General features: G+C 43.9%; 1 protein-coding gene and 1 long non-coding RNA gene across 6 annotated transcripts; both read left to right on the top strand.

Annotated features, from left to right (window-relative positions):
- Window positions 1-19,257: 19,257 nt before the first annotated feature.
- LOC110359646 (uncharacterized) lies at window positions 19,258-22,197 on the top strand. Of its 2 annotated transcripts, none has more exons than XR_010466134.1 (3): window positions 19,258-19,544; window positions 19,673-20,171; window positions 21,039-22,197. It is a non-coding gene; the product is annotated as an uncharacterized LOC110359646 (long non-coding RNA). The 2 variants fall into 2 exon arrangements; XR_010466135.1 differs by having other exon boundaries at window positions 19,264-19,544; window positions 19,673-20,021.
- Window positions 22,198-40,246: 18,049 nt separating this feature from the next.
- Window positions 40,247-54,679, top strand: SLC25A48 (solute carrier family 25 member 48). Of its 4 annotated transcripts, XM_005503463.3 has the most exons (8): window positions 40,324-40,571; window positions 41,821-41,864; window positions 45,294-45,365; window positions 45,931-46,183; window positions 47,490-47,738; window positions 48,932-49,065; window positions 52,063-52,192; window positions 52,779-54,679. In XM_005503463.3, exons 1-7 carry the CDS (start codon window positions 40,526-40,528, stop codon window positions 52,183-52,185), a joined length of 921 nt encoding a protein of 306 aa, XP_005503520.1. In that variant the 5' UTR covers window positions 40,324-40,525; the 3' UTR covers window positions 52,186-52,192; window positions 52,779-54,679. The 4 variants fall into 4 exon arrangements, with proteins under 4 accessions (XP_021144931.1, XP_005503520.1, XP_064886020.1 ...); XM_021289256.2 differs by lacking the exon at window positions 52,063-52,192 and having other exon boundaries at window positions 40,247-40,571; XM_065029948.1 differs by lacking the exons at window positions 41,821-41,864; window positions 52,063-52,192 and having other exon boundaries at window positions 40,445-40,571.
- The last annotated feature ends 17,410 nt before the right edge of the window (window positions 54,680-72,089 follow it).

Genomic DNA, 72,089 nt, shown 5'->3' with positions numbered 1-72,089 from the left:
TGCCTTGGGAATGTACTGCATGGTGTCAAGGTTGTTCTCTGTGGAAACTATCAATGGCCAGTGATTTTGTTTTTAACTTTATAAAAACACTAACACTTTGGGCCTGTGGTGTTTGCTTGGCATAATGTGGGTTGAACTGTGCGTATACTGACATGGAGAAATAACACAGAGGCTGTGGCAGTCTTAGGATTTCAGGAGGAGGGTAGGAGACTACTTAGTTTCGCAATATTTGAGCATCTGAATTGTTTTCCAGCATTGAGTTGAAGTTTATTTGTGAGAAGGAAGAATAGATTAAATAATAATCTGATCAGAGTCATATATTAATGTTATGCAGATGCAAATTTGGTGAAGGTGCCTAATGAGAATCATAACTGAAAATCTATGGTTAAGATATCCTTCCAATATGTGTAGAAAAAAATGAAGTAGATCTCAAAGGTATATACAAGGGAATGGCTCTCTGAATGATATTTCTGGACACAATACTGCCCTTTTCTGCCAGCCAGCGTCAGGATGAACCAGGCAGAGAGTCAAGGCCTTTTGCTTTTAGTGATAAGTAATGTTAACCTTGTCACAGCTCAGTGAACTTATGGCTGGATGTTTTAATTGACTGGTCAGAATCAAGCCTAGGAAAGGTGGTAAGGGCTCTCCATCTCTTTGACCAGTGATCAGGATTTGTACAACACATCTCATTCCTGTATATCAACAAAGTTACAGTAAAGACTAAATAAAAACTACAGTCAAATTAATACATATTAAATAGTGTTTCTTTAATAGATGGGAAACCCTAAACATTTTCCTAAGATACATAAACAAAGAGAATTTCCAGCTTTGACATCTTAATAGAGTATGATGAATAGTTTGGCATTGTGACAATCGCTTTGTCAAGGTAGAGAGCCTTGGGATGTAATTGCTCTTTGAAAGAGTTATTTAGTAGCTTTCCTATCTGAGGCCACATGATATGGTTTCTGGAGGACAGTGGAAGGTCTTGTTAGGAAAGTTTCTCTGATTTGGCTCTTGGGGCTTTATCCTGTCACCAAGATCATTACCATGATACCTTTCATGTGATTCAGCTCTGCTCCTCTATTTTTCATACAAACCCGATGTCTGACTCATACCCCACAAATAACATCGGTACAACAGGAGAAGCGCTTAGCTGTGTGTTGGAAGAAAGACCTATTAGCTTCTTTTATTATTGTAGGGTTGTTTTCTGTAATAACAATCTAACAAAGTAAAAGTGTAGCTGTCTGAAAAAAAACAAACCCAATCAACAAAAACAAAAACAAAAAAGCCCAGATAGTTGTAATTGCCTGCTGTTCACCAATAATTTATTAAAATCAGTGTCAGGAATAACTAATTGAAAACGAGGCTTCACATATGTCCATGATTAGTCCTATGCCTGTTTGCAGACTGCAACCAAAATAAGCAGTGATTCATCACGAATAAAGTTTGAATTAATTAGAGAATCCCTGGTCTGCGATGGCCACCTTGTTTTCTCTAGACGTTCAATGGTTTTGGAAAGATAATAGTTATTGGCACATACGGTGGTGCAATAGACCCATAACCAGGTTTTTCCACTTTCTCCAGCGACAAACACTGTGTTGCAACACCACAGAGTGTTGTAATATGGAGAAGCCCCAGGAATGTGGATGGGATGTTTTTCATAATGCAGTTTCCATCCTGCCATCTTTCGGTTATTTTCAGCATAAACAGAGATATATCTGGACCAAGGCTTGGCATGGCTGGGCTGCTCACATCTTGTATCTCAGCAAAGTATAAAACTCAAGTCCCAGCAAACTTGATGGAGCTGCAGGCTGCGGCAAGCAGAAGGGGGTGTTCAGTGTCCTGACGGAGGGATCATATACAAGTCTATAGGGATGCTCAGGACCACAGTTAAGCACAGGAAGGTCAGTGGCCTTAAGTGTGATCAGAGCTTGGAGCCTGCCCCTACTCTGCTTTTCCGTGTAACCTTGAGCCCCTTCTGGAAAAGGGAAAGCAGAAAGCAAGAAACAGTTGTGCAGCTCAGTCTTTAGGTACTATTCCCCTGTGCATCCGTAATAGTCCTTGAAGCTACTGCCTTGGTAATAATCTAGCAATTAAATGAAAATATTGGTATTTAATTAAACTTGTCAATCAAACAGAAATGAGTTTTCCTTATCAAGAGGAGCTGGATTTGATTTTGCCACTTGGAAACGGAGGTTAAAGACTTTTGTAAAGCAAAACTTTAATTAAGAAAGGAGATTTGGATTAACATGTGAGGCAGAGAGAGGATGAAAGGTCCTTGAAAATCATCTGAGTATGATTCACAGGAGGAGAAGAACCTAAATATGGGAATAGAATTTTTAGGCATAGGAAGGACTTTTATGAGGCTAGGATGTCTCTACTCAACCCACTTCCCTGCTCTTGATATTACATCATTTTAGATATTCAAAGTCTGGTCAGAAAGTGCACACACTGTGGGGCATTAGCAAATCCCAGGGATTTGGATGCTTGACTTCCATAATGTACGACTCTTATAAATTTAGATAGCAGAGGAACAAGTGACTCTTTTGGAAGCTTTGAAAAAAGCCAGTTTTTGTCATTTTCTGATTATGTCAGTGACACAGAGGATGCTGCCCACCTGCATCTCCTGCCCAAGTGCACATAGCCCTTGTCTTGCTCCAGCACATCTGTGCCAGAGACCTTTTGAGGCAGAAATAAAGAAAAAGAAGAAAAAATTCCAACCTCTCAACCAAATAATTCCTATTTCCTCTGGAAAATGTCAGGAATCAAAACCAACTGATATAACAAATGCCATATTAGTAATGCTACCAGAGCACACAGGAGTAGGTGTGCCAGCCAGCACACTGAATAGCGTGAAGCTGGGCTGGAAGGTTTCTGTTAGGTTGTGGACTTGCTTCTAAAATTTCTTCTTGCGGTATTCTTGTGCTCAGTCATCACTTTCTCCATTGAATGAACTGCCTCCCCAAAATCACACTTTTTCCTCATCTGTCTGCTTGGATCTGTTTCTGGATATCTGTATTGTATCACCTGTGATCAGTGCAAAATTTGCCCATCAAAAAGCTACATGAAAAATTCAGCTTTATGGCTGTGAAAAATGTTTGGCATTTTTTGTGATCTAACCTGGAAGAAGGAATTTTTCCCTGCAGAAAGGCTCTGGTTCACCAGCCAGTGAAGCAGGAGAAACAATGCTCAACACTCCCTTCATGGCCACATGTATGCCCAGCTCCTGTTCCTCTTACCAGACTTCTTCATATGCAAAGTCTGCAAGTTAATCCTGCAGCCTAGAGCAGCCAGCCATTAGTCTTGCAGGCATATATAGACTTTCCTTCTTGAGTCACATGTTGTTTTTCTTTGATAATTGTTTTAGATGCATCTGTGTTTGCTTTAGGACCCAGACCAGAGCTACGTACCCTTCAGCAGACACTAGGGCTTATCCTGAGGTCTTCCATGTGTTGTTTTCATTAGCATCCTGGTTGTATCCTGGAAAAAATACATCCAGTGTTGGAAATATCATGTGGCCAACAGGATCATACATCTGTATTATACAAACCAGCAGCGGGGTTCCCATTTTCTGGGAATTCTTTGTTCTGGAAAAGTGGCGCCAAGACAGCGAGATTGATTTATGTCACCAGTAGAAACCAAACACTCATCGCAACATTTAACAAACAGAGAACAGCTCCAAGGGCCTTGGTATGGAGGTGACTAATGCTACCATCCCCGCACCCCACAGCTCCCTCCCTCTGCCACGGGCCACAGGGACCAAAGCCTGGATGCTTCGTGCTGCACTGTAACTCTGGCTTAGTGACCAGGCCGGGCTGGTCATCCTACCTCTGAGTTTCCCTGATGCGTGAAGTGACACAAAATTATTTTAGGAAGCAGAGAAGCAAATTGAGAGCAACAGATGTGGAGTATTTAAATAAAATAATAATAAAAAATCCTGCCTGCAACCTGGGAAAGTAAACCAGAGTGGCATACACTCGCCTTGCTCCTGCAGTCTGTTCTCTGTGGTCGGTCCTTAGACATGTGGTGTTGGCTACAGCTGACCACCGGCTTCCAGGATAGCTGAACCTTCAGACTGGCCCACTGTAGCTTTTGTTACATTTTTACATTAATCTGTTTATCTTACTGCAAGGAGGACACACATTTTCCCACTCTGATTTTCCTCAGCCTGGCTGTTCTTCCTACAGAGTTCTGCTGGATTTATTCTGCTGTTAGTCACTATTTTCTTTATCTGCATGATGGGACTCATACAAGACTGAGGTTTTCACCTCCTACCATCTATCCCAATACACATGCCTGGGAAAAAAATCTTACTTAGCAGGTCCAGCGCGTCTGAACACATATCATAGCAAAAGGCTCCACACCACGAGAAAGAGTCAAATCAAAGTTCACATCCCAGTCCAAGAGGCTTCTTCCCACCCAGCTGCTTGTGAATTAATGCACATGTACAGACATTTAGCCCTATCTAATACAACCAAGACATGGTATCTGCATCATGCATCTCTGAGAACACCGTATGTGTTAAATTTATTTGATATTGTCACATCTTAACTTATAATAATAGGGATCACAATATTCTAGGAGTTCACAGAGCAGCAAGAAGCAGCTGTTTACTTGTGTGACTCCCCAATTATAATAAGTATCATATAATGCCAGAAGTGGATGTAAGCTATCAACAATGCCGAGGTAGGAAATCCAGCGATCATGAGTTAAGTGACTGTATTAAACATTTCATTTGAGGTTCAGATGCCACATGGAAGAATGCAGAGCCTTGAAATGAGATCCAGACCATCTGATGACACCAGTTTTCACATCACTGGTACTACTGCTGGAACCACTCTGATTTGCACTAACAAGGAACTTGGTGCTTACAGATGTGGTTGCAGGAAAGGAAAATATCTGTTGCAAGAGATGCATATTCAGCATTTCTGGTCAGAACAGTGTGAAAGGAACAGATTGCTTTTCACACACCAGCCTGAAAAGAACTAAGTGACTTTTGCAAAATGCTCATTAAAAAGCCTTCAGAGGGAAATCCAGCTCAAGAGAAAATCAACAGAGGAAAACCATGACCCAGTAAAGGGAAATGGATCGTGAAAGGAAGGTGTACTTGAGCAGTGTTCACTTCTAATGGGAGTGGCAATGTTGCACACTCATGTGCCAGAGGCTTTTTTCACTTCTAAAACAGTGAAAGGAGTTTTAGTATTCTCTGACATTTATGGAAAATGCATTAATGGCTGAAAGCAATGTTAACCTTTGGTCTTGAGAAATTTACTCTGCCACAAACATAATTGTAATAGAAACTGAAACACTGGAATAAATGTTAGAACATTTACAAATCATAAAGCATCCCATGTTTCCACTCTTCTTCTGTAATAAATTAAAATCATGAGAAATTTCACCCGAAGACACAAACATTAAGAAATCATTTGGCAAATGACTTTTTTTCGAGCCTGGCATCTCTAGCCTGGGGAAAGCTTTAGAAAGGTCACAGAAATTTGTCCCATGAATTCTTCTCTTCAAGCCCAAGGGGCTAAATCTGTGGATCTGGTGCACCATGATGCTGGCCTGAGGAGGAGAAGCAGCCAGCTTGTAGGAAAGTTACTTATTCTTTGCCAGGTGAACTGTGCCACCTTCTCACCATGTGCATATATATCTTTGCTCAAGGAGGCACCTGAGCATGTGTTGCAGTCTCATTTCAACAGAGTACAAGTCCTTTCCTAGAGATGCTTTCCCGAATTTCAGCCAGAAGCGGTGACATAAGTCGTTGCAGTGCCTTGGGCAGAGACATGAGCACACAAGGAGCCCCAGGAAGCCTGATACTGCCAGAAAGTCTGGACCCTCAGGCTTTTCTGCTTTGAGGATGGACAGACTCTGCCCAGCAGGTCAGAAGGAGGCAGCAGGTTTTGCACGCTGCCTTCTCAGCATACAACCCACAGATCACAGCATCAGCCTTGGCAAATTCCCCTTCAGAAGGAGAAATTGGGATATGAAGAACAGACATGAGACAGAATTTTCAGTCCTCACATTTGGCATGTAACATGCAAATTGCAGACCTCATTGTTAGGTGACTGAATTTATAAAACCCTGTCATCTTTGTGTGCTCAGAAATTTCTTCTGAGAAGCAGAAAGGATGCAGTGATACACACATTTTGATCTTTACTTCCTAAAGGTGCGAAGCTGGGGACACAAGAGAGGGGTGTTTCATACAAGATCAAGCAGGAAGCCTGTTGCAATGCAAGAAATCAAATACCCAGCCACAAGACACTGCTCATGGCCCCTTTCTTGTTGCTGGCTCTTTGCTGTTGTTTCCAGACATTAAAAGGCTGCTGGCATTCTACCCTATTGAGAATTGGTATTCCTCAGATAGAGTCCTAAAGGCATGTAGAGTTCCCTGTGCTAAGTGAATTGTTTATGGGCAAAGTATTAAGAAAAATAATTCTGTGTGTGGCCACCAGAAGGAATATGATATGTTCATAAGGAAAAAGAACGGCCATTTCAAAGAAACATTTACCAAATGTTTTATCATCCATAAAGCCACACATTCTCTATGGGACGACGGTGGAACCATAATCCCCCTGTGTGGCCCTCCCATGGCATGGAAACATGGGCCTGCTAAATTTCCCAAAAGCCACCTGTTTTGCTATTTCATTTGAGCTAGAAAAAAATATTGCAACAAGCTGTATTCATCCCAGTAGACAGTGCCTTGCTCTACCACACGCTGTGGGAAGGCAACCCCTGTGAGGCTGAGGCTGGGAGCCAGGGGATGGCACCAGGGCTGCCAGCTGTGGGTGCCAGGCAAAGCAATGAGGTGGAAAACTTTCCCATAACCACCAAGTTTTGGGACTCTTCCTCATTTTCCCTCTCAGGCAGGAGCTACAAGCCTTGGCATGTCACGCTGAGCATAACGTACTGAAACCTCCTCCCTGGCGGACAAGGCACAGGCTGATCTGGTCCTGCGTATATGTGACGTGGACTTTGTACGCTCATTGCTGAGGAGGACCTGCCATATTACTTAAGCAGAAGAACAGAACCAAGGAAAAACAGTGAGTGTTCATTTGGGCAGAAAAAACTTGGTCCCCATTGCAGGCAGGAAAGAAGTGGTGCGGTCCTATGAGACATTGTAGAAAACAGGCAGTGCCTTTCAGGTCCAAAGATGCCTTTTATTTTTTCTCATTGAGCAAGATGGAATCAAATGTCTATGCAAAAGAAGAGTGATAGGACGTTTGAGCAAAATCTAGCTTTATATCCATTCACACTAAAATAAACGATTTAAATTCAGCTAAGGTCTTCTTGTGGCTCTCTAAAAGCACTGATTTCCACTCAGGGAGAACAAATACATCTTTGCTCATGTAAGAAGAATCATGGCTCAGACTTTTCTTGGGCAACTTTGCTGCAAATTAGCCAGAGGGAGAGAGCTAAAGCTTGCGGTGGAAATAACTCTCATCAAGCACAAGTGCTCCAGGGGCTTAGAAATGTAATTTTATTAACTTTCTGTCCATGTTCAGTGCAGGCTAAATGCCCATTTAAGAGCATTAGCAAGGCATTCCCTCAGAACAGACATTTGCAGGACCTCACCCTTCCCAATCTTCTCACCAGCTGCTCATCTCACTTTGAAAGGGTGAAAGAACGAGCAGTTGGAAGGGCTTTGAAAGGATGCAAGTGGAGGCAACATGAACAATTCCTGTCAAGTCTTCACTTCGGCTCCTTTTGCAGAGTCTGCAGCAGCCGATGCTTGGAGCAGGAAGGGGAAGAGCAGTTGGAGGAAGGGGGGGTTGTGAAGTATCTCAGCAATGAGCAGGTACTCACTTGACATCTCAAATTGTTTGTTTTGAAAAGGAAGTGAATGTCTTCCTTGGACCGTCTGCTCCTGTGACAGCAGGAATCTTGTTTGTACATCAGGGATGCAGCATCCCACAAACAGGAGTGCATATTTTGGCACAGCATACACAGAGAGGGCTCCTACCTGCAGTAAAAAGACCCAGGTGGGATGAAAAAATGGTTTTAAAAGACCCGTTTGTCCCCACGCAGGGACCACAGAGCAGATGTAACCCCCTAAACTCCCTTCTGCCCTGGTAAAACACCCTACTTGTGAAATACTTTTCTGATGTTCACACCCCTTCATCTGTTTATTTTTAACAGCTAAGGTTTTCTCAACATAAATGTCATCTCAGCTGTATTCCCAGAGCTTAATTCGTTCTGGTCCCATAACCATTCTTTTATGCTTACAGGATATATTTTGAATTAGCTAAATTAGATTTCACTGTGTTATCAGTGACTGTCAGTCATGATGCTTTTGACTTTCATTTGCAAAAAGTGTGCAGGTTCAAGAGGCAGCACAGTAACCTGATGTTTGAAACATGAATTAGACTTTTAATAGACAAAAAAAAGCTAGGAAGATGGGATTTATAAATGACTTTAGACATGTGGCCTTAATTATTGCATGCATTTGATTTCTGTATACATACAGAGGGATTTTTAGAAGGCTGGTTGCTATGGTAACTTCTTTACTGCATGGTCCATATGTTGCTTCTGAAATCCTTTTTCCTTAATGGGAAATTACACCCATGGACATGGATGGCATTTGTAAATCTCCTAAAAAAGCTGCAATTTTCCTTTTCTTCCTAAATGTCATCAGATGTGCCTTTGAAGTTCAATTCTCTGCCTTGTCAGTTCACCAAGCAAGAGACATGAACTGCATCCAAACCTTCCCTTTTCTGCCTCAAACCTTTACCTTGCCTTGCTGGAAGCCTACCTTATAGTAAATGCCCTGACTTTTTCATGGGACAAGGTCAGAAAAAGTTGTGTTAAAAAATAGCTAGCTCTGCAGGTGACAGCTGAAAGTGTAGGGACGTTAACAGGAGAGACGAGCTTGGACATCCACTCCAATGTGAATTCATTTCTCCGGATGTGAATGCATTTGGATTTTCTGTCCCTAAATCAAACCAGATGACTAAATGTACTTTTTTTTCCCTTGCTTTTCCTAGGGAGAAAAAATAAAAGAAATATATATATTTTGCGGGTTGTAAGAGGCCTTTCATGAGTACATACATCAACACTGCAACTGTAGCACTGAAAGCCTATTGCTTTCAACAGCACTTTCACCAGGAGGTGAAGTCCCCCTCCTTTGGGACCAGGGCTTGCAAGCTCTGCTCCATCCCACAGCGGTGCGGAGGAGCTCTGGTGAGTTCCTGACTGTGAACCATTCCTGGACCATCTCCATCCCCCAAAGCAAGTGACCTGTGATGCTGGCTCAGCTGTGTGCGCATTGTGCTGCGTGGTTCCTCGGAGCAGGAAGGTTGGCCGCAGCTCCACGGCGCGGTGGTTACATCATTGCCATTGATTCAGGAGGCCCAGCTTTCCCATGTTCTGCTTGAAGAAAGGTGAAAGGAAAGCAATATTTCTGAATGCAGAATGAAAAGTGGTTCAAAAAATTGACACGGAGCAGAATTTTTGAATCCATGTGGCTCAGTGTTTCACTGTTGTGCAAAAATGAGTGAGAAGCTGGAAAGCAGCATCAGTTCAGGTCCAGGTGTGTGCAGAGCTGGCAATGCCGTGTGCTTCAGCTGCCACACCTCGCTCTGCTCTTGGGGTGGACAGGGCAACAAATTAGACCCATCCATAGGCACAGTGGCACTTTTTGGTATGTTTTTTTCATGTTTTCGACCCTTCAAACAGTTCTTTTAAGGTAGAGGCATTTCTCTGTTCATTCTACTGAGGCTGAGAAAAACAAGGCAAAACCAGCTACCTGCACTGTTGCAATCGATTGCTTTGCCTGGAAGTGTAAGCCAAGCAATCAAAAATCCACACTGGGAAACTCCAGCAGCGGGGCCAATGGAGCAATTCCCTGAGCCGAGAGCCAGGCTGGACTCTGGCGTGTCCGCACTCATGTCGCGCCTCACTTTTTCATTACTGCCATCAGCTATGAGCACAGGCACGTCTGTAAAATATGGATTTCAGTGAGTCTGGATTAGGGGTGGATTTAACTCTGGGTATCTGAAGTTTACCAAAAACCCAGAACCATTTAAATTTATTTTTAACCTTATTTTTTCCCAACAATTCTTATTAACAGCTGTGGCTTGGAAGTAACTGCCTTTATATAACTAAAGAGTCTGTGAATGTTGGCTTTTCAGAAACCTTTCTCGGTGCCTTACACAGCTGCACTTCTGTTTTACATTGGAAAGGTTTGACACCTTAGCAGTATAAAGTTATAGGTTTTATCCCTAAAACTTCCCAAATGCAGTTTCTATTATTAACACAACTGTGACAGCTATAGTTTGTTTATATTGCTTCACCTGGGGCACATAAATTTAAAGGGCTGAAAATACCTCCATGTAATAAAAGAATTTTATATAATTGCTACCTCTTGCTGTAAGGGACAGCTGGCCTTTGAAAGTTGGGAACTCATTTACGTCATTGAAGTAAAATGTAAGCCTGGGGTTTAAATGACTGTAATTTATGTTTCTGAAACTCAAAACACAAATATGGCTGTCCAAAGGGCAAATACCTTTCCAAACAAACTAATACTCATAATTCATCTCAGAGAGTATATATGTCCCCTTATAGGAGGCTGTTCAGCATTGCAGGGTTTTTTTAATATTTATTTTCTTGCTTATTATCCCCAGTGTTAAAATTTCTACAGATAGCTTCCTAATTCAGCCATTTTCAATGTTTCCTCATCTACTGTGTGAGGCTGTGCCACATCCCTCCGCAGTCACCAGGGACATCCCAAAGTTGTCACCCATTGTCACCGCGGGCTCTGACCAGTCCTGTCCTCCAGGTAGATAGAGGTAGCACTGCCATTGCCATCAAAGCCTCTCTCATCACTGAGAATGGCCAATTCATCATGGCTAGATAAAAATCAGTGGCCTGTGAGCAGAGTAGCTAGAAATCACCCTGCAGTTCTTGCGTTGAGCATTTTCTTGCCACTGTGTCTAAGCATTTGCCTGAACACCATTTATATACTTCAGGTTTAGGGATTGGTTCCAAACAGCTGTTGCTTGTTTAACTTTAAAAAAAAATATAAAATAATTAAAAAAAAAATGGTTGTTGTTGTTTGTAATTTATAATGCTGAAAATCTCTCTGGAATGGGCTGACACCAAAAATGTCTGTTCTAGTCCTTGGATGAAAGCACCCACCCCTGGCCCATGGTTTTATGATTTGTAAATTCACCAACACTTATTATGGCATTGCAAAACAATAGTGACAAAAAGAAACTCAACCACAGCTCCCTCAGAGCAAATTCCAGGCTCAGAGCTCTGCTGCAAGCTTGCAAGCCCATCAACACTGGGAAGCCTGCATCGATTTAGGAGGTATATTTCCAAATCTCTGTTCTGGCATGATTGTGCTCTGCCTTGGCTCCCTCCGATGGTACATGATTCTGTCATTTGCTTTTAATATGTACTCAGATTTATCTGTGACTTAAAAATAATTTATCTTGTTTTCATAATTTTCAAGAGTTTGGTTGTGCTGCTCAGTATAATTCAGTGGAGAAGAACAAATGTCACATTTTGTTAGCCTTGGATTGTATAAGTGTGAATATTAAAATCAGATTTCTAGTGCAAAAGGACCATGAAAGTGAATTCACATCTCATGTGAACATTGTGTGGGTGAACTAATTCCCTCCCTTAAAGCACCTTTTTGGGCAAAAGTGAGCACAACTTTGGACAGAGCATATCCAGCTAAAACAAGGCTGGATATTCAGGTTCTGCTGTACCTGCCATCCTTGCAATGATGACCATGGACAGGACAGAAGGTGAGGAGACATTCCCTTTGGGTGTCCTGCTGACCCACGTTGTCTCCTTTCCATCTCGTGTGGGCTGGGAGCATGGTGAGGCTGCAGCTGGGCACACCCTCTATGCATGTTACTGGAGTTTTATAAATGTGTTAGCCCGTTGTCTGGGAATGCCGTGGCTCCCTGGGGTCCCCACGTTAGCTGCTCTGGGACTAATTGTCCTTTTTCCATAGAGGTTTTCCTCAAAGCACGGGGAGTTATGGGCACACACACAAGGAAGGAGTGAGGCTGGCGGGGTTTCTCGCCATGTCATGAGCCCTTGGCACTTTGCAGGCTAACCCTTACTTATGGATTATTTTTTCCTTCTGAATTATAGAGTATTGAGGAGGGAATTTGGGAAAAACACAGAAGTGGCTTCAGAAAATGTGTTTGGAGTCGTGCTCCCGAGTGAGAAGGGGAGACTGAAAGCAAGCCCAGTCCTTCCTTTCTTCCCAGCACAAGTGCAGCCCCTGGGATGTGCCGTCATGTCCCGGGAATGTGCTTCCTGGACATACTGCATCCACCTCCCTCCGCTCACCCGTCCTGCTGGGACGAGCCTCCTTCTCTCCTCTGGCCAAGCCTGCTCTGTGGGGAGGCACAGCCTCGCACTGAGGACCAGCAGAGTTACAGGAGGACCAGGACTAAAAGGCAAGACCTTCTTTTCACCTATATATATTTTTTTTTGAGGAGCACAGCTGTCTGCAGCTGCTGCTGCAGCAAATAGTGTGTGTGGATCAGACACCCGTGTTAAAAACCCACAGTCCAACTATCTTGGACTACACCAAGGGCCGTTGTGGACCTGTCTTCCAGCTGCACCATTGAAATGTTGCCAGAGGCAAAGGAGCTGAAGCTTGAGGAAATGCAAAGCTAGAGGGCTGCTGCACCCATGATTTTTTCCCTGATAGGAAACAGTTACAGATGCCAAATTAAGGATATCTTCCCTAAAATAAGTTGAATGGTTAACCAGACCATCAAGTATGAACCACTCGCTGCTGCCATGTGTGCATGGAGGTGGCGGTGGGGCTGGCAACCCAAAGAACATTTTCCTTTCTTCCTCCCCTTTCAGGGCTGAATGTCACAGCATGCAATGGAAATGTAACATGTTTCTAAGAGGGCACTATGATGAGATTCGCTGCCAAGCAGGGGCTTGTCCCTTTCCAGGGACTGACTGATGGAGATGACCGTCATGTTCAGGGACTGGTCTCAGGGTCCAGGTAACTCTGTGTCACCAGTACCTTTTCTTCTTCTCTACCTGCTCAGAAATGGCTGCAGATGCTGACAGTTTAAAGCCTAGTCAGTAAGATCTATTGTGGCCAAAATGCCTATAAACACCTTGAGTCCCTTTAGAGATCTCTGTGCTTGCCAAACTGCAGCTCACTAGTATGTCTCATTATATGTGGTGCTTTTCCCCCTCCTGCAGCCCATGATTATGTGAGAACTGCAGGAAGAGTTAAGTTTAAAGGCTTCAGTACATCCTCAATGCCTAAACTGAGAAAGTAGATTAAGAATCTCTAATATAATTTAAAAGTTGAAATAACATTCAAGATGACCTCAAGACTTGGAGTCTGTCTGTAGCTTCAGCATTTGCAGTTATCAATATTGCAATATTATAAAAAAAAGTTTTTCCTATTTTTTTGAATATATTAGAAACCCAAGACCACATATTGCTCAGCTGAATTTTGCTGAACATTAATCACCAGATTCTGTGGTTTATGGCTGAAATAAATCTGATTAGAAATCACGAAAACAATCAGTAAAACTAGTGGCATGGTTCACCATAACCTCACTGACTGAAATAGGTTGCTTATAGGAGTCAAATTTTGTTTTCAAGTAGAAACAGATATTGCACAGCTGACTGGGGTGAGTCTGTCCACTAAGATGGATTGAGGTTATTAATCTTCTCTCTCTGTGTGTGTGTGTGTGTGTGTGTGTGTGTTTGTTCTAAGAGGTTGACAAGATCCTTGATCTAGAAGAGCTCCAAGGACATACACGGGGCAATATTCCCTTGAATTTTGGCTATAACAGAAATCACATTTTTTCTTCCTTTTCAGTGTTGGGTCTCATACTGTATGGTTGGGGGTTGGAGAGCTGCATGCCATCATCCATCACAAGAATGTTCTCCTAACCAATAGGTACTGTATCCAGGTATATCTATGTTAGGGTTGTCACTAGGATCAGGAATTTTCAAGCAAATATCCCAATCATCTCCACTTAGAGCAATTTGGTTTGCACCATGTAGTGGTGCTGCAGCACATGAACTGGATGCTTTTTGGAGGGCATGAGACCAGACGATGTGCTCCAGCTCACCAAAATGCATGGGTCTCTAATAGTCACCCAGTAACAGGACCGATATCCCCTGAAAACATCTAGTACGGACATTTGCTTCTCAGATCTGTTTGCTCAAGCTAATGCAGTTGTAGCCACTGATATATGTTCATGCACCAATAAACAACCCCCAGCTCATGGTGATCCAGTTTGCTTTCCCCGAGAGAGATTGTTCCTGTCAATATCAAACAAGAAGAGACACTTATCTTTTTAGGGACTTTGCAAGATTTATCTTTCCATCCCTTCTTCCCTCCCCACAGGTGTGCACTTGATACAGTCACTTTTCTCCAGGGAAAGAACCCGATTTTGTGGTGGACAGGAATGCTGACCCACTTGCCTTCTGCTGCAAGCATCCATCAAACCCAGCTTCTGTGTCCCCTGGAGTCTTAATTTTCCTCTTGACAGCAAAGATAAATTATTCCCCCAGGGCTGTTTGCTCATGTCTACTCAAGGTTTCTGTGATGTTGCTTGAAAATAACCTGTTTTTTAAACACACAATGAGTTTTCTTTCCACTGCCACCTACCAGTGGGAAAGCAGTGATGGATTTGTTATAAGAAAATGTTATGGTGCCAGTCCCTGACATGTCTCCTCTCTGCTCCAGGCTTCTTCTGGTTTCTAGATGTTGCCTCGATGTTGTAATAATTTTCCCCCATTTGAGGTTGTCCTGCACAGACACGGAGATATTTTATTTGAATCATTGAATCATAGAATAGTTTGGGTTGGAAGGGACCTTCAAATGTCATCTAATCCAATCCCCCAGATCCTTGCCTATGCACGGGCAGTTTATTCTCTCCAAAACAGCACCATGAAAACAGTTTTCCTTCTCTCCAGCCACATCAAATGAACCTGAACTCCACATGCCACAGCTCCCTGATGACCTGGGAAGGCAGGCAGACAACACAAAGAAACTGGAGCCGGTTTTGTTATTGAAAGCTGCATGATGAGGCATGCAGAGAAACATGGACAAAGCAGATTCAATTCCCCAGTTTTCTAATTTTGGAGAGCTTGTCTTTGCAATATAGCTTTTTAATGTCATCCTTAGCAAAAACGTCCTTCCTTTTATTTCCCTCCTTCCAGAAAACACAAAACTGCCTTGCAGTATCATACATGGAGCAGCCTGATTTTGCACCAGGAAATACCACTCTTCTTTGTAAGGAACACTGCCAGCCCTGGCTAGAATTAAACCCCCACAAAAATGAAGAGACTATCTTGCCAGATTCATCTGGGTGTTGAAAGAGTGGAGAATGTGGTTGCCACTTTCCAGTTTCCCTTGGCACAAGGATTTTCCAATCAGCCAGGACATCTCAAGGATGGGAAATGGTGCTGGACCACCTGCATGCTGGCTCTGCTCAGTGGCTGGCAAGTCCTTCCAAGCACCAGCATTTTCAAACACAACAGAGGCAACCCTAAGGTCACAAAAAGTGGTTTTGACCCACCTCTGTGACCTCAAGGATACAAATGCTGCTGCGTGACCTTCTTCTAGGGTTGCTGGGTATTTCAACAGGTTGCCGTGGGATGCAGTGGACTCACCGTCCCTGGAGGCATTTATAAGACATGTAGATGAGGTTCTTAGGGACATGATTTAGTGCTAGAGTTAGGTTGTGGCTGGACTTGATCATCTTAAGGGTCTCTTCCAACTGAAATGATTCTATGATTCTATGATTCTGTACTGGAACGAGCTCCTTGTTCATGTGAAAGCCATGCAGCCCAGGCACACTACAACACAAACCCTCCTTAGTTATTCAACACAATAATCACATTGTGGATAGCTATGAGTTCCCGTGCAAAGGGAAAAGGCCCCTCTTAAACCCACTGCTTTGTCCTTTTACCATTCGTGTATGTGGCTGCTTAATATATATTGAATAACTTAAACAATCCCCATGCCATAACATGCCCCCAAATGTTGAGTGTCCCCAAATTTGTTTTGCGTGTTTATCCTTCCATTCATTAGGAATGTAAATGTTCTTTGACTTCGCCCTGTGCCTTTCAGCATTATATTATGGAAATTCCAATTTCCTGCCCTGAAAGAAACCCTGATGATAATGAGAGGCTTGAAGCTTTTCAAACAACAAAAAAAAGCAGTTTGAGTCAATTCTGCATTTTGTTCTTAATCAAAACTAGTTGTGTGCATTTGCATCAACAATGAGCTCAGCACACAATGCTCCATATGGGCTTGGCTGCTGGCATTCAGTGAATGGCAGGAGCCACTGAAAAAGCTCCCTGGTTTTCAAAGATTTAGAGATGACCTTGCAAAAATGTCATTTGTCACTGACTTGTCCAGAATTGCTAGTAAAGTCCCTGGAAACATACTATGGAATCACAGACCCCAACTCTTGCACTGCCAAAACAGCGCAGCAGCTCTTACCTGCAGAGAAACAGTGAGAAATAAGAAACGTGAAGCTTTTCATGGAGCCCCAAAAGCTTTTTTCTTGATGCTTTATCTGGATATTGGTCTTCCACTTCAGATGTTACTCATTTTTCAGACACACTATTTTAACTCAGTTTATACTGAGCCTGCAACAAATACGAACGCAAACAAGTTACGGTCCATTAATCAGGACACCTATTTGCAATTCTAAAGCATCGAAACCACTTGGAAACAGCCCACAAACTTTTACTGTTCTCCAGCTCGGACCTGATCGCACAGAACCCCCTTCCCACTAATTCCAGTCAAGTTACACCCAGGAGGGGATATCCATGTACGTGCAATTTTAGGACCATGTCCCCGTTTTTGAACACATTAATAGCACCCAGAAGGGCCATGGCGCACAGACTTCGCAGGTCTGTTCTGCAGAGCATGAACAATTAGGAGAAATAGGGACGGCAAGTCACACAGGCATCCCTGGACGTGCTGTCGTGAGCGGCTGGACAAGTTATGCTCAGAAAGGATTTATTTCCACTCATTTTGGTCTTGTGGCTGTGAGAGGCTTGCAAACCCTTTCACCTTCTTTCCCTGGAGTCATATATATTTTATGAGAAATTTAAGAATTACCTCTTATTAAAATGGGGATAGTGTAATTACCAATAAAAAGCAGATGTTATGGCATGACTAATGCTTGAAAATGTGTATGTAGCAAGCACAACATACCAGCACATCCAGGCTTTTCAGTAAGATAATAAAAGTTGTCTTTGTTGAAACTAACTGGCCAAGTCGCAGAGGGCTGAAATTGCGGGGAAGTCATTACGGAAAATGCTGAAAGGCTCCACGAAAGGGCAGCTTTGCTCCCAACGATCTCAGCAGCAAAATGTAACTCCAGAGGGTTAAAATGAAAACCCCACAGCCCTTGCCCACATCAGGACATGTCTGAAAAGGTGTCCTGCGTGATCACCCTGACATGATTTGCTGAGAGCATCCTTCCCCTACATGCCATAATGAGCCCTAATTAGTGAGCTCCCTGACACTTCCAGCACCTCTCGAGGGGTCCATAACCCACCTGCAACAGTCAAGATCATTCCCTTGGATCAGTCCCAAGTATTTTGGCAAGGCGTATCTGGAGGGATCCGCGTAGGCTGACTTTTGAAACAGGAATGTGCAAACATTATGTAAATGGAGTTGTTCAGCAAATCTGCTCAAGCAAGTCCTGGGGTTCACAAACTTCATCTGCACTCGTGAATTTCTCTCCCTTCCTTCCTGGAAAATTGCATTTACTTTTTTTTTACCAGAAAAAGTGTCTTTAAAGCAACACTCAGTATGCAAAAGAGCATTTGCAACTTGGAAGGAGGGTCTGGTCTTGTGGCTGTGGGTGTGAATTTGGGGGCATACGGAGGATCTGTACCTCGGCTGGTGCTCACCTCTGCCTTCTCCTGTCTTCAAACTCATTTAACTCCTCTGGCCCAAAGCCCAGGCCTTGCCCAAAGCCCAGTGATTTGGGTTGTGTAGGAGGCAGCAGAGACTTCTCCATATTTTCCTTAAGACCCTCCCGTACTCAATCATTATTACCTCTGCACGTAAATGCCATCTTTCAATTTAAAAAAACCTATCCAAACCGTCAGACTATTCTTGGCTTTGCAGGAGTGTCAGCTCCCTGGAGAAACCTCCTGCAATGTGCTGGGATATGTTGCAGGCCAGAGGGGTTTTTTACATTGGTTTGTATCAGCATTAGCTCTGTCATTTTGTGAAATGAAACCAAGACATATGCATAAGCAGCTTTGAAAGCAATTAATTCTGGCAGAATCTTTGTGGTAATGAATTTCAATGAAGCTGGGGTTTTGGGTGTCTGAACACTTCATTAGCTTCCGGTATACCATAGTGATGCAGTTGAGAAATCATATTATAATAAACTGCTTTATACTGCAGGCAGCAACTAGGATAATAAATGGGATGAATAATAATCTAATCCATCCAAAATTGTTCCCATGCTTTGGAGTTCTGGAATTTTGGCAAATAGATCAAATATTAAGCAGGAATTAATCTTATTTTGAATTTCTCTATTACCCAGGTATTTATGAGCATTTTTAATGTATTGCCAGAGGAGCTGCTCCACTGTATTGCACTTGCCAGTTAAACACTGAAATATACACATGTTGATGCATTAATAAGAAAAATCATCTGTCATTTAAAAAAGAAGAAAATTTTAAGCCTGAATGGAGAAAAATAGATGATAACTACTTCAATGTGAAATATCAGAAGTCTTTGTCTGTTTCTACGTATTTACAGGATATATTCTTTTTTAAAGTATGGAAATATATGGCTTTGAAAATGCCTTAAAAAGCACAACTGAGGCATTCCTGTGCTTTCTTCTGTTTATAAACCAGAAAGAGACGCATTATTCTGTCACAGTAAAATGAAATTTATCCTTATCACTGCCTTCACAGTGATTAGTATGAATATGGAAAAAAAAAAGAAACACTAATTTATTTCTGTTGAAATTTATCCTGTTGAATGTGACACTTTGGCTGCTGGTTGGTTGGTTGGGAGTCCATCAAACAAGCTCTCCCACATCAGTGAAGATCAAGGTAGAGGAGCCTGTCCTCTCTGGGTTCAACTGAAAACACCCCAACCAGGACCAACACCACAACTGGGACTCGGTGGTTTATTTGGTCTTATCTCTTTGATTTGTTATTTCACTGACAGGGATAAAAGCAACTGATACTTGTTCAGAAGGAAGCCGGGCCATCTGTAAGCATCCCAGTAAAACCAGGATGTCCACGAGTTGGTACTGGGAAGGAGGAAGGGGACAACTCGGCCAGCAGGGACCTGGGGGCCTGGTGGGGTGTGCCCCGTTTGTGATGCTGCCCTGGAACCCCATCACCAGGGCAGCCAGGTAGACATGTGCTGCCCTGGTTCTCCTGGTTCCGGGCTCACCACTGGCTTTCTCTTCTTGGATACATCTTGAGTACCTGGCAACTATGAAAATATCCTTTCTCTCACCCCAGTGAACAGATGGGTTGCAGTTCTGTTACCCAAATGTGTAGATTCGGGCCCATTTAAATGAGATAATTGTAAGGTATCCTTCAAATGCAAAAATCTGATTTCTTTGGCCTGGAATTTTTTCAAGGAAGCTCACAAACTGAAAGATCGTGTCAAATCCCTACAATCCTCAGTCTTCTAATTGGTCTCATTATCTCTTTGCAGCGGCTGATGTGCCATGCCCTGTGTGGACAGGAGAACTGATTAACATTGCTGATTGGTTTTGCTAATGCCTCTGGAGACAAGTGATGAAACCACCCCCCCACTATCCAGCCCAGGAGTCTTGGAGCAGTTTCTGCTGACCAGGGACAGTCCTGAAGACTTGAATTCGCAACTCTCACTTTGCAATGACCAGTCAGTTCCAGATTACCTGGTGTCTGCATTTGTGTACCTGCCTTACTACAGAACGTCTTACGTCTTTATCAGCCCATCTTCCCATGCTGCATCACACATCAGCACAGAAACAGAAGAAAGCTTCAATGAAGGCAAGGTTAACACTAAGCAGGATGAGACAGTGAGTTATTCAGCCACCTCCACAGGATATTTTCCATATTTCAGAACATATGGAGAGTTTCTTTGCGAGCCGCTCACATTTGGATTAAATGCAGAGGGAAAAAAACCTGATAATGATGGGAAAGGTGAATGTGAAGGAGATATTGAGACAGTAAGTTGCAAGGGTAATTGCTAATTGCTCACTGAGATTGCACAGTCAGGAAATGCTCTGCCCACCATGAGTGGGACCACTGACCCCAACAGAATTGGTGCCTCTCCAGTGCCTTTCTGATGGCACCAGCATTGTAGGTGAATCAGATGTTGAGGTGTGCTTTGCCTGAGCATTGCTATTGCGCTTTTCTTTAGTTGAGGTCATGCACAAATAAATGCAGCATTTGTGCAAGCAGTGCCTTTGCACAAACTTCTACTTCCAGAGCAGGAAGAGACATAACCAGAGGAGAAAACCAAAAAAGCCAAAGGTGAGAGTGGGAGCCCTTCCAGTTGCCTTTAGCGGGGTGTGTGGTGGGGATGTCCCCCCTGTCTAAGCAAGGCATCTCAGCTCCCTCTATCATGTAAGCTGCCCCTCAGGAGAGCTTGTCATCCTGCATAGACTGTTTCAAAGTCTATGTGGTTGAACTGGGTTAAATACCTGCAAATTAGGTGAGGTGAAACTCACTTTTAATGTTTCTGCAAGGGATGGGAAGGGAGGATGAGAGGTGGGCACATCACAAACTGTACTGTTCCCCAAAATTAGGTCATTAAGAACACAGTAATGAATTGTGCTCTGAAAACACAATGCAGGAGTAGAGCTATCTGCAAGGAGGAGATCCCTGAGACAGCCCTGGCAAGGTCCCTGCTCCTTGAAACAACCTCGTGGACCCCAAACCCCTGCTGTGTGGGGACACAGTTGGCTCTAGATGAGATCTGTTCCATTGCTGCAGAGGACTGCTGCGTTACCAAAGCATAGTTTCCAATGGGTCAACCCTGCTTTTTCATGCATTTGAGACTTTAGCTTTTGGTCTTGCACTGTTTCTTTCAGACCATCCCACCAAGTTTGGATTTGGAAAAGAGGGCATTTTCTTCTATGACCGATAAACAGCCAAGAGTTCACCATCTCTTAAGAGACAGAACCTTTGGACACTGCTCATCAACAATCTCCTTCTCCAGTGGGCTGCCAGGTCTGAATCAGCCCTTTCCCTCCACTGGGTACTTTCCTTACTACAGGACAGAGGAAGAGCTCTGTCCCAGTCCAGTTCTAGGTGACAGGTTCTTCCATGGGATAGGTGGTTTGGTGAACAAAGACGGAGAAGAAAGGGGAGAAACAGATATTTGGAGTCTCAGCAGCAACTGCTTGTTGTGCTGAGAACAAAGCAGGGGGTTGTCTTTGTCAGCAAAAGATTGAGTCAACACAAGCGTGAATGAGAAGCTCTTGAAAACTACAACATGAAAATCTGCATAAATATGGAATTAAAATACTCCTCCCCTCAAACAAAACAAGTGATAACCCAGACTGTGTAATGACAGCAGAAAGGAAAAGAGAGGAAAATGTCTGCATTTGAGGAATCCAGATAAACTCATTCTAGAAAACATCCCGAAGAAAGAGAATGCCGCTCAGAATGTGTTTTTCTGTGGTGAATCCCAAAAGCTAGATGCTCACTTGAAGGATGTGCAGGTATGGGAAATAGTCAATGGGAAAAAAACAAACCAAGACAAAAACCGAACAATTATTTAAATCTAAGCTGCTTGGAGGAATTAAGCAGAGACATAATTTCCAGTAGGGATTGGGAAATACATTTCCTCTTCCCTCCACTACAATCCTTCTATTGTATTAATGGCATCTGTTAGACCTGGTTACTGTGCACAACAGTTATACACGGGAGAAAAAAAAAAACATGTTTATTTAAATTCTTTGTCAATAAAATATTTGAACACATTTCCATTATGTCTGTCTTCATTTCACTTGCACAGTCAGTAATGAAAATATTCCTGATTACTTTAATATGTGCAAACATGAGCTTCTATAAAACATCCGTTTTGACTCTGGAAAACTGGGAGACAGCATCCGGGAAAAACTTGGCTTTGGTAAAGCTTCACCAATTTACACCAGATGAGGATCTGACCAAAAAAACGTCAGCTCAGTGTTTCCTTTGCAATTGTGAAATCTGCAACACTCTCCTTACTGCCAACTCTGTCACCTCTTTGAGTCACCACAGAAGTTAACTGAAAACGGCTCTTTCCCGTTCCTCCTATGTGCGTAGATGCTCTCTGTTCAAAATAGATGCATTTACTCCAACTATTTATTGATCTTTGTGTGCTTCTGTAGTAATTGCACATTGGTATCGATGGCTTCAAACAGGTCTCTTCAGAGAGCAGCCTGAAGCTAAATGTACCTGTGTTACCTATTTTCCGTTAACAACTGAGGAAGCAAAACACATCATATTTAGCTATTTCACATCTCAATATTTAGACCAGTTTTTTCTGTGGGTAAATGTGACACTGAGACCAGGAAGTCTACAGTCGTGTAAGGTACATGATGACTTGGATAACAATTTCTGCCCACGCTGCACTTTGGTGTTTTTGACAGACAGGGAAGGGTTTTGGTTGGATACCGGAACCCACCAGAGGATGGGAGCTTTGACCTTGTTCTTCAGGATGAAGTGATGCATCACCCCTGTTTCAGAAAACCTGGAGTCAGCCAAACTGGTGAAAATTAATCCCAATATCCACATAGTGCCCTGGCTGGAAACAGGAATGTGACCAGAGCAGCCGTTGTTCCTTCGGCATCCCCACATCCCTGTGGCCACCTCAGTATCATTCTGCCAGTTTCTCACTGAAAAATAAGACAAATCAGACTCTGATGGAACTGAGTCAGGCTGTATGAAACAGCTTCTGCTTTTAAGCATGAAGGGGGCCTACATCTCTGGTATGCTGAAAGAAAGCCATGCAAAATATAGAGGGATTATCCAAACTCAAGGGATCGGGCAGAGGAGGGAGAGAAATCTGTATGAAAATCAGGTGTGGTTTGTGCTGAGAATATTAAATTCGACATTTCCATAAATTCGGCATATTAAAATACTTCAAAATACGTAACGTCAAATCCGTAAATCTGCCTGACTTTCACTAGACAGAAATTAGCCGCTTTCTATTGGCTATATTTGAAAATTTATGGGAACAATGAACATCAAAAATCAAGGATTTGGAAGATGAGAATATTACAAGCTTTACCCTTCTGGATCAGAAAAAACTAATTTTCATCAAAAGCCAGCAAATATCCTATCATATGTTGCCATCTGGAAATGGGAGCTGAACAAAACTCATGATTTTAATATATTTTCCATACAGTTTTGCTCAGAGGTAAAAAGGAAAGGATGGAGTGTTGGAAGCTTCTGTGTTTCTCTCGAAGGCTTACACTGCTTTATTACTTTTCCACATAGTTAACATCCTGTACACAGACAGCAAATGGTTTTTCTCAAAGTGCTCCATGGATCAGATTGCTACCTTAGAGAGGACATCACGTACCTTTACCCCAAGAGAGGTCCTAGTCAGCTGGAAATGACAAACAGTTCAGTTCAGCCTCATGTACTGATAATGTATTTCCTTTCATCTATCTATTTGAAAAATTCATAATTATTGCTCTAAACCCTTAGTACTTATATACTAGTGGTCCTCCAGAGTTTGAAAAACAATCCACAATTACTTTGATGCATGCTGTGTAGTCTTCATTGATCCCATTTAAGCTTTTAATCTCATGAATTCACAAACTTAATTCATAAGACAAACCAAACAAACTATGGAAAAGTATGCCCTTTAATAACAAAACTGGTAATGACCATAGCTGTCTTTAGGGATTTGATAAAATGCAGGTTGTTCTTGAGTCTCAACAGCTGGCGTTAGATTTCATTTGGAAAGGGGGGAAAGGTCTTAGTCACAATATTTGTTAATCTGCATATCTCCAGGGAAAAACCTCCCCCTAAGTTGAGGAAAAGGCTCACACAGACATTGCAGGGCATGGAATTTTTCTCTGAAATCAGTTATGAGAGGTTATCTTCAGTAAAGTACTCCTGGCCTTAAGATCTAGACCCAAAGCATCCTAACATCAATGAGAAAACACCTTCAGCCTCAGCAAGGTGAGGCTTAGGGGTGCAGACTCCCCATCTGACACAGAGTAGTACGCTGAAATGTTCCCTTGGTCATCATCATGTCATTGCCTTATTGTCATGGTCATCATCATCACCATGTCATCATCATCCTACCATCATAGTCGTTGTTGCCATGTCATCATTGTTGTGTCATTGTAGCATACTTGCCACGTCATCGCCATCACGGTTGTCTTCTCATTGTGATTGTCATCGTCACGCTATAGTCATCACTTCATCAACTTCATCATCGCATTGCCAACATTGTCATTGCATCGTCATGTTGTCATTGTCATGTTGTCATGTCATCGGTGTCATCATCGTTGTGTCATCAGTGTTGTCAGGTCATTGTTGTCGTGGTCCTCATGTTGTCATGGTCCTTATCATTGTTGTGGTGGTCGTGACGCTGTCACCATTGTGTTGTCATTGTCAAGGTGTCATCATTGTCGATGCATCATTTTTGTTGCTTTGTCGTTGACACATCATCGTGTTGTCACTGTTGCGTCATTGCGTCACCATCGTCAACTAAGGTAGTTGCCAGAGGGCTGTGCTGAATGCTAATCATCAGCAGGAATAAACAGAAATATGAAGGAGTGAAGAAGTGAGGAATGCAAGCTCCAGGGATCCACATGGAAGCTGGTGCACCAGGAGGGAAAGCAGCTGGCACTCCCCATCACACCTGGACCCTCAAACTGACTTGATTACTTTATCCTGACACAGAACGAGAGAAAATGGCCTCAGGTTGTGGCAGGAAAAGTTCAGATTGGATATTAGGAATTTTTTTTTCATGGAAAGGGTTGTCAGGCATTGGAACAGGCTGCGCAGGGAAGTGGTGGACTCACCATACCTGGAGGGATTTAAAAGATGTAGAGACGAGGTTCGTAGGGAGATGGTTTAGTGCCAGAGTTAGGTTATGGCTGGACTCCATGATCTTAAGGGTGTCTTCAAACCAAAATGGTTCTATGATTCTATATCTGTATTGAGCTATATCTTCATTCTCACCAGAACAAATGTGTGTATAATCCAGGTGAGATCTCTGCCCAGAGCAGTTTTGTTCCCCAAAACATGATGAGAAAAGTTGCACTGAATGCATAGGCTGGACCTGTCTGTAATCCTTTCCTGGTTAAGAATACAGGTGGGAATGGATGGCGAAAGAGCTAATAGCCCACTGACCTACGTTATCCCCCATAAATCTCTCTGTCCTTACCCCAGTGCTACCAGTTCTCATTAACTCCCTCCAGACTTCCCAGCTGCTGGGGGCACTTTTGCCTTTCCCAGGGCCACAGGCTGATGGGATTTGCAGGTGTGGGCAAGGCAGAAATGCTAGCACCTGATCCAAGTCATGCATCCCTTACTTTTACTTTACCGACTTCTGCAGCAATCATTAGAGTCTCACATGTGGAAAACTGCATGTGCATATTTTAGTTAGCAGTCTTTTATCAAGGCTGGTGTCCTTGGGCTAGTTTTGGCTACTGGTGAAAATAAATGGAGAAACCAATTCCCCAGGACAGGCTTACAACAGGATTGCCTGAGCTCTGGGACTCCTCAGAGGAGAATTGGTTTCTCCATTTATTTATTTATACATACACCCATTGTATAGGGCAATGACTGTGCTTATGTTTTTCTGAGCACCTACCTCCTGTGCATGGTGTTCTTGTGTAACAGCTATTGCATGGTGCACAGCAACGTGTATGGCAATCTCCTGCAGTCTTGGAGGAAACTGAGGCACCTTCTTGTGTTATTAGCTGAGAAATAAATAATGCCAAAGACTAGAGGTAGCACAAAACCACTTCTGTTGCAATTACACCAAGGAGCAAACACACCCTGTGATGGCTAGTAGTGAGCAAAATTATCAAATGCAAACAGCTAACATGGAAACTATTGCTGAAGCAAGATTTGAAGGCAAGTGGCAATATGTGTGATGCAAAGGGAGTGGGGTGGAGAGCAAGGAGTTAAGCTTGTCTGGCTGATCAGAGGGCTGTGAAAATAGACACCAACCTGGCTGGGAATGGAGGATCAGCACGGAGGAGGAGGAGGATGGTGGGGCCTCTCTTTCCCACTTGAAAGCTTTGCAATGGCTGAGACATCAAAACCAACACAATATAAACCTGAACAATAGGAGTCTGACAGCTGCACAGTGTTTGAACAATGTGTCAGATGGGAAAGTGTGTGAAATCTTCTGTATCCCACTGGAGCATAGGAGCTGCAGCTTTTCCTGGTTTCTCTAGCTGTATTTTCCCCAGACAGCAGAGTTACCGTCAGCGCATGGGGTAAGCATGGGTCCGATCTGCAGAGGCAACAGCAGAGGGAATCACCCCAGCAATGCGGGGACAATGGCTGCGATGCCACTTGTTTAAACCTGAGATTGTGCCCCAGGTCCTACCCTGTCCCAGCACATCCTCCCAGAGACCCAGCACACACACACAGCCACCCAGCTTTGGATTTGCTCCCTAAATACACCTCATCTTGCAGCAGTGTGCTTATTGCTGCCTTTGAAGACCTCATTTTTCTTACGGCATCCTCACAAATGTGCGCGCTGGCTCAAGGTGACGGCATTTCACTCCAAGCAGCTGCCCCGTTAGCACCTGATGCTGGTTAATAATAATGATTAATGAATCTTAATCTTTCTGTCACAATTCACTTTCATTAATATTTATATCTGGCAGATGTACCCCCAAGGGGGAAGTTGAATTGCTAAGTATTAGTCTGCTATGTACAGGTGGTATTTTCTGCAGCAACTTTGAGGACGTTCTTCTAAACAGCGTATTATGTGCAATTTTAGTTTCAACTCATTGTTAATGCTGTCATGTGTCAGCATACCAAAGAATATTTATTTTAGGCCTCCCTATCTGATGAAGTAATAAACCCCCTTAAATACTAATATTTTCAGGAAAAAGCACCTGATCTGAAAGAATGATCACGTGCTTAAAAAACTGGCATTATCACAGGGGTCAAGTTCAGCTATGGATACACAACTGAGCCTCCTAATTACAACAGGGTGTAATTTAAGGCATCTGTAGCAGCCAGTGATTTTAAGCGTGTGCCATTTTCCAGTTAGATGTACGTGTTCAGCTGCTAAAAAAAAAAAAAAGTCTTGTGCAGCACTTTTGGAAGAATAAACATTCAATTAAATGATCTAATTGAATCCTTATAATTGGACTGAAATCTGTTCAGAACTATTTCATAATACAGCATCATTAGCCAAATGATTAATTGGTAATTACTCCATGAAAACAAATTAACCACGGTGCTTCTCAAACCATAATCCTGTCTCTACATAGTGTAGCAAACCATTTGGCTCTGGAATATACTTATCTTGATTTATTTCTAGTTATCCATCTAAGTCCTGGCTATTAAATGTAGAGGAATCTCCTCCGAGGTCTCAGCAATGCACTGTCAGCTGCAGCAACACGCAGCATGAAAAACATTTTCCATTTTTTAAATATTTTATTACCCTCCCCAGACATGCCTGAACCCTGGCTGGATGGATACGGTTTCTTTGATTGTGCTTTCACTTGAAAGTAGGAACATGAATCTTGTGATTACGTTCATGTATCAAGACTGAGAAAATCAGCAGAGGACGATGTAAAATATGGTCAGATTTTGCGCCTACAATATTACTCAGCCAGTAAAGACTTGAACCCTAGAGCCAGACTTTGGAAAATAAGTTGTTAAACCATGTGGGCACAGAGGAAGCATGAACAGGTTGTAGGTAAAAAAAAAAAAAATAAATAGCTGTGTACACAGTTATGAGTTTTCTTCAGGAATTGATGGAAAATCCCCAGCATTTGTGAAAATGTGGCAAACCACATCCAGCCCAGGGAAATGGTGAGAAGATTCACCCACCTCTGGATTCTGCAGCAGACAGTAACGAGTCTGCTATGGACAGCAATGGGCATGGAAGGAGCTTCACAGTCAAAACAGCCTCAAAACAGAAGACTACAAATGGAAAAATAAATCTTCAAATGGCCATTAAACATCTTTATCTCTGCTTGTTCACAGAAAGAGAAAGAAAACCATATATGCCTCAAGAGAAAATGGGCTGAGAGCTCTTGAGGAGTGTGCTGGTCATCTGAAGAAGAACAGTGGCATCAGCAGGTAGCACAAAACACCTGGAGACCACCAAAATTGAGAGTCACTCAATTTCCTGAGAAAAGATTGCAAATGGCATGCTTAAATGACCACAGCAGGCAGATGGGGTGTAAAACCACCCATGGGAGGTGGTTGGCTCAGGAGGATCTCAGGACCCAAGTCCAATGGAGATGTATCCCACTGGTCCCATGATGAGCTTGCAGCCCATGAAAAGCACCATCCTCACTTCAGATACACGACTGAGAATGACTACGGAGCACAGCTGGCAAATCACTGCTGTCCAATAGGCAACTTGCCAAATAGCCTGCAATTTACCAAAATCACATATACCTGAAACCCCTTGGCAGCAAGTCAGATTTCCAGCACCCATTTGTTCTGGCTTTTGAGAAAACCTCAAGTGAAGGTGACTGCTATAGCAGCCAGAAAGTGGGTACAAAGCCCCACTCTCAGGATGGTGACACTACAATAGAACTTCACCAGGTAATTTTTACTAAAAAGGAAGCTAACACTGCTAGGTGACACCAAAGACATCAGCTTCTTCATGCTCTAGGTATGATTCATAGCAGCTTTACTATTCCAACAGAGTAAGTAGCTTCAGTGATGTGTGAGAAATAAGGGTCGAGCCTGTTTTTCAGCTTGGATACCCCAGGGACTCTGTGTCGATTGCCAGATTGCTTCCTGGATGAGAGTGTGACTCGGCCATCAAACATTTTTTTACCCTTTGTGTTCAGTTTTATGTACCCAAAGCTGCTCCTAATGGGGTGCAGATGTTTTTCAGACTGAGTTATCACAGAACATGGACGGGAGAAGCAACTACTGAAAACTCCGGAGGAGCTGAAGGGAAATCACGGTGCTCTTGAATCACCAGCAAGGAAATAGTTGGGTAGAAAAACACAAATGGCCTTTAGTTTCTTTCTTTTTTTTTTTTTTTTAGGCAATCACTGCTGTCTCATAGGGGAAACAAGGGACAGAAACTAGGATGATGCTTCTTATGGACCATAAAGGAACTCTAAAGTTTAATAAAACATAAAAAGCACATCCAAGGAAAAGGAAAGGAGAAAACACAGGCGGGGAGCCCGGCTGCAGGTCTGTGCTGGAGGTGACCTGGGAGGGAGCAGCAACAGCTCGGGTGGCTCAATCCTGGCCCCAGCGTGTGCTAACAACACTAATGCTGCTAATTGCACTAATTGCATTAACTCTGCTAAAAGTGGCCCCAAGCGACTTTGGGTCTGGCAGCAAGAAGCCTCAGCAATACCTGCTGCAGCTATTTCCCTCTAGGCTCCCTGAAGCAGCTCTGCTGATGGAGCTGGGTTGTCCAAGGGGTGATGGAGACAAAGTCAAAGCACATCCAGACACGGTGCCTACAGGTGCAGCTTTGAGGTTTGGGTCACAGACACTAAAACCACCATGCAGCAGCAAGCAGCTATGGGGAAATAAATCAAGCTGAAAGTTTCTGTTTGCTTTCATGCACAGCAGCTCCAGACTAGTTTTTGATGTGATTTTCACTGCTTTTCCACTAAGCAGTAACAGCGGATGGAGTGGGATGGTCCTGGGATACTATGGGAACTGGTCTTCTGCTGTTTCCTGTAAGACCCTCACTGGGAGAATCTTTCCCCCTTCTGTCTTTTTTCTCTGCTTTTTACAATCTAAATGCCCAGGCTGGGTGCCCCATGCCCTGTCTGAAGGGTGCTGAGGCTGGAAACAGGAGCTTTCTGCTTCTTCCCTGCACAGCCCCAGCCTGCCCCTGGGAGGATCTGCATTCCCCAGTGCCTGTTCCTCCCCAAATCCAGCATTAAAAAAATTCAATCAGCTTTGGACTGACTCTTCTGACATTACTCTTCCTAATATGGATAGGCGGAAAGCCAGAGAAACGATGCTGAAACTATTATTTAAAACCAAACCAAAACAACAAACCAAAACACACACACACAACACCACCAGAAAACCTGAGAAGGTAACAATATTCCATATGTAAAAATGTCACAGTCCCAGCTCAAAAGGCCACTCACCATCCTTGGCCCGTTCAGACCAGTCTGTCGGCTGCATCTGCTAGCTGGCACCTGCGTGTACTCACTGAACGGAAAATAATTGCATAGGTGGTGAGCCAAAGGATGAAAAACATGGTCCTCGAGGTGGTCTGCATCCAAGTGGAGGCGTGCAAGAGCTGCAGCTGCCTTCGAGAGAGAGGCAGGATTAGAAGAAACCCAAGAGCAACCGAGAGTAAAATCATGGCAGGATTTTTAAGGGAAAAAAACAGCTTTTAAAATCATCGTGTAGCTGATGATGAGCAAGGCATGTGCATTGAATGCTGAAATGAAACGGATTTAAAAGCCATCATGAAAAAATGACCTCAGCTGCTGAGTCCTGTGAAAGTTCCTCCAGGATATCCATGGCCCCCATCTTCACCTGCCATCCACATCCCCATCCCTGTCCCTGTCCCGGAGCCCCCCCTGCCAGCACGCAGTGAAACCTGCAGCATGCTCTCAGCCCAGCGGCGATCTCCTCTAAATTAGGAAATATCAAAGGAAAGGGTAGAAGGCAGTGTTAGGTAGTGGTAGCATGGTCTGGTTTTATCATTACTTAGGGCAAGAAGACACCTTTGAAAACAGAAAATGAAGGTTTGAATCATAGGAAAGGACTGAAATAATTTTTACTGTCTCCTGAGACGTGATGCTGTAGGCAAGCTACAGCTCAGCCCCAAGGCCAGGACTGACGCAGCACAACTGTGCCCAGCCCATTCCCCACAAACAAAGGGGGTATTTTTAGTTTGGTAAAATAAATAACAACTGTGTTGCCATTGGTAATGAAATTCAAAATTTGGCAAGGGACAAGGATCCTTGGGATGGCCCTGAAGAGATAAAGGAGTATTTTTATACTTCAGCACTGCAGGAGAGCCAAGCCATGCTTTCCTCATTGCCACGTTAAAAAGAAATACAGATACACATCCCTCCCCACCGGCAAAGAAAATATGATTTGTGTGAAGCTTATTCATCTTTTCTGCTCTAAGCAATGAGCCTGGTCTTACCGAACCCCCTTTGCCAGCTTGGTCCCCCTCAAACCCACCACTGCTCACTCAAGGGACACCCAGGGTGTGCCAAGACCCAGCAAGGACCTACAGGATCCTGGTATACCCGACATCAACCCAGATGACAACTTTTTTCCGAGGTGCGACCTTCAGGCAGCTGGATGGGATGTGTCAACAGGACCCAGCCTTTCCCTGTCATATTAAAGTCTTCAGGTGGGGTTGTAGCAGACAGGTCTGTGCAGAGCCTGAATTGTCATCCTAACAGCAAAACCCCTTAACATCCCCTTCAAAGTCACACAGTGCCTGCAGCCGCCGCAGGGTCTGTCCTGCTGGTGGAGTCCACATTTGGGTGCTGGTGTACGCAGGATAACAGCACCCTCTGCAGCCACCCCGGCAGAGAAATCCAGGGCAACCCAGACTCGGAGAAGCGTTTTAATCTGTCTTCCTGTATAAAAGCAGATAATTATTTTGGCTTGCCATTAATTTAGGAGAAACTTGCAGTTGTGACATCAGCTTGATATAAAGGACGTGGGATGTGAAGTCCCTTGTCCCTGTCCGGCAGATTCAGGCTTTAGCTGGGTCTCATCTGTGATGGAGCTGAGATGCTCCAGAGCTGTGGCCGGAGTGGGGCCATGGACCGGGACCAGGCTCAGCCTCCAAGCTGCATCCTGGGGCAAAGTCAGCTACAGTAATGGGTACTTTAAAGGCCCAGGCAAACTCTAAAATGTTTAATTTCTTATTGGTAGTGCCTGCTTTGAAAAAAAATAAATGATAAAAGTATTGCAGTAATAAATAAATTGGAGTAAATAAAGTGGTTTGTTTTTTTTTTTTTTTTTCAGGATATAGGGGAATTAATATGTTATCTAAAAACCATCAAAGAATAAGATTTCTCCATGTGTTTCAATTTAGTATTCAAACAATTTTATATGATTGTGCTGTATAGGGCTGGAAAAATCTTTAGCTGCTAGGCTAAAAAGAGACTCTTCCTTAGCTGAACGACTGAAAACATTTTTTCTCAAGCCCAGAGCCTTAGGAGGGCTGTGTGTGTTTCTGATAGAGATGGATGCACTTGAACATCATCTGAGAAGCTGACAGGGGAACAAAGCAGAGGTCTGTGGAGGGAGGGTAGTCATAGTAACTGCTCAAAAAGCACCAATAAAAGGTATTTTTTGGCTGGGTAGTTTATCACATTTCCTTTTGGTGGCACTGTTTGCCCAAATATTATCAAATCATCAGCTACTGTTTCAGGTGGAAATTCCTCGCTTGGGTCTGGCTTTCTCCAGATACCAAAATGCAGCTTTTGCTGCTGGGGGAAATACATTGCAGCAAATTGCTTCTGTTGCTTCCACAGGTTTTGGAGGAAAGGTGTTGAACCACGCAATTAGCTAATTAGTCAGCAGTGCAACAGAGATAAATATCTGCTGGGCAAACCAGAGAGCAGCTTTGAATGTTGGTCAAGGTAGGACCTAAAGTTTTTGTGCATAAATTTCTTTAGGTAGTTGTCACATCAATGAGTAGTCTGAAATGACAGCAAGGATGCATGGTAATGAGCCATTTGCAAAAATAACACATTTTGAAGAATAGGCATTTCCTCGAGCTTTGGATCGGTGCTGCAATGGCATCATTTGCACCACATCTGAGCTCTGAAGCATGTACTTCTAGAGGGACCTTCTAGGACTCCTGATTTATGAGGTCAGATAATTTTCATAAAGAGGTTTGCAAGGGGTGAATTCCTGGTGCAGGCACGACCACTGGGATTTCTTCAGCAGATCCAAGGCTCCACTCCTCATTTTCCATTTTTCACTCTGTTGATTTTTCATATCCGAGCCCTTCTCAGCTGCTGTCTTGATTTTTCCTTTCACGAGCAGTGATGCTTCGAGTCCTTCCAACGAGGATGAACACAAAATCTTCCTATAGGCTCCACAGTGAATTAATGGAGCTTAAATAGGACATTGTGAGCATGGAATCAGCAGGACTGAACACAAACAAAAGATGCTTCTCCATTAACACAAATGAGAAACTGACTCACTGTGCTTGTTTAATCAAATAATTGCACACAAAGAAGTAGTGTTTACTTCTCTCACGTAAATTTTCCTGCAGCTTTCAAAGACTCTGATTGAAATTTGCAGCTTTGGAAAACTCAGTTTAACAGTCTTGTTTGCTATTCTTCTTCCTGATGTGATTGCAGAGCTGTTTCCATGCAAATAGGAGTGTTCACCTTGTAAAATTAGCCTGCTCCTCTTCCTCTGATGATGATGAGATTCTACTCCAGCCCAGCTGGGCTTGGCAACCTAACAAAATCCCTTTCCTGCAAGAGAATAATAGAAAAAAAGGGTGGAAGGATGCTTGGAGGGGTAAACATGGAGGAAACTATATTAAGCTGAAGACAATCACACATGCACACACAAAACCCCATTTAAACTAGATTTTAGGACTAAACACTTTAATTACTCCCACTTACTAAGATTTTTTCAAAGCAGTTTACAAAATTGATATTTATGATTCTGGAGAGTTAGATATTCAGATTCCAGAAGCTGAAAAAAATGGTTTATTCTAATTTTTAGTTGCCAGTGGGTTTATGTGAGGAGCTGTACATTCACTTGCTGCTATGACAGATGTGGTATTTATCATATGGGCATAAGCAGAACAGGTTTGATCCAACAAAGCTGGAGCTCAAACAGAGCTCATCTCACCTGGTGACTCTCTGGTGTCTGACTTGACACAAGAACTGAAAGCCAAGAGTGGGAAACATTTTAGCTAAATGTGGATTTCTATAGTTGAAATGTGGACACCTGAGCTTCGCTTCCCACTGGATCGCAAGCCACAGTTCATCTTAGAAGCCTAATGCTGCTGAGATGACCAGCTCAGGCAGACAATGGCAGAAGAGGAATGTAAAGTTCCAAGGGACAAATCCTGTCCCAAGTGTTGAGAATATTCCTCTCCACCACTGTCTCTTTGTCTAGGACCTTCTCATCTCCCAGCCCTGCAGACCTGGGCCTGCCTCTGGTGTCTAATTCATAGAATTATAGAATCATTCTGTTTGGAAGAGAACCTCAAGATCATCGAGTCCAACCATAACCTAACTAGCACTAAACCATGTCCCTAAGAACTTTGTCTAAACACGTTTTAAACACCTCCAGGGACGGTGACTAAACCACTGCCCTGGGCAGCCTGTTCCAATGCCCGACAACCCTTTCCATGAAGAATTTTTTCCTAATATCCAATCTGAACCTTCCCTGGTGCAACTTGAGGCCATTTCCTCTTGTCCTATCACTTGCTACTTGGGAGAAGAGACCAACACCCTCCACACTCCAACCTCCTTTAGACAGTTCAGAGATCAGAAGGTCTCCCCTCGGCTCCTGTTCTCCAGGCTGAACCCCTGGGTCCCTCAGCCGCTCCCATCACACTTGTGCTCCAGCCCCTTCCCCAGCTCCATTCCCTTCTCTCAACTCGCTCCAGCACCTCAAGGTCATTCTTGTCATGAGGGGCCCAAAACTGAACACAGTATAAGGTGGGGTCTAACTAGTGCCCAGTACAGTGGAATGATCATTTCCCTGGTCCTGTTGGCCACTCTATTCTTGATACGATTCCTCTTCTACTCCCCTTTGCTTCTGCTCCTGCCCACCCACACAGGCCTTGCTTTGGCTCCAGCCCTCTCAGCTCCCCTCCACTGTCAGAGAGGACATGACAGCCATCACAGCTGACAAATGCCTTTAGGGCAAGACACTTCCCTCACTGTTTTTTTCCATGTTTCTGCTGTAATTTTCCAATAGAAACTAGCTGAGGCTCAGTTTTTTCTTGTTCACATGCTTGAGCAAACTTGCTTGGTTTTCTGCTTGAAACATTAACCATTGTCCAAGAAATAAAAACATAAAGAGCCTGGTGAAATTCCAGGAGCATTTTAAAAGGACTTTTGCCCATCAGGAGGTCACTTTCAGGGGGATAGCATGTGATTGTCATGTTTGAAGTCTTTTGGAGTTTAGAAAGAGAGTTTGGGCATCCTGGGCATGGTTTTGCCTCTCAACCACAGGCAAGCTGGAGGGCAGCGAATGCATGATCTCTCCTGCAACTATTTGCAGTGGGAGTACTCTGGGGCGGCCGTCACAGATGTTTGGCTGATGGAGTGTGAAGCTCCCTGAGCTTGCAACTTGTTTGTAGCCTCCGGGGACATCCCTGGCTCTAACCTTGGAGACAGTCTCCACCATTGTCAATCACTCTTTCTACATGTTCCAGTTCTCTCCATGAGAGAGTGGAGGGTCTAACACGTAGCATAGCAGGTCACAGGAGTCAACATTTCCTGGAGACATCTGGGAAAGTATTTTTTCTGCGACTGTCACATTGCTATTGAATGTAGAACAGCCTGCGCTGTTAAGTTCTGCACCAGTTGAACACCAGCTCATCCCTTGATCTCCTCTTTGGCGGTTCTCTCTCTTCTCTGTCCATAATAAAACTAAAATAGCGGTGGTGTTGGTGAAAGTGTCCCTTTGACCATGAAATCTGGTGGCAGTGAGCTGAGCACCACAAGCAGGCGGCTGTTGATGAAACAGTCAGAGCTTGGAAACTTGTTCATGCCTTTGAGCAAAGTGCTCCACTTAAGCTCATTAGCAGTATAAACACACGTTGGCTGGCCAGCCGCCTCCGCCAGGGAAACTTCCTGCTCTTTCAGGGTCTTATCAATAGCTGCTGTGTCAAAAATGAACCCAGGGGATGGAAGCAGGGAGTAAAAGCCACAGCTGGCTGTCTCCTCCCAAGAGGATGGAGAAAAATGCCTTTTCCATACTGTAGCTGCCTGTTGCAGCATTGCTCTGCTCTCAGCCTCAAGCATGTCCTGACCAAACTGGCTCACCTCAGCCAAAAGCTCCTTGGCTTGTGGGAGGTTAGCCTTGCCTGGATGACAGCATGGATGTAGCTCACCAGGCTTCAGACTCTGCTACTACTCCTGCTCTCCAGAAATTGTGGCAGAGGAATACCTCAGTACGTCCGAGAAGGCAGTTCATGGCCCGCAAGTGAAGATGTTGGATGATGCTAGGGGGCTTCTCGTTGGACACTTGCCCTGACTGCTGGCTGGTGCTCAGCCAGGCTGTGATATGTTCGTTGGATGTAACTGGGAAATGTCCTGGTCCCTCGAGGCTGAGGGCAGACTGTCCCACAAGGTCTGCTCCAGCATTATGCAATTACATCACCTGAGTCTTGCCTGTAGGTCTGGAAGCATATCTTCTCATGGAACATCAGCTACTTCAGGCATCTGTCAGAGGTGTTCCCTACATAAAAGCATAAGCAGATGGGTGATGAAAGAATCAGAGGATTCCCCTCACTAAGCCTTCCTGGGACACTGTTCCTCTAATAAAGCCTGCTCAGGTCCTGGGCAAAGAAGGGCAGAGAAGACCTTTGTAGCCATTAATGGTGGGGCCCTCCATGCCTGTTTTTAGTGTTTTCGTTATCTGTAATCCATCCTCCATGTACATTCCTGCAGAGAAAGTGCTCACATCTCACTGCCCACAGAAAAGAGCCTGTTTGGTAGCTCCTGGAGGGGATAGCTATTTCTGCTATGTGGTCCCTAACATGTTTTCTGCTGCCCAGATTCATCTGACTGCTGTAGCCCATGAAGTTGTCTTCTTATCGCTGCTCACACATTGCTTCGGGGTGTGTGCGTGCACTGCTTTTTAATTCACTGGCCTCTGCTCATGAGACCCAGCCCCTCAAAGGGACACTAAGTGTTAGACCCTGATGACCAGTGACTCTGGCCCCAGCAGCGAGATTTAATGTTGTTTTACTTGTATCTTGACCAGCAGCTTAAGCCATTATATGTTATTAATAGGTTAATATTTAAAGGGAATCTATCCCGGGACCAGCTGTATTACGAGTGAAATGCATCCTAGCCCAGAAATCTTTTACAGCTGGATAAGAAATTTATAATCCCTTTTCAACTCTGTCTCTGCTGAGTTGTATCTTTAATTCCCAGAGTGGTTAACTGTGTATCTACCACAAGTAACTGAGTCTCTGCCCTGCAGCGCTCGCCCAGAAAAAATACCCGGCTCCCAGTAAAATGGTGGGAAACTTCTTCCCTTTTATCCACAGCATTAAAACCTGTCATGGAAGCAATGTAAGCTGGTCAAAAGAGTGTGGTACAGTGAAAAACAATGGGTTTATGGTTGAGAAGGAGGCAGAGTCAGCAGTATTCAGGATGACATAGTCTCCCTGTTCTCCCTCTTGGCAGGAGGAAGAGGATTCCTCATCCCTAATAAAAACCACACTTGTCTCCCTTCGTTCAGCACTTGCTGTGAGGGGCTGCAAGCCCAGGCTGGGACTCAGAGCAGAAAGGATGGAACCCTCTCCAGTGCTCCATACAGCACTGCTGCCTGTTATCAGTAAGAGGAAATGCTCTGTCAGCTGCATGCACAGGTCTCAATGAACAGCAATATATCTGACACTGTCAGCTGTAGATAAGAACCATGAGTTTCTCAGCCCATCAGCAGGACTTGGCAGCATGCTTGGAAGTATTTTTGAGTTCAAAGATGTCCCTGCTGGTGCCACTGCTCAAAGCAGAGGAGTTCTTCCTCACTTTAACGGGTCCTAGTTCACTCCACTATAACAGCAGTTCTGCAAAATCCTCAATGGACAGGCACAGGCTTACTTGTGCATAACTGCTGGGAGGTGCTGCAGTCTGTGTTGAAACAGTTCATAGCTGACAGTTATAATAAATTATCTTTTTGAGTTGTTGCCCCTTCACTTTAGGGGGAAACACACCCTCACAAACCATGGAGGACCAGGATGCTGAGGGGCCAAACACATATTAACCACTGAGAGCTTGTGCACAGGTGTCTGCCCACTCTGGGGCTGGTTTGCAGGTTTGTGGGTATTGCTAACAGCAGCCGAGAGCAAGATCTGTAAGTGTACTGCACCCCTGCATGCTGCCGGGTGAGCATGTCCACAGGCATGGCTGCAGGAGCATTCCTGTTCACCTCCTGCACCGCTCTGAGCTTCGCTGCCTTCTGCTTCTAGGCTAGGAGCTGTTTAGAACCAAGTCTCCCTAACATTTGGTTTCTATCCATAGCTCATTGTCACAAAAAAAAACATTTCCAGTGTTTTCCCTGAGTTAGCTGGTGTTCTGAATGTGGCATGGAAATGTGTTACAATTAGAGAGAATTCATATGATTAATGATTAATGCTTCTAACTGATTAATTACCTCATTTAGGCAGCTCTTATTCCAGCTTTGCAAGAAAATATGCGTGAAAAATGAGGACAATATCCTCTTTCTGTATTACTGTATATATGGAATTGCACTTCCTCTAAAAGATAAGCACTAATTCATTTGAGAAAACAAATATCTGACAAGTTTCCACAGTGCTTGTGCATACATGTTGTCTCCAACATCTACCCAGGACCACAGCCCCCCCGAAACCTGCACTGCACCATTGGAGACCCGGTGCTTCAGGAAAACCCTCCTCATGGAAAACGTGCATTGTTATATATATCGAAAAATCTAAAGTTTCAGGTGTAGATTATCTGAGCTGATAACCATATACCTAGTATCAAATTTCTATGAGCAATTTCTAGACAAAAACTCCCTTCATCAACTTGGTGATAAGGTTTCTTATGTATATGTGCAGTCACATAAGGGGACATTGTTTAAAGGTTGGCTTGAAGAGTTGTCTCTTTTTGTAGAAAATATAAAATTTTAAGTGGAAATTCACATACTAAGTACTTAAGAAAAAATATATATATTTTCAGCCAGTATTTTGGCATTCAGGATTTATTGTTTATGAACTATCAACGTGTTTTGTAGTTACCAGAATATGTAGCCAAATACCTTCCAACAACAACAACAAGACAATCTGGTATTCCAGGAAGGCAATGTAGCAAACCTGATCCCGATCTTTTCAGAAAGTCTCCAAAACCGCTCCAACAAACTGCTATCTGCAGAAATCTGACCTCTATAGAGAAAAAAACAATCATGTTGTGCTGTAGTAAATCACAGCCAGATGTGACAGATGTACGTGCTCAGTGGGAAAGTTGTGCCCCTTAAGTCCAAGAGGAGTTTTCTGATGGAGTTGGTGAGCAGAAGGGTATCAGCGACCTGGTTAAGGACCAGAAGGATGTCCTGCTGTTGAGCGGCTGGGTGCTATTCAGGCATAAGACATTACATTTACTAACTGAAAGTACCACACAGGAGGCACAACAGCCAGGCTGGACTCAAAATCAGGTATTTACTATTTGAGAGAGTACAGTCTTCCAACGTCAATCAGAAAGGCATGTTAGGAATTGTCAGAAAAGGGTTTGAGATCAAAACAGAAATTGTCTTTATGCTGCTCGATGTGTGTTTTGTTCCTGTCACTTGTGTTTCTGTCTGCCCAGTTCAAAGACTTAACAAAAAAAAAGACTGAGGAGTGTAAAAATGAGAATCTTGCATGAGAGGGGTACTAAACAGAGCTGGGCTCTTGGCTCTGGGAAAGAAATAAGTGAGGGAAAAGCAGGTAATAGAGGTATAAGAACATGGTGAATGCTATGGAGAAGGAAGGGGATATGAAGCAATTGTTCATTGCATGCCAAAATACAGAAATTTCAGACAACTCCTACAGAGATAATACAGAAATTGGGGGTGTCTCCTGAAAAGATGAGGCAGTGTGCCTCCAGTGAAGCAAATGGAGATGTTTTCCAACGGAGTAAGGCTGCATGAGATACATTCTTTATACCTGGATTTACATCTTGGAGAATTTATACCATACCTCCCCCCAAATCCCTGTTTTTCTCCCCCATCCCCTGTTGCCTGGCTGAAGGGGTGATGCTGCTTTTCCTGCTCCCCCCAGCGTAAAGAGAAGCCTGGGATGAGCCCAGTTACTTGACAGCCGGTAAAATCAGTCCCCCGAGAAACACCCGCGTTGCCCCCACCGTCACCCTCCCGCCTGGCCGAGACACCCCCCCACACACACTCTGGGTGTCTCCCCACTGCCGGCCCCTGCGCGGCGCCTTTAAGCCCCGGTGCGTGATGTCACTGTGCTGGGAGACCAGGACGGCGGGGCTGCCACGAGAAGCGCGGTCGGTGGGACCCCCTGCCCGGCGGGTACCCCTTGCCCGGTGGGGATCCCCTGCTCGGCGGGACCCCTTGCCCGTCGGGACCGCTTGCCCGGCGGGACCCCTTGCCCGGCGGGACCGCTTGCCCGGTGGGGACCCCCTGTCCAGCTGGAGCTCCTGCCCGGTGGGACACCCTGCCCGGCGGGACCCCCTGCCCGGCGGGGACCTCCCTCCCAGCAGAACGGGCTCGGCGGCGCAGCATGAGCAGCGTCCAGCTGCAGGACTTCGCGGCGGGCTGGGTGGGCGGTAAGTGGCGCCGTGGGCTCCGGGAGTCGGGGCGGGGGGGGGGGGCAGGAGCGTATGTCGGAATAACATCCTCCGTGTCACCTACGGTCTGTGCCTCCGACCGGTGTGCTCATAGCAGCGGATGCGCGTTTTGCTTTGCTTTGGCCCAGAAGTGCAGTTTAATCCTGTTTCCACGGGCGGGATACTTAAAATGTGTCAGTACGTGGGGTGTTGCTGTGCGCCTCGGGAGGCGAGGGCCTCTGCCCGAGCCACCCCGCACGCCCCCGGCCCCGCCGGCTCTCCCGTCCTTTCTTTCAAGGCTGGAAGCACCGCTGGGCCCGGAGAGGCACAGCCGGGGCTCACAGCAGCCAACCCGGGATCTCCCATCGCACACACCCCCGGGGAAGCACCATCTGGCTTTGACCCCGCGGCCCCGACACGACAAACTGGCTGATGGCCAGGGAGGAATATTGATCCGATCTGCTGAAAATTCTGATTGCAAACATCGGGAACACAGACACAAGAAAGAAAACGTGAGGATCTGAAAAGGCATCACTCATGTAGTATGTGTTACAGAACTGAAAGTTTCCACTATGTTTAACAGCTGAAAAGGTGCACGGCTAAGCTGCCTGCTCCGGTGATGCGCTGCAGCAGCGGCTGGGCAGAGGGGAAACTGAGGCACTGACCACTGCAGACCAGAGCTGTGCCCAGGCTACAGCTCACACCAGGCTTAGGAAGGGGCTGTGAGATGGCTCACAGATCCCGACTGCCCAGACAAGTGTCATAGGTTAGCTGACAGCGCAGAACTTCCATCAAAAGGTTATGCAAGCAGCTGATTTTGGGCTCTTTGCAGCCTGTGGAGATTGTGCAGCATGCAGTCCCTCCCTCTGTCCCACTGACCTTGTGCTATGGCCGCACACCGCTGGCTTGGGACAAGATGTCTAGGGGTGACCAGCCACCAGTGCTCAGTGTTGGTGGCAGCAGGCCAGTTTTCACACATAGTGCTGGGCCACAGGTGGTCTCAGGTTAAGGTCCAAGAGGAAAGGGGACATTTTATAATACATTTTTGAGTGCAGTCATAATGCGTTGACCAAGGAAAAGATGCTCTTTTCAGTCTTGCAAAGTTGATGGAGTTCATACTGGGCATTGCTCTGGCCCAGTATGGCTGTTCCTGTGGAAATCTCTCCTCCTCCCTTATAAACCCATCACTTCCTGTCCTGTCCCAAATACATCTTCAGTGTTTTGCATAATACTTTGCTTTCATTCCCAGGAGCCGCCAGTGTGATTGTGGGCCACCCCCTGGACACAATCAAGGTAAACCACTTTGAACCATGCTCTCACCAACAGGGAGGTGGCCTCTCTAGATGACCCTTCAAAAGGCCTTCACTTTCCTCGCCACCCCAAGGGAGAATTTAGCCTAAGTAGAAATGTTTTCATAGGCTTTAGCCTTTCTTCCTCTCCAATGCCCATTTCAAATAAGAAACTAGAAGAACTGGCTGATACGTGTGAGCTCCTCCAGTGAGGTTTAATGCTGAAAATTAAACTGGCCTTACTTAATGTGTGGTTTACCAAACAGTTCTGCAATGTTTTACTGAACTGTACCACAGGCAAATATTCAAAGGGCAATAGGGAAACTTATTTGCTTTGCTGCAGGCACATTTGACGTGTTTTCCTCGTGTTGTCAGGGCTGGAAGAACAGAGTGCTGAAATCGTTATCCCAGGCCTATGGGGTGCAATATTTGCTATTCCTGCAAGACAACTTTCTTCAGAGAGAAGGATTTATAGATGTAAGAAGGCACTTGCTAGCATAATGCAGACGAACTCATGCACACACCAGCACAGCCTGACCCAACTGAGATGACCATTCCTACTGATGCAGAGATACAGAGGAAGACCCTGTCCTTCTTCCTTTCTGCTTTTGCAGTGTGATAGGCATCTCAGGCCCTTTCACCATTTCAACTGTTCTTCCCACGTGCTCTGATCTGGTTTGAGCCTCAATGCTGGCACCAGGCTGGGCTGTCAGATGCAGCAGACCCAAAGCCAGTGGCCCTGTTTGCACCTTAGACACCCTTGCAGTGTGATGGGGAGGAGGCAGGGTCCAGCACAACCCACACCACATCCTTTTCCCAGCCATCACAGCCATCCCCTTGCACAAAGCTGGCTCTCCTGGGGTCAGGAGGTCACCTGCACACCCTCTCCTTTCTGACCTGCTGATATCAGCCCCAGGAGCATCGCAGTGTGAGAAGGGGTGCAGACCCCCCAGAGATGGGCAGGGCCAGGGCACAGAGAGCATAGGCAAGGTTTGCCTGGGTTGCTAAGGCAATCCCCATTTCAGGCTGGATTTCAGGGCCAGGTTTGGAGGATTTCAGCAACAACTAAGGATCCTGTTGGGAAGCATCCAGTTTCTGGATGCCAAGAAAGAGCAAGCCCATCCTTCAGTGCTTATAAAGACAACTGTCAGACTGACCCTTGCTTGCCCTTGGCTTTGGATATTGCCTGGGAATACCAAGTAGGCAAACTTGTTATCTTTCCAAATTTAGGGGGAGTGGAAAGGGGAGTTTTTACATAGCACTAAGCCAGCAAAAGGGCAGCTGAGTGGCATTCGCAGCCTCTGGGCCATGGGGGGGTCCTTCCCTGCCCAGAGCAGGGGACAGGACTGAACAAAACCCGGATACGGTATGTGGTATCTGCACCACAGTTCCCATCAAGCAGATCTCCTCCTTCAGCTGGCCCCTTCCCAGCATTGCAGCTTCCATCAAACTCAAGTAGCTATTTTTCCACAGCCCTGCAAAACTCTTTAGAGTTTTACATTTACTCACTTTTCACCATCCACATTGCATTTATTTCCCCAGAACTTTCTTCAGTTTCTGGGTGCCACTGAAGGGCTTCGTCTAATTAAAATGTAACGAAAAGAGGAAGTTTCCTGAGGAGTATCCATACCGGGATCAGCTGACTTTGACAGAGATGCCAGCAGGGGTTTCAGCTCCATGTGTTAACAGCTTAGCTAAGGGGCACATGCATGAGGAGCAGCTTGTGAGGACAGGCGGTTGCCCTGAGTTATTAAAAAAATATATTAACTTGTACCTCTGAATACCTGGTTACTGTGTAAAAGAATAAAAAACAAGCCCATGGAGGCAAAATGAAAATGTCTGGACTAAGTGTTCAGATGAAGCCAGGAGGGATGCAATGCTGTGCACCCTGGTTACCCTGTGCCAGGCTCTCCGAGGTGCAGCCGGTTCCCCCAACCCCGTTACCCCCAGCGTGAATCACGGCACACACAGGTCTGCACCGTGGCCTGGGCCTGCCTGCGTTGCACAATGTTTGCTGCATGAGCCACAGCCACATCTTCCTGTACCAGCTTGTTTATACGGGCTCGGTAAATATTCTGCTTTTGCTGCTGCCTTCTCTGTGGCCAGGTGTGGAGCGGTGCTGGGTGCTTGGTGCTCCGAATGGGCAGACGGCTGCACGGAGCATCCCTGGGGTGAGAGGTGAGCCTGAGGTTTGGTCCTTCCCACTCCCCAGCCAGGGTCCCGTGGCAGCATCCCACTGGCAAGGCTCTGGCAGGGCCCTGGGCAGGACTTTGGACCAAATGATTGTATGATTAAACCTGCCATTTGCTGTCCAAAAGCTCTCCCCAGGCACAAACTTGGGAAGACACTCCTTTGTGCTTTAAATTCCCAAATGAAGTTCCTGTTTCACCCTGGTGTAAGTCAGGGCTGAGCCACTGGAGGGGACTGGGCACCGTCCATCCAGGCTTCATTTTGCCATTCCTGCTAGCAGCAGCTTCGATGGAAATGATTAGAAATATTGTCCCCATTCCCTAAAAATATCCTCAATAGAGCACATGTGAGTATCTTCCAATAAAAACCGAGCTCTGGCTTCAGCCAAAATTAATTGCTGAAGCCCCAGGTCCTGTGAATCAAACAAGGTTTCCATTTCCTCACACATCTCTAAGCCCAAACAATGGATCACTTGTTAGGATTCTTTTGTTGTAAACTTGTGAGCAGCTTGAATGAAAGATGATCTAAATATACCTGTGTATATGTTTATGTATGTGTGTGTGAAAGCGATAAAGTATTTTGAAGCATACAAGCTTTGTCGTGGTTTACGTGCCATTTCTGACAGCTGTCATCGGCATCTTTTCGAAGGGGTATAATCATTGCTTTCCAGAAACAAAAATATCATTTTGGAAATGATGTAAAAATGTATTTTTGAGTGAAGCATGGAGAATTTCTGAGATGGAGCTGAATTATTTTTGGCTTTATTTAGAATTTCTGTGTCTTAAAATCTACCTTGGACAGGAAGGTCCCTGCAAGCATGCCAGGAGAGCTCTCTTCTCCATCCTTCAGCAATACATTCAAATGGAGGAGATCACATTGCTCTCCAATTGCCTCATAAATCAGGACCTTGCAATAACAGCACTGCACACCAGCAGTCTGCCCCAAGCACTGTGCTGGGTCAGGGTAGCTGGTCTGGACTCCAGAGCAATTTGACGGTCAGTTCCAATTGACAGACAATTCCAGATGTTGCAGAAACTTCAGACCTCTGAGGTCCCATTTAGCCCCGCTTCTGGCAATGTTCAAGGGGGATGGATGCATATATCTCTTATTTTTTTGCTGTGTTTTCTTACCAACTAAGGAAGGATTCTCTCTCAAAGCAAAGTACTTATTGTTTATGTAGCATGAGCTTCCACTGGACTAGAAGCATGGGATTTTAATCGCATTTCATTAATTCCTTTTGCAGACTCGTTTGCAAGCTGGGCAAGGATATGGAAATACACTCAACTGTGTTCTCACTGTGTACCGAAATGAGTCTGTAAGTAGTTTATCTTACTTAAAATGTGCTACTAGAAAATGCAAATAAATAAATAGTTAAATACATAAAACAATTATATAAAATCATAGTTGACTCCAGCAGTTACATGGTGCAACTGAACCAGCAAATCCATACAGCCTCCCCTTGCTTAACTCCAAAGTAACTCTCTTGGTTACTCCTACAGGGAAAAGACAGATCCCTGGAGTGACAAATGACACTGCCCATGTCTCTGCATGAGTCAGGGTGTTACATCCACAGTGACTGTTTTGCTTGTACCTGCTGGCAAAGCTGTACTGGAGGTATTTTGTTGACTTTGGTGGTGCCAGGACAGAATGTGGCCATAAGAGGGACTTGACATGGGTTTCTGTGCTTTATCCTGTATTCTGCACAATTTTTACAACTCTTTAGCAGTATGAATAAATTTTCCTTTGCTCAGTGTGTGCAAGTGGTTGGTTCCAGGAGACACCTGGTCCTTGGATTTGTGTTTCTGGCCTGATGGACAAGTTGGGGTTTATTCTGCTCCATCCCATTTGCTCTCTTAAATCCTGCTCCCTTCCTTGAGTAGGTGGCTGGCTTCTTCAAAGGCATGTCCTTCCCACTGGCCAGCATCGCTGTCTACAGCTCCGTGGTGTTCGGCGTCTTCAGCAACACACAACGGTTCCTCAGCCAACTCCGCCATGGAGACCCATCCCATACACCAGCGCTTGCTGATGTGGCTCTGGCCAGCATGGTGGCAGGGTTTGTCTCCGTGGGCATCGGCACTCCTGTGGACCTAGTAAAGATACGGCTACAGATGCAAACACAGCCTTACATTGAAGGTAGGAAGCAAGAGTTTCTTTTTGCTTTCTCTGTGAGTCCTTGGTGTTTGCCAAGACCTTTAGGACAAGTTTGCTTCAAGGCCTGGCTTTCTGATGCCTTGTGCCACTGTGATTGAGCTAAAAATGTTTCCTTGTGCCTCAGGATGGACCCCATCCTCCTCAACTCAAGAGCAGGGGTTTTATCAATGACATTGATCAGATCTCTGCTGACATCTCCAGCTGATTGGGATCTATAATGAACACAGGGGCAGGTCTGCTCAGGACCAGGAGCCGTTGGAGCCACCTTCCCCACGTGGCCGTGGGGCAGAAACAGTGAGTCCCCAGGCTGTGGGGTCTCCTGCCAGCAGTAGCACCAGCTCCCCATTGCCTGTTGCATACTCTCAGTCCCATGTATATTTGCCCATAAACCGCTCTCTGTTATTCCACTCTCCTCTGTTCAAAAACTAAAATTTCACATGTACATTTGAAAACCACTGGCTTATTTGGTGTAGAGTTACAGGCAAGCCAGGTGCAGGCAGGATGGATGATCTGGTGGAAGATGTCCCTGCTCATCACAGAGGGGTTAGACTAGATGAGCTTTGAATGTCCCTTCCAACCCAAACTATTCTATGATTCCATGATTCTGTGAGTCAGGAGGGGATGCATGGGCAGCTGTAACCTCTTCAGAAGCTGGAGGCAGAAGAAGCTGCTTCTGCTCGTGACAGCAGCTGAATTTCACTGCAGGCTGCAAACCCTGCCAGAGCACATGCACAGCCGCAGGAAGAGACGGCACAGCTTCAGAGCTGAACACCTTGAATTTCAGCAGTTTCATTAACACCTTTCTCACAATTATCATTGTAGTGTTTAACTGTAAAATATTGACTTTTTCTGTATTGCTTCGATGAAATAATATTATGTCAATTTTTAAAAGTCTCCATGCAGCTTAGCCCTTTCCAAAACAAACTTGGTCTACATGGGAAGGGCCAGACTCTGAAGATGCCAAGGCTTTCCAAGATGCAACTTGGCACCAGATTCAGTTAAAATCCATGAAAACTGGGCACATAGCCTTAAATTCAATTGGAAATATCACAGGGCACACATTGGGAGGCATGCAATGCATCTAAGAAGAATCTGTCCCAAAGTGTCTAAATGTCTTTAAAAAATGGACCTAGGTCCTCTTTCTTAAAACATTTTTTTTTTCCCCACACCAGATGTTGATCCCAGCAAAAGAAAATGGATGGCAGTGATTTCTGTTGGATGGTGGTTGGCTTTTAAGAGGAGTTCTGTAGCAATATAGCTATTATAACAGTTATATCTTTATTTGCAGCAAACATTAAACTAAAGCCCACAGTTCCTGGATTTCCTGTGTACCGAGGCCCAATTCACTGCTTCAGGACAGTCCTACAGAAAGAGGGGATAGCAGGAATATACCGAGGCGCGGGAGCAATGCTTCTGAGGGATGTTCCTGGGTACTGCCTCTATTTCATCCCTTACACATTTTTCTGTGGATGGATTACCCCTGATGGATGCATTTCCCCTAATCCCTCCTCCATCTGGCTGGCAGGGGGTGTAGCAGGTAAGCACCGTTTTATCCCACAATACTGGCGAAACAAGGACAGGAAAGTTCCTGGAGGAGCAACCACAGCCTCCTGGTCACAATGGGAGGACAAGTGGCTGAATGACCTTCCTTCCCCAGGGCCAGGTCCCCTGGCACCATAGCTGCACCTTATAATTTGACAAACTTTATGGAAGTCGTGTTAGCAGCTCTTCATCAAGCTCAGTGTCAGTGAGAAGGTAAACAGCCAGTGCCTTCCTCTCCCTGGCTGTCTCCTTGCCAGGGATACCTGGCAGACAAGATGTCTCCAGAAGAGGACTTCAACCTGTTGGCTGCCTACTGGGAGGGTACGCACCCTACCCATACCCAGCACAAGCAGAATTAACTGTTATTGATCTTTTTTTCCTGGGTACACCTGCCAGTAAGACTGTCATGTGTGTCCCCCACCAAGCCTACAAGTGTAAAGTCACCCCTACACCCACTCCCCAATTCTTGGCCATTTCTAAACTGCAGACCCCGAAATGTAGATCAATCCTTAGCTCAGGCAGTGATTACAAAACCACCTCTCCGTTTCTCCTGTAAATAACCAGACCCCTGGCCCAACTGCACAGCTTCTCTTGTATGCCCCAACACTCATGTAGGTTCAAACTCTTGTCTGCCCAACTGGGCCACGTACTGCGGTCACATGCTGACCTTTTCAGAGAGGCAGAACATCCCACCTGGCTGCCGGATCAATGTAAATAGACAGTTTCTTTATAGGAATGAAGATGTATCTCAGCTGCATGGAGCCTAATCCTGGCTGCATGAGATGCACCAGCCTCTTATTTGCATTCTCAGCTCAAACTTTGCTTTTCGACACTGAGGACTCCAGTTTTTCTGAAACTGCCCCAAATGGCATCTCCCTCAGGCTCTTCCCATCGCATGTCCATGTTTCACCAGAAGCATGGCAGAAGACTCATTTGTACCTGGGGAAGCAACTCCTGGGCTGCCTGCATTTGATTACCAGTGTAACCCCCAAAATCTCAATCCTTCTTCCAGAAACAGGGAACTTTGCCTCCAGAAATACCATTCCTGTGCCTGAGCAGGGCAAATACCTTGAAATGAAAACACCATGAATATGATGTGGTAGAGAAGAGGTGAATTTCAGAGTTCACTGACCTGCAACCAAGGAAATACAGAGAATAAATGGTTCAAATACTTCTGCATTTTTCTAGGAGCCATTTCCTGGGGGACTGCAACTCCAATGGATGTTGTGAAAAGTCGTCTTCAGGCAGATGGAGTTTATTTAAACAAGTACAAAGGGACCTTTGACTGTATCTTGCAGAGCTACCACAATGAGGGCTTAAAAGTAAGTGGTATTTGAAGTAAAATCTGGGTATTAGGCCTTTAATTTTCAACTGGAAAATAGAATGGCTGCTACAAACCTATCTGCAGGGTTGAGAGGCACCTAAAGCCCATCTGATAAATTATAATAATGACAGTAGGTAATTATAGTGCAGACTCTTTCTAAATCATAATAGAGTAATAATGTGCCTTACAGCAATTAAAAAAGAAATGACTGGGGGTCACAGTCTGCTGGTGTAATTAACTTAAAAAGACACTTCATGTCAGTGCCTTTAATTGTGGATATGATTTGACTTATTGTAAATCACAGGTAGAAAATCTTGCTCCTGTGATGGCTACTACAAAATGCAGAGGTCAAATATTTCCCATTGACACAGAAGTTAATGGGACCTGATTCCAGTGGGACTGTGCTGGCACCCAAAATGCATTTGGTCACTTTGGGCAATGCTCTGGTGGAACTGATGCTGTGCTTTGCACTGCCCACCCTCATTTTCCACCAAGACAGAGTTGGTTGAAAATTCTCTTAAATGAAAATTGCTTCAGCTTCAACCGTGAAGAAGGGCTGTGTGCCAAAAAAAAACTTATCTCCTTTTTCTGACTTTGTATACTAGTGTGATAAAAGTAGTTTGTTCTACCTGCAAACTTTGCCTCAGGTAAATGTGAATGGCAGAGAATTGGGATTTGCAGCTTTATTGCACTGCCAATGCATGGTTATGAGAAGAGATATCTTCTAATATTGAAGTAAATCTGTAATTAAGCTGTCATTGCAACATCACATGGACTCTTAGCTCCAAAGTGTTAATTTTCACCTTCTGAGGGAAGAGTAATAAATTACAAAAAATAAGCTGCAAAATCACAAGTCAGTGTGATTTAAACATTTGTCAATATGCCACTATATTATGCCAGCTGTAACAGGAGCCTGCAGCCTCCTTTGTGTTTTGCCATTATGTGAAGAATGTCACAGTCATATGAAGCGCAGGCACCTGGAGAGATGCTGAAGACCAAGTTCAGATGGTCAGACATAGCAGGGTAGCTGAAAAGGGAATTTCCATGTGTTTTTCCTCTGTCTCCATCCTCATCCCCACCCCCTACCCTCCTTGTTCTGCCTCACAATTAAAAACTAATTCAGGCACTTAGGGGTTTTTGTGTTAGAGGTCTGAGCTGCTTACAGTTTTTCTGCTCTCATGCTTGGCACCCAGACCAAAACTGGCAATAGGACTGAGTAATAGTTGATGATAAGACTAGATCTTTCTCTCGTGAGGAAAATCTTTTTATGTGTTGGGAGAGACACAATTGATAAACAGTAAACCCAGCTCTGGATGTTTTCATTTGGAGATGAAGGAACAGGATTTGCAGTACTGAAAATAACTGCCTGTTGTACACACAAAAAAAATGCAATGTAGCCTTCTTCTTTCTCCATAGTCAGGTGTATACATTCTGATGAGGAAAACTGATGCCTCTGGGCTTTTAATCACAAGTCTTCATTATTATTTAATCTGGCTCTCTCATGTTATTTTACGGGTACTGCAAAAATGTGAATTGTCTCCCAGAAAATTATACCTTTCCTAGAAAAACAAAACACCCTAATAAATCAAGAAATATCTGAAATATCCTAAATTGCAATTTCTCATTGCAAACATCATCCTAAACGATGTGAAGATGTCTTGATTTTCTTGTACAAGTCAGCGCCATGAGCTGAATTTATTGGATACAAGATACGGTCGTGTTCAGCAGAGCTCAGTATTTCAGGGAAAATACAGGTTAGACACTTAAATCTGTGGACTTCTGGTCTTGCAGCTGAGATCTTCCCTGCTTTCCCACAGCAGCCATGGGAGCTTTGCCTTTGTAAACCCTGGAAGGGAACTTGCTTTGCTGATGCTACTTTTCATGTCTGTTCTGAACTTCTGGTGTTTAGTTAAGTGACCACAGTGATTAGCCTGGGTGGTTAATGGAGTGGTTTGGTGAGAAACAGGCTGGCAGAGATACTCCCTGCAATCATCATTTTGTAAACAGGCTCAGCCAGGAGTGAGTGGTTTGTGCACGGCCTTGCATGTACCAGGCAGTGGAGTCTGGAGCAAGGTGGGGTTTGAAGGGGGACAAGCCAATGCCAGGAGTGACAACAGCCCCTTCTCCACTTTCCCAAAAGCACTTTACTGTTCAAGCACTTAACAACCACAGGGTCTTTCACTCTTGCAAGTGCCAAAGTCTTTAAAAAAAATATGTATTGAGCAGAATGGGAACTCTGGCTGTATAAATTTATATTCATTATCTTAATGAAAGAAAACTCTGGGATATAAATGAGCACCAAAGCTTGACCTTAGGAACCCACATGTGACAATATCAGCTTCTATTGAATACTTTTTCCAAAGCTGGTGGCAGGAGCTGGTTCTCAGCAAGATACAGAATACATCTAATTTTCTGCTGATTGAAAAATTGTTTCTATGCCCAAAGGTGAAACCTGCAAAATAGCCCATGTGGCACAGTGCCCACATCAGCTGGGCTGGCTCCAGCCACACCGCTCCCTCTCCCCTTCCCAAACACCCACAGACCAAACCCCCAGAGTCAGAGTACTTGCTGCATGAAAGCAACAGCCTTCTTACTGCACCCAGGAGTTTGCATGATCCTTGCACACTTTTGTGTGCAAAGGGAAGGAGGACCATAGACAGGTAGGACAACATTGGAAGACATTTTAGTCTTCTTGCTTTCTGCTCTACTCCAGTGGCATGAGGCCATTTTTTACTCTTTATCTCTTGTAGCTAATGCTGGCAAGCACAGAGGGGGGTCCATAAGGAGCGTGGAGCACAATGACACCAAACCAGTGACTTCTGCCATTGAGTTTCTATTCTTCAATACAGACTTCAGCAAAAACTGGCAGTGAGAGCACATCTCATGAGCAAAGCAAGATCTGGTTCTTCAGAATCCCGCTATAGCTTTGTTCAATGTTTTCTTCTTAAAACAGCCAGTATATTCCTATGCTCTAACCTTTCTCCATCCCCAACAGGTCTTTTTTAGGGGCATCACGGTCAATGCAGTGCGAGGATTCCCAATGAGTTCAGCCATGTTTCTTGGCTATGAACTTTCCCTCACAGCAATGAAAAGAGACCAAACTGAGACCAATCCTTAACTTCCAGGTCAGCGCATAAAGACCCTCTAGCTTTATTAAAATTAGACAATTAATCTTTGAATCAAATGGAGTTGCAATAGTACAGATCCTCTAAAAGTCAGGTAACTTACATGGGTATCTACACCTGGATAATCAAACACTTTTCAAATTTGGGTCTGTGGCATGTGGAGCAGACAACAGATGAGCTGATGGATTTTGGTTTCATTCCAGATTTCCTGGAATTTCATTGGAATCCATCCTGATTGTTGTGATTGTTTTGATTAGTGTGAATCAGAAAAGAAAATCTGAAGGGAGAATATTCTCTAACATTTTTATAAGTTTTGAAATATCATTCTCACTAAACTCTTTGCACAGTATCCTTTCCTCCCCTGATCCATCCCCAAAGACCTGAAATTAAGCCCTTTCAAAGTGCCTTGACTATCAGCTTGCAGTTTTATTATTTGCCTCATAAACTCAGGGTTACATCAAGGAGCAGCAACAAAAATACCTGATTACAGAAACTCTTTTAGCAGTTACATACTCAGACTTATTCTTGGAAGTCCTTTCTGTTTTCTGCAGTACTTCATTAACCTCCTTCTTTCTTATTTCAAAAGTGTAGTCAAGATGACCTGAAAGTCTCCTGCTTTCCTGAGCCAAATCAGCAGCATGGTGTTGGGGCTGCTCTGATCGAAGTCTCCTGTTCTGCAACTACAGCATCTGCTTTCTCTTCTGCCATGGACTTTGTCCCTGGAGGACTCTGAAAACTGCACCAGCTCAATGAAATCAAAATACCCTTTTTTATAAAATCTTTTGCTCTTTTGTCTAAAAGCACCTTAATAATTCCCGGGTTGATGTTGGGTTTTTTCACCAATGACATTTTTCCCACTGAGTGGACAGAACCACTTCCCTTACCCACATGAGTGAGACAGATATACCCAAACCCAGCCCAACTGACATCAACCAAGGGAGTGTCTTTTGTACAATACTGGGTACAACTTGTCTTTTTTGTGAACAAAGACAAGAGGAGGTGTGATGGGTGTGCTGGTGCTTTTCGTGTAAGAAGGTATGGATTCTCACCAAATCCCAGCTTGCTTTCAGGATCCATATGAATGGATACTCACGTTTTGCAGCATAAAACTCTCCAGTTTCCACAACTTGGGCAAGTTTATAATGAAAAGATGTGACGGGCTTCAACAACTTCAGTTTGTTATCTAAGGTATAAATTAAATTGGGAAAAGGGAGGATATTAATTTCAGAGACGAAGCTGCTCTTTTTCATCAGAAAACAATAAAACCAGTCTGCATTTCACATTGATGGGTGCCTATCAATTTACGTAACTCACCTTGTGTATAGCTCCAGGGACCTGTTAGAGGCATCTCGTTGGACCATCTGATTTCCCTGATGCGACAGTCTAGCTTTGCCAATTGCCAAATCCTGCAGACACCACTTTTCAGTCTTGAGATACTACCAGCAAAGGAAGTCTCCTTAAAGGATGCAGAGTTTATCCCAAACTATTCTCTAAAATACACAGGCCAGCTTCAGACCTCCAGCTCTTTGCTACAATCCTGCTGAGACAACTGGGGCAGACCCAGGTCTCTTTTTGCTCTACCTCAACCCTTCAATTATTCCAAGATCTTTTACATCATTATTATTGCTGTTAAATATCTCCATGCTTTATTTTCTAAGCATGGAAATTCTGATGCCAAAAACCAAGAAGAACTGGCTACTGGGACAAGAGGACTCTGGTGGCACTGGCAGGAGATGCTGAGAGGTAACAGCCTTGCACGCAGAGGAACATGTGGCATGGGGGAACAGTCTGGGCCAACACTGTCCTCTGGGAAATGTATGGTTCCCCTCATCTTCCTCTGGAGAAGAATTCTGGGGAAAAAGGCCAGCAATGGCAGTTTTAGCAGATGCCCTCATAAAGGTTTTTGAAGACAACCTGGAGCAGCGATCCAGCTTTCCTCCAAAAAAGCTGGAGAAGGAAACTCCTACATCCTCTTCCCTGGATGAATGGAGGAACTGGTGACAAGACTCGAAGACCTCAGCAGAAAGTGCCTAAAAACTCGAGTCTGGAGCAGTATTCAGAAATGGGGTCCCCAACCTTGGACTCCACTGGGGCCCAAACTAAATCAGAAGTGTGGTTTCCCTCAAAACTGGCCTTAAAAAGTGGGAGAAACAGCTGGTGTTGTTTCTTCTCAGGACTTGCAGGTGAGTAGGCTCACGGTGCCTCTGAGCTTGGCAAGAACACAGGGAACTGGTTTTGATAAACAATATAGATAAAACTGATGAGTCTCGACACAAGTATTTGTTTCTGCATTTGAGGATTCATCCTTTCCATGTTACCTCTTTTAATGCATATACATAAAATGTTCTCTAGATGTGTAATATCATATGTCTCCAGGGATAATACCTGGGAAGACTGTTTTTTCAGTGCAAATAAAGGGTGTCGCTCATCTGTCTGCATTATGTAAAATGAACCACTAATTAATTAAACCTATGACGTTTGCAACCAGCTGTGTGTCTGAATGATCCTGCCCTCACGGTGCCCGGGTTTGGTGTGGTCAGTCCCCCCCTGTGCCTAAAGCCCTGAGAACCGCATTGGAGTCACACTGATTTTTTTCAGATATTCTGCATCCAGTTAAAACAATGTTGAGATGGATGCCCAGGATTTACTTGGACAAAACTCTTCTATAACACACATCCTCCAGGAGCTGTCAGGGAGAGCCGTGCGCTACCCAGTATCGAAAAGGAGCAGAGGGCAGAAAGCTTTTAACACAAAAATATGCAAAACAAGAGGGAAGTGAATAAAAGGCTTTGGCCACATGATGGCATCCTCGCCTGTGTCAGGCATGGCCATGTGCCACTTGCTGCACCGTTTTTGAGCTGCCAAGCAACCTCTTTCTGCCTTGCTCTATTCAACCCTGAGTCCAGGTTTGCTGCCAGACCACCACACGCTCCTTTCCCAACAGGCAGCCCCATGCCGGGCAGCGTGCAGGTGATTTTGGGTGACCTTGCCCTGCAAAAGGCAGGTAGCCTGGTAGCACGAGAGGCAAACCCTGGATGCACTGGTTCATGATTATACCACCCCATTAGCATTCACACACAAAACACAAGTGAGGCAAAGTAACACCAGGCTGGATCTCGAGGGTTTTGAGGGTGACAGCAACCCTGGCCACCACACAGGAGGTTGGGCTGACGCTGGGTCAGGTGTGGCAGGGTCAGGACAAGCAGCATTTGTTGTACAGCACTTTGTGGTACTGTGGTACCCACTGCTGCGATGGATCACTGCAGATTCCTGCAAACAGAGCCTGATAAATAATTTCATCTTGCTTTTGATGTAGTTGTGTCACCAAGGAAAGAGGTCCGGTGGTGGGACTGAGTGATGCTGCATGGGGTCAGCCCCATGTCTCGAAGATGAGGGATGGTAATTACAGTTTACACACACAGAAACCTGAAAGGTCTGTGTCTTGTGAATGTTTTTCTTTACGATATATCAAATGCCTTAATTTTTAGAGATAATACCAACATCATTATCCATTGATAGAAATTAGTGTCTCTAAGGAATCTTTTTTGGGGACCTGCTGATGGGAGTGTAAAACAGTGCCTTGCCTGGCAGGCAAACAACCATATATACAGCTCATGCAAATGTCTTGTATGGGGCACTGATTGCATATGTTTGTGGTTTTGCCCTGAATTACACAAAAGAAAAATCCCCTGTGTCAACGTAATCCAGGATACCTGCTCCTCTGTCAGTGCTATGGCCATGGTGACCTGGTGTCGGTGGCACATTCCCCACACCACACACGCTGGAGTGGGAGAAGGCCTCTGCTTCATAGTTTGTGCACAGATGCTCACAAAGCCCCACATTTCTAAGACAAATGCAGTAAATCCTGACATTGGTAAAAAATTAGACCAGAGACCAGAAGGACCAGGGATACCTACTTCTATGCTTTTCTTGCCTGGGATGTGAAAGCATACTCAGACCTGTCATGCCTTAAATGAGCCTGTAATTGCCAAATTTTCATGTCACTGGTGGTGTTCCAGCTCTTACAACACCCCACATTACTTAATGAGAGGCTGGCTGTGTAGCTGGTTTTCCCAGTTTACACACTATGTAGTGCTTTGGAAGGAAAAAAAGGTAACAGCAGCTTATTTCCCCAGTTTAAAATAAAAAATAAATAAATAAATAAGACCCAATTACCCAATGAAAAGCTGTATTTCTGGAAAAGAGCCCTGACTCGGAGGAAGGTCTTTAGTGCTGTGAGAAAGCTGTGTGATGCCCATGTGATGTGTGAGATGGAGCAGGCTGGGGCTGCTCTTAGGCCAGGGGACAAGGAAGGGGCCATCTCACCACCCTGTTTCTGTATCCCCACTGCTGCTGGGCACCTGTAATGTCCTTGAGTCCTTCTCCCAGGCAGGGGGCAGCTGACATCCTATGCAGGAGCTCATTCTCAGTGGTTTTAGTGCCTACTGAAGTCCTGTCTGTGATGGCTCTGGGCCAGGCTGAGATCTTCTAACACCTCAGGAATTCTTGCGTGCTGTGTCCACACCTCAAGGGAAAGCAAGATCACAGTCCCCATCTCAGGTTCTCTTTTTCTCTTGTACTCTGAGACAGAAGAGTAGGTGACATCTTTGCAGGCATTAAGATATACGTCCTTGATTTATTTGAAGTTCTTTCTTATGTTGTACAGGTTGTTACAGTAGAGATTTCTCTCCTAGAGATGGCATTCACGTAAGCCAAGAAGGTTCTCTTGCATTTACGAAGAAAAAGGCAGAGTCAGAAAAAATGGTGAGATTCAAGGAGACGAACGGGAAGAAGTACAAGTTGCTAAATCGGATATAAAAGGCCCAAGAACAGCTTCCTTTCTTTAAAGCCTTCTTCTTCCTATATATGCTCCCACAGTGATGCACAGACTGATCACTGCCAACTTAGAGTAGTATGTAAAGTATCATTCCAGAGATAGGTTCCAAAAGGAATTAAGCCATGTAGTGAGGGGAAATTTAATAATTTACACCAATTTTCAAAGCACTTTTCACAAACTGTAAATCCTGTGACAGCTCCAGAATCAGACACCAGTGGAACAACCAACCTGTTAAGAGCCATACATGCAGAAGGAGAGTATCCTTTTAAGAGGGTCTCAGAGGTCCCATATGAGGTTTCACCGTGGGATACAAAATGCTGATACATCAAGAAACACTTTCTTAGTACAGGTGAAATACCACGGCTACTGGACTGCAGATCACCAAATTTCTGCAAAGAATGCAAAAATCCTGATGAGTGATGGAGAAAGTAATGGATTGGATCACAAGGAGAAAGATGTGGAGAAACGACAAACTTGCAACTTGGGACGCACGGGCTGAGATTGCCCCATCGCCAACACCAGGTCCTTCAAGACTGGCACCTACATAGCTCATCTTCATGGATGGGACTGGCTCACTGTCTAGTCCATTGTTTCAAAACATTTAGCACCAAGGTAGCCTACTTGACACGTAGTACAGAAAATCCTGCCAACTCTTATGGAGGAGGGCCAGGCTATTCTTACTCATACAGCTAGGTATGAACCAATATCTGTGCTTATTTCATTATTAAATTGTGATTGCTGTGTTTCAGTCAAGCAGTCTGCAGATGACTTTTCAATGCTTCCAGCATGGAAAGCAAGCTGCAATGCAGGAACGGCAGGTGGAGGGCTCTAATGCAGCCACGTTGTGAAAGCCTTGCACTGCCCGTCTATCTGATGTGTCCAACCTTCCCCTGCACGCTGCACTGAGAGGGAAATCCAGCACCCAGGGTCATCTCACAGTGGGACAAAAAAAGGAAAGGTGAGTGGACTTATGATCTGTCAGGTCTGCAACGTTTCTCTTTCCTGTTGTGAAAGCAGTCAGGCCCACAAAACAGATGCTGAAGTGAGAACTGGTGACCTTTCTGGACAATTCCTGCTTTCCTCTGCTTACTTATGGAGACTGTTGGTTGTGAGATGCAATACGTGCGATGCTCAGCAAGGCTGGCATGTTGCTGTCATCGCTTTTTGCTTTTAGATGCCTCAGCTCTTACTAAATATCATTGCAGCAGGGAAAGCTTGGTTCCACTGCTAGAAAACCCAGGAAAGCTCTGGTGACTGTATTTTGCATGAAACAAGGATGAAGGTTCTTTTCAGGTCTGCTCCACTGTCTCACAGCTCCTGAGCACCACAAGTTTTGATTAGTTAGTTTAAATGGTTTAAAATTAAATAAAACTCTTCTGAAAGGAATGAGGGCTCCATTACTCGCAGAAGCTAATGTAAGTCCTGAGGACATCCCATGGTCCGTATGCCAGAGCAGAGCATGTGGCTGCCAGGAGATGCCACTGCCCTCTTCAAGCTGGTATGTGAAGTTTCCTGAGTTCATCTGGATTTTACACCTTTCTGTCGCAGACAATCTTGCTATTACTATGCTATGGTTTACCATTTCGTGAAGGAATTAGAATGACCCTATTTTCCTTTATTTCTACACTAGCATGTGTCATCCTTATCTAAAAGAAAGGAAAGAAAAGTAGACCAACACACCTTATCTCTAGAAAATGAAACTAATCTATAGCATCTTTTAATTTGTGGCCTTTGCAAGCTCTTACATCTTGATCAGTGTACACAGTAAATGTAAAACAAACCAGCTTGTCATCTTGGTATTTTTTTTCTCCAAGAAATCTTTTTTCTACATTAGAAAAAGGAAAAAAAAGAAATTAAAAAAAAACAAACCACAAACTATATAGTTTCTCGAAAACACTACAGTGGGATACAAATTCTTTTATGAGAAGTCAGAAGATCTGGAGGTTCACGCTGACCAGGCTAAGACAGTTGTTTGGAAATTGGACATTTGTGCGTCATTTTTGGTCTATCAATCTCTCATCAAAAGAAGTGCATTACAAGATAATGTATCTCCAAATATTTACACATTAAACCAAAAACGTACAAAACATCAGATGCAGACTTCCAAACGAGCCAGAAGCAACTGCCTGTAAGAGACCACAGAAAGATATTGGGAGGGTTCTGGTAGTGCCGTGGTGCTGGCAGCACTCCTGGCTGAAGGAGCTCTCTATCTCCTGCCTTACCCGGCTCACCAACTCCACCCTTTAGTACGTGGGGAAGTGAGGTGGAGTATGGGGATATAGAGTCTGCTGGGGATATATGATCTGCTGCGGATACACAATCTGCTAACGCACAGTCCTGCCCCAGGCTGACCACAACCAGTTTCCCCGCTCGGGTTTCCCAATGGCAATGTAGGGGACATTTCTAGGGGCTAACGCACCCACTGCCTTTAAGCTTGGTGACCTTTATTAAAAAATCTGAGTTTCAGTTATGCATTTTGTTTCTATTTTTTCCAGCCAGAAAGCTTAAAAGGGAAGAAAAAGCTTCAGAAAGCCTGGACTTGGCCTTGGTAGCTCCCCACTTTGGCAACCGGCTCATGGGTTTATGGCCTTGGAGGGAAGTGGACTCACACTGTCACCTTCCCACCTACTGCGATTTGACTACTGAATTTAACATGAACTTATTTCAGTTTTTTTGAGCAATGGTTGAAAAACCTTTATTTCCTCTCTACAATTTTGGCTTGTGTTCCTGAAAGAGAGATTAAGGGAGAGGAACAGAGGGAGACCGGATACCTAGACATGAGGACAGAAAATAAACTGCTGATGGTATTTAACATACAAGTTACAACATATTTTTAAAAATACATTGCTGCAACTGGTCATCAAAATGAAGACTTCTAAAACATCAAAACTAAGTGTTTAAAGATTAAATTAAAAAGCTAGTCTTTTTGCTGGGATTGCAGCAAGTATTAGTTTTCATGGTCTTTGGATCAGCCTCTACATGCTCGAATAGAGCCTAAACTCTCCAAAGAGAAGCCATAACTGGTGGCACTCGCTCTGTGCCCAAGCCACTGCTGGTCTGACCAATAATGGGAAGTTCTTTCTCTGCTGGTTTGACTTTCGGTGATTTCTGTTTCACTGTAAATTTAATACAGCTTGTCTGGTGACCTATTTGCCCTGGAGCAACAACAGCATGAAACGGATCTCACTAAGCAATCGAATAGAAATGAAAAGATGTAGCGATAGCACTGTCATCACTGGCAGATAAGAGACTGCAAGAAGGAACCCGCAGGCTCAGGGAGCAGATCAGGGGCAGGTCTGGAAGCTCTGCCATTCTGATTTTCAGCTAGTAACAAAAATAGAGATCTTGTCCTTTTGGCTATAGGCCTGGAAAGAAGTTGTCTGATCTGCTCACTGTCCAGTAAACATAATTACGTCTTATGAATGGAAAGGTCCTAATTATGTATCTTGCATACAATTTATGCCACCAATCACTTTCACTTAGAGAGCAAGGCAGCTGCATTGAGACGTCATTCCTTAGATGAAAAGGCCCTAGAGACTCTGCTATGTATATCAGATCTTGTAAAATCTTTGCAAAGACAGACCGTAGCAGCTACTGAGAAAAATGGGATTTCTAAAGAATACGTTTTCCTTAAAAACAAGAAGCAGCAGAAACTTCTGTCATAAAAAGCCCCTCTCCACCCATGGCTTGTTACCATATTCCTTGCACAACCTTGGCTAAATCAAAGATGCTTGTGAGTTCCTTCCTTTAAAACCACATAAATCTGTTTCTTCAGCCATCTGAGAAACCAAGTGTGCCCAAAATGTTACAAATCGTTTATTTCCTTCAGGGGTTTCTGATTAAAGTCATTGTTCCAGCTCTTGCTGCGGGGCTTTACTGAATGAAGAAACAGAGCAGCATACCCATTGAAGCAAAAAGCTGTTTCCTCAAGGGACTCTACCCATCACAGACATCTCTTTACTGCTGTTCAGGGAATTACAGCCTCTTGATCACAAATCTGTGATTTTACCCCTTCTCTAACAGCCCAGTGCCCTGAAAGATGCCACTGCCTGGCTCGCGAATGCCACCCTCGCCTGCGACATACTGTTGTGTGTCTGATCGCAATGTAGCCCACTGCCATGCGAGGGTCTCTGGCTTTTTCTAGGTATTTCCCGGAGCCTGTGTGAAAGCTGTAGCTGCCAAATGGGAGGTACATTTCCCACACTGAATCACCCAAGGGAAACTTCAGAGAAAAGGCAGGGAGCATCCACGCCAGGCTGGAGCCATGCTCGGTGTGCAGGCAGCAGAGGGGCCACGCTCGGCCAGATAAATTCCTTCCCACTAGGCAAATGCCAGAGAAAAGACAACAAATTGCAAACTGATGTTTTCTCTTTCCAGGACAGTTTCCAGAGATCATGCTCCTCTTTCAGCCAGACTGACCAGCAGGAAGCTCAAGCTTTTGAAGATCTTTGAGGCATAATGGGATTTAAGGCATAACAGAAGAGAAGCTTGAAGGTCAACATTGGGGATCTAAAATAAATCTGAAGGGCTACCACGTGATCTGCTGGAAAAAAAGGAAACTTCTGTGGCCACACAAAGCTCTAGCAGACATTCACCCTGATTTGAAGACTCCATCTGAGAGAATTTCTAACTTAATACCGTTTTGGTCACCTAGGACTATTTTTGCATTGTCTCCTTTCTGCTTAAAAAGAGAAGGGGTGGGATGCGACATTGCAATCAGTGTTTGCAGTCTGAGGCCTGGATCCTTACCCACACGCCGGTGCACCTGCACTTGGCAGAGGTGGGATCACAACCAGGGACTATGGGGTCACTCCCCAGTTGTGGAAGCTGTAATTCAGAGTGACAACTCCACAACTCCATCCACTTGTCTGTCTGCTCCACAGACCCCTGCAGTATTATCAACTTTCTTTGAGAAATGTCCTGCTTTGAATCCAGGGGGCAGCGAGCTTGCAGCCTCTCAGTTTGTCTTCTCAGGGACTTTGGAAATGCTGAACATTATTGTCTCTTTGCTTTCATGGAACCATAATTTACATAAACACAGGAGACAAAACCCACATCTGAAAAAAAAAATGCTTTCGTAGATTTTAAACCATTGTTTCCTGTTGGAGTGTGATATCATAATGTTCAAATTAATCACTTCTGAGGAGCATTTGTGAATTTCCGCAGTACTAAAGAAAAGTCACAGCAGTAGGTGACTCAATTCCACATTTGATTTCTCTAAAATGCTGTCCAAGCTAGTGGGAAAAAATAGTGGGCACCAGGTATCAGTTTTATAATTGGGTTTTTCCATATTAGAATGGGAATTTTGTGAAGACTCAATTAAAAGGAGTGTCCTCCTATTCTTCTGTCACCCATCAGACTGAGTTGCACATGGACGCCAGCATGCTGCCATACCTACTCTTCTCTTGTTTGCTGCTCTCTGTGCAAGCACAGAATTGCAGTGTCCGGGAAATTATCCGGTATACAAAACGTCTGCTTGTAAGTGGCTGTTTAGCACCTTAATTCTGTAAAAATGCACGCTTGTAAAGTAGATGATAATAAATACTGATTTCTCCCTTGTTACTTTTTCAGGAGGAAAGTTTTGTAAGTTGTCCGTGTAGGGAGACATCTGTCAGTGTGAGTAAATTACTCTTGAGAATATGATGAAACTAAGAAAAAATGTACTTGTGTGTTGAATGCTAGCAATGCTGAATTTTAATGTTCACTCTTTTCATTTTCAGTCATGTTCATGCCTTCCCATTGCTGAGGTAAGTCCACTTTTTTTAAGCTGCTGCTTCAGTATTAACTGAGTTTAAGTTTCATCACTTTTATCCTTACATAACTTTTGTTTTTGGTTACGAGGAAGATTTTCTTACACTGGTAGCCGCAAAATTGAGCTTGATGAATAGTGGTGGGGAGGGAAGCAGAAGTCCTCCCATTATCAGTGCAATCAGAACCAAGCCCAGAATCAGGCAAAAGTCCTCTGGGGGCTTGACTTACAAATCAGGAGATACAGGTTCTTGCTTTGTAAATCTCCCCAAGGCCTTGGTTTATGGTTCAGTGCCTAAATACTGAGTAAACCTGGGCCAGAAATGTCAAGCCCAGTTCTAGATGCATCCAAAACCCATTTCATTTTTGTAAACCTCCTCAGACATGGTGAAACCCAGCATTAGCTGAAACTACACTTCAAAGAGGTTACTTTTATGGTTTGAGGTTTTCGGAGAGATGTGACAGGTGTTTCTTACAGTGTACATGACGATCCAGTGTTCTACAACCCCCCAGAGTTCATGTACCAGTTTTCAATAGAATGTTACGTTTAATTGTGACATGCTGCTGCATTTAGCAATACATACTTTTTTTTTTCTGTAGATAAACAAAAACCACATTCTGGCTTTTCCTAATGCCTTCTTTGTTTAACAGCCTGGCCATGAATTGGCATGCTTTGTGGAAGGAACCGAACACATGCTGAAAAACAACATCTCTTCAAAAGCAATAATTACAAGGCTTAATCTAACCTTTCAGACTCAACTGGATAGAAAACTCTGTGAAGTAAGACTTTTCTTACCTTTCTGCAGATCTTTGCCTACCTTTTACAAAATAGTTGATTTTTTTATAATTTAAACATCTCTAGCTAAGCATTTGATTAATATCAAATGTGTTTTAAATAGCTGTTTGATGCAGGAGGCAGGTGTAATTGCTGCAATATGCATGAGGCAATCGAAAGCTATTAAAATTGGCAGAGGAAGCAGGGAGCTGAGTTATGCCCCAGTGTGCCCTTTGCCTTCTCCAAAGCATGAGGACCTTTAAACTCTCTGGGAGAGGAGCTTAATTTAAATTGCTTTTCTATTCTCCTTTCTCAAAACTTGTTTCTATGCTGAACAGTAATAATAATGATAGTAATAAAACTGGAGAGAAGTGGCATGGCTAGGGAGAGATGGGCAGAGACATCCTTCTCTTCTGGAGCACTAATCCTACCTAAGCTACAGTTTCTTCAAGGATACTTGGGCATGAAATAGTGCTGTGACCTGCAGCATCTTCAAACTTGCGATGATGCTCAGGATGACTCCTGGATCTGCCTTTTCTGAGGCAGTGAAACATTCTTTAGTTACATACTGAGCAAACCCGCTGTGTAGTTCTGTGACACACGGAAGATGGTGATGCTGCAATGTCTCGTGCTCCTTTAAGTCAGCTTCAAACTTGCAAGGGGGAAGATTGGTCAGATGGCACCGCAACACTGAGCACACCCATTGTTCTGGTCTTACCCAGCTTCTCATGCGGCTCTATCTGCCCTGTTTGCAGGGTTGAAACAGCTCAGTCTAAATACTTCAGCTGTAACTATAGGATAGTCCAGCTGCCACTTTGTTAGTCACCATGAAAAGCCATTCTTACACTCACTGCTGAAGGAACAGTTGTTTAGGAATTGTTTTTGAAAACCTTGCTTAGCTCCAAAGAAGACACATTTTAACTGTTTAATCTAAATCCTGTACTTTTTTGGTAACCTGAACTTTGTTCTTTCTTTCGTCACAGAGCCTGGCACGTGGAGATCAGTGCCAGTACAACACCAAGGGCAACGTGAAGGAATTTTTGAATAAAATTCTGAGAACCTATCAAGCAATCAATAAACCTAGAGCTTAAAAAAACCCAAAAAAATCTTTAATAAAACCCAAAACTCTTTGATAAGAAGGGGGAACAGAAAACTTATTTATTGTATTTATTGTTCACCTGAAATATAAAAGATAGATATAAGAACTGCTAAGCCAATAAAATTATAATTTACATGAGCACTAAAAGTATTCAAGAGTCTTTATTTTACATTTTGTACTTGGTGAAAGGTTTGAACATCCTGTTTTCGTACCAGTGGGTGTCAAAGCGCTTCTGCAAAGCTGCAGTCCAGCAATTCTACTAATGTGCAAAATGCACACTCTGACACCTGTATCATGCCAGGAATATTTGTGGGTACAAGACTCAAACAGAAATTCTGTGTTTTCTTTCTGCATCACTTTTATTTTTTGATAGTATCTACACAGCACTAATAAGTCGCTTATCTGCTTTCTTGTAAGGCTGAAGATTTTCCTGCCCAGAGCCACTTTTTCTTTTTCTTCTAAATATTTGGTAGTAGAGAACTCATGAACGTCTTAACACACAAAAGCAAGACCGTACTCAAGGTTCATTACAAATTCTTAACAGGCTTGTGTATTTAGAATGTGTTGTGGACAACTGTTTCTTTCTCAGGACATATTTAACACTGGGTTTTAAGAAAACCTTTCTATAGCGCCATGAGCTCAGATGTGCTTCTCCATCACCTCTCCACACAGCACTACAGAAACCAAAGAGGCAACAGGGAGCTCTCCTGGAAAAAAACAAAAAGCCCAAACAAAACCAACAACAAACAAACAAACAAAAACAAATAAGGGGAGACACTTAACTCAGATGCCTATTCCAGCCTTACTAGTAGTTTCTTTGCTCTCTTCACACAAGCGAAAACCCCAAACAGGTGACAGAAGGTCAGATTCCATCTCCTTTGTGCCTCGGAGAGGAACAAAAAAGATGAGGCATTTTAACAGGATCTTAAAAGACCTCGATGAACAGAATTTCTTCATCACCTCCATTGGAGTACGATAGATTTTTCAGACTTCAAGGAACAGACACAGGTATATACTTTCCTTTCTTTTTTCAGCATAAAGTGTGATATTGGTGGGATGAGCATGTTTCTAGAATCAAAAGCATGATGGAAACGCTCATGAACTACATTATTATTCTTAAGGTTTGCATTAATAAGGGCTTAGGGGAAAAGACAGAACTAGATTACGGAAAATGCGTCTGACACAGCAATATAAAGGAGTTAAACTGACATAATACATAACAGACACAATGCATTTCCGGATGTGTTTCTGCCACCTGCTTCAAATCTGACAAGAAGATAATAAATATTAAAACACGAAAGACTACTTCTGTGACTATGCTGATGCAGATAAACCCCAAGAAATAAAACAACTATTTCACCTTTCTTACATTTTCGTATCTTCCTATATTTTCTACTCTAAGTTCAGCTCAGCTTTCTCCTAAATAACCATTTCTTTTGATTCTAGTGCAAATAGAAGTCATCCACATTTCTGACAAACCAGCAGAAAGCTTACGAATCCTCTGGGCCTTGAACGGAAGAAAAAGGCTCACTAGTATCCAAATTATCCAAATATCACTGCATCAAATACTGATATTCAGTCTTGTCAATATTTGCCAAGTGCAAGTCCAAGCTATTTCAGTGTTTCCATGATGTGTTGCTTTTCATATCTTTGTCTGTGCAGCTCACCAACATTGTGCCCAGTCATAATCTGTAGCAAGCATAAAATCTGAAAAATGTTGATTCATTTTTATAGCTGAGCAAAAGACTTTGTAGGTCATAGGACTGCAGGTAGGTGCTCTGCACTGGGTTTTCAGCAACTGCAAGGAAAATAAAAATTATTTTGTCTAATACTTTTACTCCCAAAACAGCTTAATTAGATTTATGAAATCAATACAGTAATTGTGAAATTGTGGCAAACAACATCATAAATTCAGTTCTACCCAACATAATCTGGCAAAAGTCAAATGTAGTCAGTCAGCTTCCAGTCAAATCACTTCTGCAAGACAGTAATAGGAAACTCTTGCACAGAATTTGAAAAAACAACCAAACCTACTAAACTGCAGAAGATATATCTGCAAAATATCTACTCATCTGATGCCTTGGTTTGCAATCTGCGCGAGAGAAATGATCATTGTGTACTTAGAGCATGCAGTGCAGAACCGTGCAACCTGAACTATGCATCTCCACTGCCGTCTGTCATTGTACCTGTACGCCTTGCATTCGGGAGCTGAGGCCAAGTGTTCGCACTGGTGCTGTCCTCCAAACCCCTGTGATCCAGAGTCCAGGAAACATGGTAGTCCTCTATCCTTGAGTATTTTAGCCCTTTGCCTCCCCATGGGCATGTTCAGATCTTCTCCGCGGGACTCTAATGCCCTGCGAGGCTTTGCAAACCCGGGGTAGCCCTGCAGGAAGGGCTGGATGTCTCTTGGCAGGACTCACCACCCCTTCAGCCAGACCTGAGCCAGCCCTTGAGCAGATGTGGGACCTGCCGATGTTTGTGGGCCTCTTTTCTCTCTCGAGTTTGGTTCACAATAGGATTGTGAAACTGCCAGACGAAAACAAAAGAAAACTAATCCATTGAGTTACTTAATTACTGTAACAAGTACTTTTTTCTGTTATCTCAATTATCTTTCTCTAGCAGCTCTCTAGCAGGAGGTGGCAAGCTATGCTCTGATGGAGAGGATGTGGCATAGGGCAGGGGGGACAGAGAACGTGAAGAAAGTCAGACATTTGGGATACAAGATTACTTGTCTGCACAAGTCAGTTACATTGTGGAATAGATCTACAATGGGGAATTGAAAATCAACCATGAATTTAGGAAAGAGCCCTTCTTCCAACCATTCTAACCTATGCAGGCGCCCATGGCAAGGTGTGTGCTTGTTTTCAAATATGGACAGTTCCACACTTGTCTTGCTTCTATGACCCACACCACGAAGAGGAGGCTCTGAACACTATTCGCTTTATGATTTCTGAGACAGAAATCCTCAATATCTGAAGCTGCAGGGCAGGAGTGGCTATTTTCTGCAAAGTGGAAAGTAACACCATTATCTCCGTACACAGCACTGCATTCTTCAGGAATGTCTGTCTCATGAGAGTTAAGTCTTGGGAATGTGTAGACCAATTTCATATCACATATCACCACAGCTATATCTATATAAGCACTTGAGAAGCTACTTTACTCTTCAGCAATGAAGAATTCTCCCAGTTCCACAACACCAGCCAGCACACAACCCTTCTTTGGAAGGTGTTGCTGCTGAGAGCAGTCAGAAACCCATTCATAGAATCTGTAGTTTGGCAGCAGTACTTTATGTCTTATTTTGGGCATCCAGTCAGTAGCACACAGCTATTACAAAACTTCTAGTGTTGCCTTCAGAAACCTGGCTAGGACAGCTTTATATGCTTGACTCTCTGCTATGATACTTATCAAGGCGGAAGTACAGCAGCAGAGCCAAAGGTCTTGTGCCCCAGTTCACTACCCTTGATTTTACTCCATAACCTGATGCAGGACAAGCCCAAGCCCTGAACAGTGTCAAAGACCTAATAAGAACCTGTCTCCAGTGACAGATAGGCAAACACTGGTTTAGAAGATGCTTTTGGAGGGACTATAATAACTGCCCCAGTGCACCTGGTATGTTGTTTTTCCAAACCTCTTTCACCCCATAAGAACAAGTCTGGCATACGCCATGCTATGGGAAAGGGAGGCACTGGGCTGCCATTCAAATGTTTCCCGGTCTTAAACCACACTTGGTATTTAAAAGCAGTTATACACATTTATATAAGAAAGCTGATCTTATCTCACTAAATGTCACAACACCCTCCTGAGGCATGTGGACAAGCCTCAGCCTTCTAGTTTTACAGAAAGGTATTGAAACGAGAGTTTGGTGAGACAGAGAACTCATTTCTCCCCAAAACTCTGCAGTTTACAATTTCCTGAAGACTGAGAGCATTTGCTTGCAGAGCTTACCACACACCGGGGTTTAACATTGCCCAGACACAAATGACAGCACATATGACATCAGGTGATGCTATGGGGAAGACTAAAGCCAAAGGAACCAAAGTAACCATTTCCAGGCTGTTTTCCCCCCAGATAAGCCATAACCTGCCCACAGCTCCCTTCTCATCTTCTCTATTGGTCTCCCACATTTGATTCAATCAACTAAAAAATATCCAGAAGTTAGAACTAAAAATTCACGGGACTTTTATGTGCATCTGTCATGGAAGCAAGCACGGTGATGTATAAATTACAGCATCTTCACGACACACACTGTGTAGCATAAGCTGCACACCAAGCTCCAGATGAAACAGTAATCTTTTGTCATATGAACTTACGTAAATAATCCTGAATGTTCATGCTACTGTCATGAGATACAAGATAAGTGCTGTCTTCTTCCTGTTGAGACACAGAATGGATTGTAGGTCATCATTAGCATGGCTCGGGCAAACAAAGGAGTGAAAATGCTGGAAAGAGAAGGCAAAATGCTTAATTGACACAACACCTAGATTGCCAGAATGGTCTTTTTTCCTGAATCACATACAGACTTCAGAAATCAGATATGCTTACAAATGAGCAATGTGTCTGAATTCTTTCTGCTATCTTAAATCTAGTAGTGTAGTAACATATGAAACAATCCTTAGCTTATATGAAGTCATAATATAGAAAAAGTGAGAGCATGAAACTACATTAAAGATGTTTTTCCATGTAAAATATCAATGAGATTTATTTTTACTCACGTCAGAAACAGCATCATCAAGACGCTTCACATGAAAAGAGATGCCCTTGATTTGTTTATTGTGTTCATATTGCTAGTTTTTAATTTGATAACTTTCAGACTAAATAAATTTTCCAGGGGTAATAGGTCAACAAAAAGTCCAGGAGTGAGGGGACTTTCCCCCAACTCCCCACAAAATTGGAATTGTAAAAGAGCAAAATAAGAGGGAAATCATGACTTGAGAGATGCAGATAATGATCAGTCTGCTTCTGACTTTGTAAGCAGCCTGTGGGAGAGAAGAGAGATGTTCTGTCTGACTTCAGGCAGGATATCAATCAGCCATTGAGATATAAGATTGTTCCATGGTGACAGAAAAAGTTTCTCACTCTCATGTTGCCATGTTCCTATACACCTGACATCCTATTATTAAGTAAAACGCAACAGAAAGGAGAGCATGAAGACTTAAAGATCCCCATTGACTACAAGGTATTTTCAGCAACGTAGGCCATTAGAAATAAAGGCTAAGGTTGTTCACAAGGGAGGAAAAGTGCAAAAATGCATTTAATAGTTATCACCTTTTAGAGGCCAGCACCCCTAAGGACTAGTCACTTTAGCTCATCTCATAATGGTTTAAGAAAACTGGAATTTAGGACCTAATGATCCCCTTCATCAGTGGCTGACTGAGGCAGGAGAAGTTGTGGAACTGTTCTGGGGAACAGGGATGGGAAATATAGGTGTTTTAAAGTATGGCCTCCCTGCTTTTTGCAGACTCTGTGATATTGATAGGCTGTGGAGGACAACACGAGCAGGTGAAGGAAAATTTTACACAGCTTTCACTGTTTCAACGATTTTCTTACTGGTCTATGTGCCATTAAGAAAAACTATGTGTGTACAGTGTATATTTTGCATATTTCAATATAATGCTCCCATTTACATGGGGCATGAAGATGAGAAAAAAAAAGTGGCAAGAATCTAGTAGACTTCTTTGCACCAAACTTTGGGACAGGCTGGAAGACCAGGAGATCCCAGTGACTGCTGAAAATGTTATTCCCTACTAATTGCCTCCTGGGCATTGGAACAACTTCATTATGGGGAACCAGAGATTTCCAGGCAGTAAACTGAGAAATCCCCTCACAGGAGGGGAAACCTCCATGGAAGTGGAGTGGTGTGGGTGAAGCAGGGACAAGAGGAGCGCATTGCAGGAATGTTCTGCTGCCAGCCCCAAGACTGTAGAGAGCAAGGCAATACCAGCTACACAAATGAACAGAGAACCTTAACCTTACTCTTACTTTATACTTATTTGATATAAGGAAGAGGAACTATGGGAAAATAGAAGAGGAAAAACTTTGTCTGAATGTATATGTGAGAGATGCATCGGGCAGTAGCCAGTAGAGGCACATGGAAGCCTAGTCTGATACTTGTTTCATTCCAGGGATATTTTATCAAAATGACATGTCCTAGCACAAGCCGTTCTCTTTGATAGAAATACCTCATGAAGACATTTAAAATGTACTGAGTCAAAATACAAACAGAATTACTCACATAAACAAAGTAACTGAACTTATTGTCAAATAGACTGACCATAGTATCAACAGAATGTCCAAAAATTCTCCAGGAATGTGACGGTGAGAAGATCGTGAGCAGTGCTGACAGCTCTGCTACCTGCTGTCCCCAGGAGGCGATCCAGTGACTAGAAATTGCCTGGGGCTTTGGAACAACCTGGCCCTACAAAACAGTGCACTGGAATCACAGGGCTGTGCAGGATGGAAAACTGTCCAACCTAAAAATAATCCTTCATTTTCCATCCTACTCTTCATACGTCTGAGAGAGGGCAAAGAACAGGACTGTACCTGCACTGAGTGCTGTCAATTAAGTAAGTTTAGGCATATCACGAAATCATACTTGAACAAGTTGTCAGTTTTTCTGTTCAAAAAGGCCAACTCTAAGTGCATTTATTAAAGGTACTTCTTCAGTCAACACCCCAGTAAGTACTTACGGTAACATGATTCATCTTCTCTGGATCTATCAATAATGAAAGGAAACCTGGCATAACTACGACTCCTTACAAGTCCTGTCTGACGTGGAAAAGATAATGGATGGATCTATAATGAATTCTTATGAGATCTAGCTGAATCTTTTTCATACTAAATGTAACATCTGAGAGCCTGTGCGCTCAAAATGTAAATATTTTCAAGCAGTATCTACCTATTCATATTCTCACTGGAAAACTTATGGAAATGGTTTTCATTTTCAACAACTGAAAACTAAGGAAAAACTCCTATTTTTGACTTAGGTGTTCTGAGAAAACCTTAGGAGAACTAATAATGAAAACTAAAAGTTTTTTGTTCCATTTCAATTTTTCCTCAAAGTTTCTTGGAATCAACCAAACACTGCCACATGGTTCTACAGCTGGCACTCTTCTGGCTCCATCATGAAATGAAGTTCTGTTTTCACCATGGTTTGGTTTTACTTCACATTTTGATAACTATATTTGTTGGCATCCCTACTAAAATTCAAGGTGGAAGACCAGTTATTGCAGATTAATGCACAAAGATGAGAGTGCCCAGAGCCTAGACTCACAGAATAGCAACAGTATCCCATCACATACTTTTTCTCCAGGAGGACCGTCCAGTCCTGTAATTTGGCTATATTTATTACAAAAAGACATACAGACACTAGTATAGGGCATCTACAAGTATACCCAGACACGAACCAAACCCAAAATGAGCAACAGCACACAAAAATATG

This window comes from Columba livia, chromosome 14 (genome assembly GCF_036013475.1).
Source record: "Columba livia isolate bColLiv1 breed racing homer chromosome 14, bColLiv1.pat.W.v2, whole genome shotgun sequence".
Lineage (NCBI taxonomy): Eukaryota > Metazoa > Chordata > Aves > Columbiformes > Columbidae > Columba > Columba livia.
Note: the sequence above shows the minus strand (reverse complement) of the source record. Positions and strands in the feature narration are given on the sequence as shown.

Excerpts from the sequence above, each read along its gene's own strand:
- SLC25A48 (XM_021289256.2), top strand. The coding sequence starts at position 40,526 with ATGAGCAGCGTCCAGCTGCAGGACTTCGCGGCGGGCTGGGTGGGCG. Across the intron at positions 45,366-45,930 it reads CTGTGTACCGAAATGAGTCT|GTGGCTGGCTTCTTCAAAGG; the intron begins GTAAGTAGTTTA and ends TTCCTTGAGTAG. Across the intron at positions 47,739-48,931 it reads GCTGGCAGGGGGTGTAGCAG|GAGCCATTTCCTGGGGGACT; the intron begins GTAAGCACCGTT and ends GCATTTTTCTAG.